This window comes from Mytilus galloprovincialis, chromosome 6 (assembly GCF_965363235.1).
Source record: "Mytilus galloprovincialis chromosome 6, xbMytGall1.hap1.1, whole genome shotgun sequence".
In the NCBI taxonomy this organism is placed as follows: Eukaryota; Metazoa; Mollusca; class Bivalvia; order Mytilida; family Mytilidae; genus Mytilus; species Mytilus galloprovincialis.
The window spans coordinates 17,506,842-17,578,930 of NC_134843.1; the positions used below are offsets into that span (position 1 = coordinate 17,506,842).

The window sequence follows — 72,089 nt, forward strand, 5'->3', positions numbered from 1 at the left end:
TCGATATCATATGCAAAACATCTACACAAGATCTTACGAAACCACAAAATAGGGTACGATACAAACGTGGCGGAAGCAGAAAATAAATAATCAGAACAAATACAATAGGTCTTTCCACGGAATAGTATAAATGTAATAAACAGTTCCAAAGTATTATGCAACATTATATTTAATCAACTTCCACTCTGTAGCTTTTGTGATGTGATTCATGTTTACTCTTGAATTAAGGGCAGTAGACTCATTTTCATTGTAGGGCGATTCATTACTATGGCATATCCCATGCATTTTTACATAGAGGACAATACATGGCGTATCATCCCGAGATACCAATATCAGCCAGAGGGCCTTTAGGCCCGAGGGATGATATTGGTAGAGAGTGATACGGCATATGATACGGATTTTGCCATGTTTTATACGCTTTATCATATATTTCCACAGGAGAGTATAATGAACTGCTTTCTGATCCCTAACACCTGGGTTACCTTCAGTTCTACTTTTGTCTTGTTTTAAAAGCTTTAAAAGAACTGCTCAATTACTCATCCGAAGCACCAGGGTTACCTTACAATTTGCATGGTGTTGTTTTAAAAATCATTTTGTTTATTGTATTTTTTTGTGTGTGTTTTGTATGGTATTTTATTGATTTCTTTTTTATAGTTGCATTTCGTGTGTCAGAAATATGAAATCTCGACGTTTGTGACGTCACATTCCAAACTATGACGTCATTCAATAATTTGCGTCACGTCCGAATGACCGTTCATTTAGGATCAATTTTGAGGAAAACATTTTGAAGAAAAAAATTTCTGGAGAAACTTGCATAAATTAAAACGGAGTTAAAAATAATTTTTTTTTAAATGAGTAGGGATGTGATAATGGGTGTGATAAAGGGTAGGGATGTGATACAGAGCATGATAAAGGGTGCGCATCAAAGTTTCGCGATATGGATTAAACAGCAGGCTATTTATCAAATATTCAGAACTACAGTAACTGTATTTACTACTAAATATATGATAAAGAAGGATATTGATTAAATTTTATCATATAAAGTCATAATTTAGCCGACTCTCTAATAATGTTTATAAAGTCAGAAGGATTGATTATATAGACATACTCAGTGAATGAAAGTCTGAAGTAATATGTATCAATGAATTCCGTAAAAATTGCAGTTATTGTTAATATTGTCAATTCTATTTTCTCTGATAATTTGTTCAGACCCAGATCTATATGACTTTGTAGGATTAATTCTCACCGATGAAATCGACCTTCATTATCTACATTGTTATGACGCCTCTTTAACAGGTTGAGAGAAAAGATATTCAACCTGTGTCTTGGCTGGATATTGTCATTTCTCCGTTTTCATGTTGTTATTTTAAATGTTTATAATATTTACTTTAATTTATTTCTTTAAAATTAACTAAAAAATACGATGAAGTAGAGAGAAACGTTGCATAAAGAGTCAATTCCGAGGAAAATACAAAACGTAAAGATCAAATTACATTTCAAATAAAAAAGACAACAATAAGACATTCAAATGAATGTAAACAAGTGTACCTTAAACGATATACTATAGTATTAAATCATCCTGGCTGTCTTAATATAAAAAAGAAGATGTGGTATGATTGACAATGAGACATCTCTCCACAAGAGAGTTAAAGTTCGTTTAATGTGTTCAAAATGGAAACTGGATTTCAGACTTAAATTTAAACAACATTTTGGGTGAAGCAGGATCAAGAAAAACGCTTCGGACGCTCGAAATTGATAATTTGTTGTTTTCATAATTATATGTTTGCTGTACATAATGGTTTATTAGATCCTGCTTTTTGTAAAAATTCCTACTATTTTTTTTTTAGATGATCACGGGTCAAAGCTAAATGGTTAATATGAAACACAATTGTTAAAGGCAATTTCCAAGTATTTGTCTATCTTCAAAATTAAAAAGCTATGCACACTTGGTGCACTTCAACAAAGAAGGATTCCCAATGAAATAAAATAAAACATGCTCATTGTTTTGAATATTCCCATCAACTGAAAACATATTATACTGTAGTATTCAACCTATTTTCTAACGACTATTTTTGAACTTGAAAGTGATCGTACGATTTGATTTATTCTTATACCATGAAAGGGGATATTAGGGATAATGTAAATATACCTGTACGTTCATCTCTCCTTTTAGCATTAACACACAACTGGACGATTTAAACTTGTCTTAATGCTGGATACCAAAGCTTCACTATGTTAATGTTGGTGATCAAAATTCTAAAGATCTACTGTGAAATTTTCAATTAAAAGATTTACAATTTTACCTTTAATATAAAAACTTGATTTTTTTACACTTTGTGAGAAATAAGTGATTAAATTGCAATTCTAACACTAGTATATAAACTAAATATGGAACCTAAAAATGAACATGGTGTACCAATTATTTCCCTTGTCATAGAATTTTGAAGGCTCTACTATGCTAAACAATTAAAACTTACAGGTTATTTTTTCTAAGGAATTGACAAAAAAAATGATGTCATTCTGTTCAATTATTTGGTTTGTAATTATAGTCGAACGTTGCACAGTGGACGTTTTTACATGTTTTACATGTATCAGTAATCATTGTTACACACGGTTACAAAGGAGAAGCGGACTTTTATTTTTTGGTTTGGAAGTTTGGCTGTACCTATTAAAAAAAAAGGAATGGCATATCGTTTTCTTTTACGGAAATCTAGATACTTAATAGATCTTAAATATTGTTTTATGGTCTAAATACAGATTTTGTTATCACCAATTTTAACCATACTTTAATAATATCATTGTTATGTATTTTCATATAAAACGCACATTCACGGTTCTACAATCTTGTCTATAATTTTATTTTGCAACGCTAAGGACAATGTTCTTTTTCTGACTTAAGGTCATAAAAACTCATCACAGACAACCAGCATTTATATTTTGTATTTACGCCAGACGCGCTTTCCGTCTACAAAAAGATTCATCATTGACGCTCGATTCCAAAAAGTTAAAAAGGTCAAATAAAGTTGAAGAGCATTGAAAACCAAAATTCCTTCAAGTTTTGTGAAATACAGCTAAGGTGTCTATTTCATGAGGTAGAAGATTCAAATTTGTGTAAACAAATAATTTATGAATATAACCATATGATTATCAATGATGATTCATGTCAGCACGGATATTAAAACTTCATCAGCAGTGGCATCGACCGAGTAGTTGTAAATAATCTCACCGCAGATAACCAGGATTTATATTTTGTATTTTACGCCAGACGTGCGTTTCGTCTACTATAGACTCAACAATGACGCTCGATTAAAAAAAAGTGGGAAAAAAAGTGAGAAGTTGAAGAGCATTGAAGAACAAAAATCTTAAAGTGTTGTCAAATACACCTAAGGTGTCTATTCCTAGAGTAGACAAGTCTTGTTATTTCAAAAATTCTAAGTTTTGTAAACATTTAGTTTATAAAAATAACCCTATCAATGATTATTCCTTTCAGTATAGAAGTGCTGATTCCTGAGCTGCTGATACCTTCCGGAAATTAAAACTCCACCAGTTGTGGCATCGACCCAGTGGTTGTAAATAAACTTATCATAGATCGTTTCAGTAAATGGGCTATTTAAGGTAACACATTGATAATTACATAAAGAAAACGTAGTCGGTGACCATATGATTATTTTATATGAGGAATTTGATGATTTTATTACATATTTTAGAAGGTTTTTCACTGATTGTATGTGCTTTCTATTCAAATCTTTACCCATACTGATAGAAATCAATATGTAGTATTTCGGATAATAGAAGAGAAAATGATTAAGGTTTTTAGTTATAGTTCAACGAACCAAGGTTGTATGCAAAATTTTAGAAAAATCTGCGACATGGCCCATTTACCGTTCCTTGATATTAATGACGTCGTTACAATAAATTCATTAGATGTAGATGTGTAATGATTGATATTCTTAGATTGATAGTCTAGCTTAGTTACATGATTATTATTTTTATTATTTGATATTGACGTTAAACTAGCGGTCAGTAATTTCGAGTACTCTCAGATATATGTAGGATATGAAGAAGAAGAAGAATCATATATCATAGTCTAACCTCAATATATACAAATAAATACATGTTGTAAAATACAAAATAATCAGCCAAACAAATAGACTTATGATGCACTCTCTGATAATAATGAAATTGATTTTTTCAAATCAAAAGTTAAGTTTGTTACTTACATGAAAGAAAAATTTAAAGCATTTGCAACATAATATATCGATCTGATGAGTTAAAAGCACTTTTTAACTGAGTTTTATAATTTGTTCATATGTTGTGCCGTTATACCACTTTCCTTGGTTAGGGATTGGTTGACGCCTTCAAACATGTTTAACCCTTCCTTATTCTTTATATGCCTGTCAGAGGCTGGTAGATAAGTGGTTGTGTTTGGTTCATGTGTGTCATATTTGTTTTTCGTAAATCATTTTATTATAAATTGGGGTGTCAGATGATGAGCAGGATTTTCTTCCCCTCCTTGAACACCTGAGATCTCCATGTGTTTGTTGGGTTCTTGTTTTCGCTATGGGTTGTCAGTTTCTTTTCGACTTATACTCGAGGTCTCGTATTTATTTTTGTATTCTAAAACTTTGCTAAGAACATCAACATGCTGAACTTGAAAGCACAATTTCATGATTGATAATATTAAGAAGTTATCAAATTCTTCTCTCACTAAAGAAATCAATTGTTTGGTTTTTTTTTTAAACAGATACCTTTTAGTCGCATTAACTCACATTTTTTATGCAAACGTATCAAAAGACATCTCAAATTGTACAATGTGCATTCAGGGGTATCTTGAAAGTGCAAACATAGAAGGTTGAAGTTCGAGTAATGTTGCATTAAAACAACTGTACAATGCTAAATGCTCAATTCATACATGTTTGGTTTCTTAATGCAAACCAAGATAGAAAACATGTCTAAAATGTAAACAATTTAAGAAAGAAGTTGGTGTATCATAAACTATGACTATCAAGTATTAAAGCAAAACAAACACATAGAAACCTTTTATCAATGAATTGTGAAAAAAATAATAGTTTTATTCGAATTAGAAATTGAAACTGTTGATAGGAAGTTTTTGAATTTGAGATTAAGTTCATCGTGTATTAGTTGAAAATCTTGTCAAAATAGGTCCAATCTGCATGTCACTGTCCTTTAACTTAATTTTAAAGCTTACCAATGATGTCGATGAAAATACAATCTCCAATCTTTCCAAGAAATTGAAACTCCATCACGCACCCAAATGTCATTGTACCACCCTCCTGTTCACCAACGTATCGCAGCGTGTATGAATGACGTTTTGCTAAGCATCTGTACTGGTGAGATGAATAAGAAGTTTGGTTGGACAACAGTGAGCAACCTTTGTCTGTGTGATTGACCCTTGAATGCAGTTTACCATTTACTAAAAAGTCTACACTATGAACAGGTGATTTGCTTGAAGAGCAAGTCAAGGTTATGTGTTCGTTTGTTCGAACATATTTTGGACCATAAATAGTAACACTTTGCCTTTTTTGAACTGAAATAAAAGAATTTATGTAAAAAAAAGTCATAGCTGTCACCGAATTAAACGAAGCACGAAAGCTCGTAGTTAATTGACAAATTCCATTATTTTCATTTACTGTTTTACAAAAAAAAAAAAAAGGCTGAGCTTAAATGAACGGTCATTCCATATTTTTTATTTATTTTTCTATAAAGTATAGGTTAAAGTTTATTTTTTAAATGTTAATAAATATATTCCGGTTTTTAAAACACGTTACGGGATTGGAAAAAAAAACAAGCGACTCAGCCTTTACAGACGCGTTAGTGTTTGAAATATCCGTACCTTATTCTTATCAGTTTCTACTTTAGAATTTCCAAAGGAGAAAAAAACCTTTATAAATACGATTAGTGCAGGTATTAATTAATTTATTTACCTAAATTGTCCGTCAACATTATTTCAACAGTTGCTTCGTTGAATAATCCACCATGACGACATAACCATATTCCATTACTCCGATTATCAAGTTCACCATGCAGTACAAGTCTAGTTTCATTTTGTGTCAGGTCTTGGCTGATGTTGGCATCTTTATAATAATTGAAGCAATATGGCGACGGAATAGGTGACAAACAGTAAGCACGCTCTTTTCCTGATGGATCAACTATCGATACTGGCAGTTCTAGTCTGTGAACTATGCACTTCAAAACAATGTCACCATTCAAAATATTCCATGTAAAGCAAATGTTACTTTTGCAACATCCAATTTCTAGAAATACACGATACGGGACTAGTTTACTTGAAAGTAAAGTTGAACTTCAAATTTTAGAATGAGTACATTTTTGTATATATTTTAGACACTGGGTCTTCTTGGTGTTTGCATTAAATTCAGTTGGGATGAAAGAGAACAGACTCAGAAAAAATATGAATTTGAACTATTTTATTGAGGACTTGTACCATTGTTGGCATGTTTGTGTGTTTTATAACCTCCTCAAATCTACAACATGGCTCTAAACACAAAATCGCTGATCGAAGAAAACAAGAAAGCAATGGAACAATCTGACAGTGCTTCACATATGAGTAATAACATTGCATGTATGTTTCATTATGATACGTTATTTTGATTAGCTAACAACAATCGTGTGTCCTTCTGAAATTGACATTCATTACACAGTGAAGTGTAACGTTCATGATGACACGACCTCCCACAATAAAGTGCACATGTAAATCAAAAATCAAAAAAGAACTTGATAGAAATCGTGTTTTCATGATCCTAGCTAAAAAATGTAATTATAAGTATTGAAAGTTTCATTTTGTAATGTCATAGGGTTGTAAAAGCGTTGACTGTGCGCACATATTTGAATTAAGCGTTTCCATACAAAATGTACTTCGGTCGACGATTTTAACCCTACTGAATTTACATTCCATATTGAATTCGATAACAAGGAATTCTCTTATTGAAAAAAAAGTGTGGAAGATATCGGAGGGTTGCTTGACACTGCATGTCATAGGGATTAGTATCCTTCTCCACGGCTTCAGACAAAGACTTCGACCATTTGGCGAAAATAGCGATCGACACAACATCTACAAATATATTATGCTTCTTGTAATGGAATTATGTATGATCCGCTGCGTTTGTGTTTCCAAGGCCAGCATCCGATATATTTTGGAATCAATAATGTTATTAAGGATGTTATGCCGATATATAAGGAATGGACGGTAAATGTGTGAAAATAAGGAATAAGGAATGGACGATAATGAAGAAATAAAGAATAAGGAATGGACGATAATGTGGAAATAAGGAATGGACAATGAGGTTTAATTATATGTATTAGAGATTTGCTAATTATGTGTTACTTCTTCTCCACGTTGCAAACAAATTAATAAAATATAGCTTTCTGTTCGGTTTGAGCCAAGGCTCCGTGTTGAAGACCGTACCTTGACCTATAATGTTTTACTTTTAGAAATTGTGACTTGGTTGGAGCGTTGTCTCATTGGCACTCTGACAACATCTTAATTCCTATTTCTATGGTATATTCCAATTCTATTGTATGACATCACTGATTTATTTCTTGTGTGTCTTGCTTACAAATATAAAAGTATATTATATGTATAATTATTATCCTTTTGTAGCACCATATGTGTGCCCAAGTTGTAATACATTCTTTTGTCTTGCCTTGTCCTAATATCTTAAAATCTATATAAGATAGATAAAAAGTTTGAATGAGCAAAAGCAACAATCAAGACAAGATCTATAAATAAGTTTAATGGCCAAATCGCCAGTTTTAACAAACAGTGCCCTTTTCCAGAAAATCCAGTAAAATCATAAAAAATGGGTGAATATCAAAATATCGATTATATAAACATTCACACAAAAAAAATATGATCCTGTGTTAAGCAGAATTGTTATTGAAGGTTTTGTCAATTTTCTACTGCATGCTTATAAAAATAGCAAATATGACAGCTCATACAGTTGCCAAAAAATACGGCCGCATTACGTTTGAGCGCATGCATGTGGTGATTACGTTTTATTTCAGTTTGCACGTATTTGCTCCTGTCACTTTTGTTAACACTTTTACCAAACAACAATTTTACCGTTTTTGGTTGATATTATTAGTGAGTGTGTAGAATAACATAATCTTCATTCATTCATCTTCTCGTCCTTGAACAAATAATTATAATACTTGCCTGCAAATAAGAAATATATAGCAAGATATCTAGAAAATAATATTACTGCCATTGACATCCATAAATATTATAATGAATTGGTAAATATATGCATGAAATGATTAAGTGTCCTAAGTTCTAATTTATTTATTTTTTGGATATGTATTAATTATCCATTGTTCTGTATGTTAATGTTTCCGTTATATGTTAAAACGGCTATTGAAACCCGGAAATATTTAGTTCAATTAAAACATTTTTTGTGTTGTTTTTTGGACGGGGGAATTTTTCATAGATTTCATTCGAAATTCACCAAATGTTATTACAGAAAATAGCAGTTTTGAAAAATCAATTAAATGAATTGCAATAATCGTAACAATATTGAATTACCTTAATTACCACATTGCATAAACAACAACACTTATTAAAAGTCATTGGATTGTTCAAGCTCTGACGAAATGTATCATATTTTTTATCAACAATTATCAAACGATTTGTACCATCTTTTTTATATAGAAATAAGAAGATGTGGTCTAAGTGCAAATGAGACAACCCTTAAATTTAAATTTTGATATACGTCCAAAACATTGGTGCCGTGACAAAAACAGAAGAATACGAAAGATGAGTACCGCGACAACGAAGATGAAGACCAGACGAGCAGGACATCGGGGAGTTCTTACAAAGTTGCTGAAGAAAGTGGTACCGAGTCCCGAGGAACTTTTGCAGGAATATGACGTTAGCGAACTTTCTACCATTTGAGGACTTATTGTTAAGAAGCAGGAAACGATCGATCAACTGAACGAGAAGATTGTGGAGGAACTATCAGAAAAGTCAATTTTGTCTCACAAAAGTCAATTGTGTGTCACAGAAGTCGATTGTATATGCATATTAGTTCACAGAATCCAAACTATACTAATTTGCATACAAAATTGACTTGTGTCGCCCAATTTTCAAATTAGGCAACAAAAGTCAAGTCTGTGATACAAAAATGAATGTTGTCATGACAAAAGTAACTTTTGTCCACTGAAAGATAATTTTGTATGACAAAATTTAAGTATAGGCTACTACAAATTTTGTTAAACTGAACTCATTTTTGTTGATCAAAACTCACTTTTGTCCGAACAAAATTGAATTTCGAGTACAAAACCACAAGAGTCCCGTTATATTATATAAGATATCTTTAATATTATATAAGATATCTCCTAAAATTTATAAGATATCTTATATACTTTATGAGATATCTTTTAAAGTTTATAAAATATCTTATAAAGTATATGAGATATCCCAATTTCACGGTCCACTGAACATAGAAAATGATAGTGCGGATGGGCATCCGTAATCTACTTCACTTCAGAAACACCGGAGATCATCCCAGATTTTATTGGGTTTCGTGTTGCTATGTTTTTAGTTTTTTTATGTTGTGTTATATGCACTTCTGTGTGTCTTCTCGTCGGCTTTCGTTTTTCGCTATGGCTGTGTTGGTTTGACCTTTGGGTTTGATTGTTCCTTTGGTACATGTATACATCTGTGTTCTCTCTTAACTTGTTTACACCTCCTTGCAAAAATAGCTTAATTGCTAAGCTAAAAGTGACCCACAGGGACATGCAATGATAATACAAGCATGTCTTAACATGTAAACCAGCAAGGCAAACAGCTCCGCTTATTAAAAGAATCATATCTGGCTATTACCAGGGGCATTTCCAGGATATTTGAAAGAGAATAAGATATCTCGCCCTTTTTTTGGCTAAAAAATTAAATAAAATTAAAAACCAATTGTTCAGAGAACCATTGATGGTCTTTCCACCAGTTAAGACCTTTTTTTTATATGAAAATATTAAAATTTGGTTTTAAATGTCAATTTTAGCGCCAAATGACAGCTTTTTGAAAGCTTATTAAAAAAATATATGGTTTCTATAAAAAAAATATATATATATGGGAGATAATCTTTTACTTCCGGTTTAAACAGTTTACTTCCGGTATTGTTTGATAGTTTACTTGACACTGATTCCAAAAGTATATGGTTCTATATACTTTTACATTACTTTTACATTACAAAAAATAGCTACTTCCGGTTTACAAAAGGTCACTTCCGGTTGTGTTTTTTAAGGTCACATTGCTTACAACAGTTACGGACTTAATGCAAAAAGTCCCATGGCTTTATCATGTGTACATATGAGGTAAAAGCAAAGGTCAAAATCTAGAACGTTTAATTAGCATATGACCTTGAGCTCAATTTCAAGGTCATAAACCAAGGACCTCAAATCAAAAGACTCTAGTCCTCTACTTTATATTGTTAATGAGTTATATTACCATATGTATGATATTAGATATAAAAAGGGGGAAAACTCGTGTCAAATGTCTACGTACCCTTTCGACTAAAATTTATGTGTTGCGACATGTCGTCACTAACAATTGTGTGAAAATATTTTGTCGATATCTTGTACGATTTCTGAAAATAAGAGATAACAAGCCAAAATCAAAAATTTGAACATGACCTTGACCTTTGACCTTGACCTCATTTTCATACTTTTTGAGCAAGGGCCTCAAATCAAAAGACCCTAGGCCTCTATCACTTATGGTTTTCCAGTTACAAATTTATTTCACTTATTTCAATACAAAAGGGGAAATTACTCTCATATGGGGTCTTCGTAAAGCTTCGGTCAAAATAAAACGTAACATCCTGAGGATATAACGAGCAATTTTGAAAAATAAATTTGTCGCTTTCTTTTACGGTTGTGGAGGAGATCTGATAACAAGAAAAACAGTGTTTGGGGAGATAACTCTTACAAAGAAAAGTGTTCGGTTAAACAGGGTGAGTTTCAAAAGCGTATAGACTGTATGATCTCATTTACAAAAAAACTAAGCGACATCTTTTGAAACATTTTTACACCGCAAGAAAAAAATTAGGCGGAAGAAAAAAAAAATAATCAGAACAAAATCAATAGGTCTTTCCACACGAAAGGTGGAAAGACCTAATAATTGTCAAATGCACGAATGTACGTTACGGTTCCTGCATGACTTTGAGCATGTACAGTAAGTTTTAGGGTTTGATATTTCTTCCCAATAAATGTCTATGTTATATTAAAATGATTGGGTGGATCTAACCAGCAGTAGATCAATAACGATAAATTCCAAGTTCTAGGGTATAAGGCGTTACAGTAACTTTACATTTCAATAGTCCTGGGCCAGGATTTTAAGAACGGGAGGTCAGAAACTCCTGGATTTCAACAATTTAGCATCAAATTATGAAGTATTGATCAGTATTATAACAGGATCCATGATAGACAAATTTGTGAAAATAGTCTGCCTTCGGATCATACAAATTATGTATTGATTAACATGTGGATATCAGTGAAAAATGAAAAATAAATATTTAACGATAATTTTTTTCTGAACTTACCTGTTTTGTTAAAATATACCTATTCAATGTGTTGGTCATTTTGGAAAATGTTGTTTGTGCTGTATTTAGACTCTTTACCGAGAAATTGGTTTTGCATACACACATATAAAAAAAAGTGCGGTTTTTAATCAACGCAATTTTAGGTTTGAGCGTTGTTTTCATTTGAGTAGATATAATAAAAAGTTGCGATATGAGTGCCAAGTCACAATTTATAAAAGTAAACAATTAAAGGTCAAAGCACGGTCTTCAACACGGAGCCTTGGCTCACACCGAACAGCAAGATATAAAGGGCCCCAAAAATTACTAGTGTAAAACTATTCAAACGGGAAAACCAACGGTCTATTCTGTAATACAAAATGAGAAACGGGAAACACTTATGAACCACATCAACAGACGACAAACATTTGCAGTAGGTTTAATATAAGTTATCTACGTTCATATCCGTAAATGGGTCATTATCAAAAAAACATGCAAAACTATGTTATTGGTTTTTTTTAAGTCACAGACATGAAAATATATCAAAATAACACTTGCATATGTTAGATATGAATGTTTTGTGATACACAATATACAGTTTACAGTATGAAATGTTATAAAAACATCCTTAATGTTTTCTTAAACCCTTGGAGATAGCTAGAATTAACAGTTACTTTTTACTATAAATCCTTTCAGACTTGAAATAGGACTATTATTCATACGAGTTGTTTTTTTGATTTATCACTTTTTATTGCATTTTGATACATACAAACATTTTTTTTTTAATGATTTAGGAGGTGTATGTTGGTTTTATAATAAAAAAAATTCACCAAATGGAAATGCTACATTTTTTTAAGTCAATGGTGTAACCAAAGGACAAATTAGTAGGATTAAGAGTTATCTTTCGCAAGATTTGGGCATTTACAACAGTTTCTCCCTTGGCAATATTACCTGTAAGCATGTTTTGCAAAACAAAAAAAAATATTTTGAAAATTTAGTGAAAAAATCTTAAAAGTAAGTAAAAGCTATATCATAATTGAAAATAGTGTCCATGGTGTATCCTTATACAAATCTTTTTTCAAAACATTTCCTGAACTTTGAATTATGAAATATATTGATTATAGAAACATGCACCAGGAACAACATATAGAATAGGGGAATGGAGCACTTATTTCGTAACTAAATCTTAAAATACAACTTAAATCATTGCTGTTACTGTCAATGGTGAGACCATTTTGATAAAATAACACCATTGACCAGTTTAGTAACACCACTGAATATATCATGACAATCAGCATTGTTTTGTGTTTTTTTTCATGTTTAACAAGCGAAAAATCATACGAAAAACAATACTTATTTAACAATGTTTTAACAATATCATGTATTACATATACAAAGTTTTCACAAACTGATGTATGCTGGTAACACCAATGACACTATTTAGTAACACTATTGACATTTTTAGTTATGGATGTTATGTTACATAATTTGAGATATTTTAGCCCAAGAATATCTTTTTATCTTTTTCTTTTGCTCGGTGTTCTTGACTCTGTGTTCAGAACTTAATAAAGGTAAAATTTGAAATGTGATGTCAGTGGTGATACTTTTGTGTCATTGGAGTTACTGAAGGGTCAGTGGTGTTACTATATAAAAATGCGACATTTTTTTATTTTCATTCATAAATATAAGTGTTTTTAGGTCGTGTACGAAGGATTAGATATATTATTATCATTAAATCTTACACAATTCACATATATATTCATTTTAAGTGCATATTTTAGTATTTACAACGGCAATTGATTAGGACAGCCAACTTTTTTACGACAATGTATTCTGAAATTATTTTTGAATAGAATGCACAGCTAAATGAATAATGTCAATAAGTCGTAATATTAACCTAAACAACAAATTAGAACAGTTGTTTGATGTTAAACAATAATATTTAGTAGCTAAATGTATGCTTTAAATTGGTAACACCATTGACACGATTCTATCAAAGCATGACCTAAAATTGTTAAAATTGAAAGAACTCTTCATTTTTCCCATTTCATATTTCTGAATATCGTTGCTACCATACTATAGAATAGCGGAACAATTTTAAATGTTTTAAACAATGACATCATTTTTCAAAATGTTACCTCGTCGAAATTTGCACTTTTTTTTATAATGACCCAGATATGGATATTTTAACACCCTGAAGTACCCCAGTACACCATGAGGCGTAGCCGAAGAGTGTACAGGGTACTGAAGGGTGTTAAAATATCCATATCTTCGGATATGAACGTAGATAACGAATTTATCCCCGGTCTTAGTCCGAATCGGGCGGGTTTTATGGAAATTCGGGTACAAAGTGTAACGTGAAAACAACGTTTTTTTTCATTATCTAAAAAAGTCTTTATTGAAATTTGGAAATTTTACATATTTTTTATGGGGTGTTGGGTACTTACTACCTTTGGTAGCACCCTACAGGTAGTCAAATATGAGACGTTTTTAATACAAAGACAGAGAAACTGGATTGAGTCAAATTTGGCGCTCGATCAATGTTGTGAGAGTTACGTCATAGATCGGTGGGTCAGTAGTCCCATTCCTTGATAATGTGGCAGTCAAGTGATGCATTTAATGAAATGAGTGTAAATGATCGGCATGATAGGACAAAATCGTTAATGAATTAAATATTTTATTAGAAACATCACGGATAATCTTCAGAATTCAATATTTCACAAGAAGCAATCATGGAACTAAGGAAAACTTGCGTTAAGTTCCCCGGGATAATGGTTAGCAACGTACGGGGATATGGGTTAGCAACACTCAGGGGCTATGGCAAACTCCATACAGCGTTATCGTTCGGGTCATACTTCCCTTTCTCTACAAACTCCGAAACAGTGGTGACATCTGGCTACGCTTCTTTAGAGAAAGGGAAGTATGACCCGAACGATAACGCTGTATGGAGTTTGAAGCGTAGCCAGATGTCACCACTGTTTCGGAGTTTGGGGCTATGGGTTTTGTAACGACGTGCGTTAAGCGTTAACCAATCAAAATCCTAGATATATACTAAGCCGTTTTTATGGTACCAAACATTCACCCTTATCTGAAACAATAGTGTAACATTGTATTTATAATACCCCGTTCTAGATAGTCAAATTTGACCCCTTCCAATACAAGGCGAAAAAAACATAACCCCATTTCAAACAATTTAGCTGAAAATGCAACCCCGTTTGTCGGAACATACCCGCCCCAGTATCATTTATATAGTAACTATCCCCGGGTAGATGTAGAATGGCTATTGGAGAAGTGTCACACAAAACAACCATTTTATGTATAGATTTGAGTACCGTTTTTGTTGTCTAAAACAGTGTCCAAGTCACCCATCGGATGGAGGAATCAGTATAAATAGAAGTCAGAGGATTTGTTTATTTTGAATATGAAAATTTGCCATATTCAATAATATTTACAATATTAGCAGATAACGATTTTTTTTTTTTTTTGAAAAGGGGGCGGCGTACGCCCATTACGCCCTTACGTGGAACCGCCCCTGATTACATATATGGGGAGAAACTCTAGACTGCATGCACTTAAATTATATTAGCATTTTTTTTCTTCCATGCAGTGTCCATTCCTAATACCGGCGTCACACATCAACGTACGGCTCCGACGTACGCCGCGCGTGTTAAAAAAATATGTACGCTATAATAATGATAATAATAATAAATTCTTTATTTAAAGAGGGTAACTCAATTAGAACTAGTCTAATTTTCATTGAGGCCCTCAAACAAAATACATGCATACAGTTAACATTCATACATTCATACATTAAAATACAATATATATTACAATTATATTATTAGTATATAGTTACACATTCAATCATTCAAATATACAAATGATAATAAATGGCAATATTTGATAAAGTTTTGTTAAGAGCCAATCCGCCAGAAAACCATGCAATAATCAGAAAATCGTCCAAATCAACAATCACAACTTGACAAATTTTTATACATCATCTTAATTCTTGACATAAAATAAAAGAATTTGACCACTTAATTTCCCCCAGAATCGTATCTATTTTTAGTAACAGTTAGAAACTATATTCTTTTTCAAATAATTAATCCCATTACAAATTCAGAGCTGTATCATGCTTGAATGTTTTGTTCAAACTTGCATTTTTTCTTCATCTTCCACAAAATTTGTCCTTTACTTAGATAGCTGGTGTTATCTTTTTAAATGAAACTTTAATGAAAAGATTAGCACAATATGTGGATAATTATCTGATGTCAAACATTTTCAAGATGGCCACCAAGGATGGCAAAAAAATGTTGTCATCTTTATTTCCTGTCAGTGGTATACATGTAAATGAACATTAGAAATATGAAAAAAAATGTGGTATGATTGCCAATGAGAACAAATGACATACAAGTAAAGCTATAGGTCTTCATATGCCATATCTCCTTCAACAATGCAATAGACCAATACTGCATATCTATTCAGCCATAAAAGACCAAAAATTAGAAAACGAAAAAATATGAAAGCTAACAGCCTGATCTATATGTATGTTTTGTGGTTTTCAGATCTAGACTCACAGCTAACTGAACTTTTACAGCAGTCAACATCAGATTGGAAGACTGATAATGCTTCTGACAGAAACAATTTCAACCAACCAAACAAGCAACAGAAACTTTGCATCTTTAAAACACCACTTAAATCTTGTATGGGATGATGTCTCAAAAAATAATAGTTCTCATTTATGAATATTTTAATGTTATGGATTTTCTTTTACAAGAAAGTTAATGTACACTTGTTTTTATTGTTCTTGCTGTTCAAGTATAAAAAACACATTTAACTTTATTGAAATTTGAAGATTAATATGACTTATTTTAATTTTGTTATTTCTCAGGATGTGATGTTACTAAGAGCCTCATAGGTACAGTCAGGACAGTAATCTTAACAGCTATCCAATTTCATTCAAAATTCTTTATAAATTTTGCACTAGTAAATATAGACTAAGTAATTTGTTTTTCGTCTAGTTGTGGGATTTTTATGGCGGTGCCATATAGTTTTACCCTTGTCTGAAATTCCGAATGATTTTAGGTATGTGAGTTACTCATGTGCATTTATGATTATCATGTTTGTATTGACCACATTGCAGTAGATGTATTTATGATTTTCATGTTTGTATTGACCACATTGCACCAACATAGATATATAGGTACCTGGCAAATATTAACTTGTTAGCATACTAGGCTCAAAGGGCCATAAAAAAAAGTCCATCTCTTAGTGTCTGTTAAAATCATCTCTATATTGCAACTGTTTACAGTTTTCTCTTTTAAAACCATTATTTTGATAACATTAGAAGAAGTATCATACATATATGTAGATATATTGTAAAAACTATCAAAATGTCAAGATCTAACTACCCAAATTTTTTTCTGAAAAATTGGGAGGTAACATTTATGAGCTATTGTCCCTGAAGTGTGTACATTTACATATTTTCATAGTTTTCTGCTAATGTCTGACAGCTATATCAATATAATATAAGAATAAATTGCAAAAAATGGTCAGAAAAACTTATTTTTACAGTCTGAACTTATTCTGAATTGTTTAAGCTCTTATTTTAAATTTATCGCTTTTGAAATGTGTGTTTTTTTTTTATCGTTTTGAGGTGCACAATTTGTCAATTCAAGCTATTTCGGCTCCTTGGAGGCTTTAGATTTGTAATGAATAATTTGTATTTATGTATGATTATTTTCTTAATGTATTAAATGAAACATTATTTATTCTTTTCCATTTGTTGTTATACTTATCTATAAGTCCAGATCCTATCATATGTCAGATGTTAAAAATTAGACGGCAAACTTGAGAAAATTTGAATATGCAGGCTACCCCATTTTGTTGTGGCAGATACTAGACACCAACCTTATTGCCGAACTTAATATTTTTTTTGATTGGGTATATATAGTTATACTTTGCAAGAAGATATGTTGTTTTACAATAATAAATGGGTTTTGGAGTATTTTGGCTCTGAAAGATGACCAAAATAAGCCATTTTGAACATGACGCTAAATAAGGCATATTGAAACAGTTAGATTATAAATACACTTTATAGACAGCATTGTTATTTCTATACATTCTTACACTTGAAGTGATGTATTACTAGGAACAACTATCAAAAAAATATAAATGTTGCCATATTTTTTTATTTAATCCATCGAAATATGCCAAAAAGGCTTCTTTTTGCTGTTTTCGAGCAATTTCAGCTGTTAAAAAATGGCACCCCCAAAAATCAAGATCGGTTCAAAATTTCCCCAAAAAAATTTGTGTGGTTAATTACATTACTAAGGTGCACCAATGTCACCATGAAATGAGTTTTAAATTAAATTTTTCAGTTTTCTTTAATTTTTTACTAGTAAAATTTTGTAGCATAGAAAAATCCATTTCTGAAGTATTATTAATAAGTTTTTCAGCTACGAATGAAAAATGAAAATTAAGAGTATTTACAATATCTTGATTGTTATAATCAGTTTGATTTTCATGCTGCATTTTAGGTGGAAAAATATTATCCTCTTTTGGATTTAACTCTTTAACATGATTCCAAAGTTCTTTACAATTTTTGGAACTAGTTATAGCGTTTTGGTAATATTCCTTTTTTGCATTAAATATTAACCATGTTAACGACGCTGTCTTATTACGCCACTTTTTAAAGTTTACCCAATCTTTTTTTGAATGATACATAATCCTATATTGAATGGAATTTTTAATTTCTTCATTAAACCATTCGGCTTGTTTATATGTTTTTACTCTTTTAGTTTTCATTGGTGCATGCTTGTTAATAACTTGATTAACAAGTTCATACCATTGTCAATAGCAATATCAATATCATCTTCCATTTGAACAATATGAAAAGGGGTTTGCTGTAAGTCTGTACAAAAGGCATCTTCATTAATTTTTTTGAAACACCTATACTTTATTTCGATATGATTTTCTTTCTTTATCTTTTTTTCTATTTAAGCATACAGGATAGTGGTCACTTAAAGCATATGAAGGAACATGACAATGGACAATATTTTCAGGATTAGTAGTGTAAATATGATCAATTAGAGGTTCCGATTTGTCACAAATACGTGTTGCAGTGCAAACTTGTTGTTGAAGATTAAAATTGTTTATGAAATTGATCCATTTTTTATTTTCAATTTTTATTAAGTCAATATTAAAGTCCCCCATTAAAATATCTCTTTGTTTTCTGAAAGAGCTGCATTAAATTCCTCCTCAAAAAGATCTATTCAGGACTGAGGGGAATTTGGTGGTCTATAAATAGTACAAACGAAGAAAGGTTTAGATTTTGGAAATTCTACCTCTAACCATAACGTTTAATCTTATGTATTAATGGATAAATCTATTTTTAACTGCAATAGAATCTTTGGCATAAACCAATAGGCCACCACCATCCTTACTCTGGCGATCTTTTCTGAAATTTTTTTACCCTGGCGCTTTACATTGTTCATTGTTAGTATCAGGTTTTAAAAATGTTTCAACTAATCCAAATAAATCTAAATATTTGTTGTTTATAGTAATTATATTTTTCAACTCGTCAAATTTAGATAAAATATGTCTAACATTAAGGCATACAGCATTGAAACCTTTACATTTTAGATTAAGACAGTTTTTTTGATAATGTTTGTTTCTATTACTTCTAGTAATTTTGGATGCATTCAACCTGTCAATCATACCTGTAGCGTGTCCAAAACGAGCTTTAATCGTGTATTGGGCGTACGAGAAGCGTGCATAAGCGTTTTATAGAGAGTTCAAGAAACGTATGTTGGCGTATGCGTAGCGTTTGTCTAACATAGATGGAATGCACGCTACGAAGGAAAAAAGTTTCTTGAACGTATTTGAGACGCGTGCCAGACGTATCTTGGACGTTCTACTATGGGGTGTTTGTTAAACATACCCGCATATATTTTGGTTAAAGTCGGACGAACTTGAAGCGTATACAACATGCCCTAAACGTGTCTCAAACTTATCTATAGCATTTTCAACGCGCTTGTAGCGTATGTATCACGTACGTGTAGCGTACATGTATAGGATAGACACACGCTTGAGCTGGATGAAATCTTTTATGCTGCTTAAAAATTTCCTAGAGGTGTAGCGTTCACCAAGCGCATACCTTTGTATTTCGACGTACTTCAAACGTATGCAACTCGCGTTTAACGATTGCTTAGCGTTCTTCTGGCGTGCAACTAACGTATACCGACTTTGTCAATTTTCTCTGTACGTTTGGTGCATGCCGGTCTATACGCCAATGTAGTGACTCTGCAGCTTTCGCTTATCTAACAGAAGATAATTATTTGTGTACACCAATTTGAAGCATACTTATTGCCTGGTAGAAAAATGACATTATTTCTTGTCATCGGTACGGCAGATTTTTTTAAGGACATTATATCCCCCTTTGGCGCATTTTCTTCTCTGAGGGAAATCTGCGCTTTTCGGTCCTATGGCAATAACTTAATTAAGACTAAATGATTGGCATATTGCCCTTTTAATATACATACAATTTTCAAAGAGCTTAGACAATTCCAGTGCACCGTTACGATTCAAATATGATTTAATGGTATAGAAAAACCTTGCAGCTGAGTAACTATTGACAAAAACATGCTACATTTAAAGATTTTACCTATATCTGCCGTCGCCATATTGGGATAGTCGTAATTCCAGTAATTCCAGTTACGATTATCTCTTTAATTACCAGTGACATTGTAATCAATTAAAATGTTGACTGTGTCTACAAAATTGTACAAGAAATTTCCACTTTGAATGGAAATTAGCTTTTTCATGGAGAGGGTTGATTTATATGTTGTTCCGAGAGCCATTATTTACAAAAGGGTGTTTCAGATAGAATGTATAGATAAAATTTTACACCTAATCAAACATTATCTACTTGGTTTAAACATATTCATTTATAGTGGATTGAAAAACAAGTTTTGCAACTTATATTAATCCCTTTCCACTTTGCGGGTGCAAGTGCTGACTTGTAGCGGCATTAGTCTGCTCTTTTTCGAAATCGACAAGGGTGTCTTTAACGTGCAAGAGACATGGCTTTCTCTTAACACGAGTCAGCCACTTATCGTCCCCTTCCGCCGGACTATCATCGTTTCCTCAAGACCATACTCGCAAATGGTGTCAAGGGAGAGCCGAAAATTCAGTCCCTGAAAATTTCACCCCAGAACGGGAATCGAACCAGGAACCTTTGTGTTAGTATAGTCCAATACCCTAACAGCTACACCACCTTGACGGCTCTCATCTACTTGTATGTGGTAAGGATGTTTACACTAATTACAGATTTATGAGAGAATGGAATATGATAGAGATAAATTGAAACACCTTTGTGTAGCTCCTGCTGTGTTGATTAAGATGTCGTTAAAATTTCCTGATTGATTACATAATAATAATTACATTAGATGTATGTTTCATTATAATACGTTATTCTGATTGGCTAACTGCACATCACGTGTTATTCCTGAAACAATTGTATTAGACAATAACATTTATCATTCATGATGACACGAGGTCCCACAATAAAATGCACAGGTAAATTAAATGAAAACTTGATAAAAATCGTGTTTTCATGATTCTAGCTAAAAAAAATGTAATTATAAGTATTGAATGCTTCTTTTTGTAACTTTATAGGGTTGTAAAAGCGTCGACCGCGCTTCATACAAAATGTACTTCGGTCAACGCTTTAATTTACACCCCAATAAATTTACAAAAATATTTCATTCATTTAAAAGATTAATCTTTTATCTATCTATATATATATACCTCTTTTATTAATTTAATTTTATATGCAGTATTAAGAAAGTAACAGCATTTTAAAGATTGGAGATTGGAAGTAAACAAATCTTTGTATTGTGCTACCTTAAGGATGCTCGTGGGTACAAAAATTTCAGCAAAAATTGAAACTGAATTTTGTTTTTCATTACAAATTTTATCTATTACTTTATTATTTGTAAATTTATCCAGGGACTTTCTATACTAGTATAGAAAGTCCCTGCTTCATCATATATAGTACAAAAATCATCCAAAACATTTCAATTCGTTTTGGCCTCAGATGACTTTTAAAATGTAGATGATATTATTGAAAAGCTTTTCTTTACAAAAATGTATGCTTCTTTTGAAGGCAGATTGTGAGCTTAAATGAACGGTGACCCCATTTATATGATAAAGTTCATTTTAGACAAACATATCGAAATCCTATATTTGATAAAAAAAAATTATACCCACACGGACCCCCCTTAAAAGGTTTGTTTTCACAATCAGTTTATTAGTGTAATATCACACCTCCTTTGTGCTTTTTCCAATAGAATATTGATACAAAATACAAAATACATCTTTTATTATCACTCAAATTTTAACTTAATGAATGTGCTTGCAATACATACATGTTTAACTGTACTGGAGATTGCGAACATGGTTATGCGTTTCATCATAGCTATAATTTTTGGTTACTGGACAGAACCTACAAAATGGTCATGGTTCCCTGTTTAAACAAATATATAGGAGCGAATGTTCATAGGTTCATCATCGATCGAACGTCAGAACCAGATATTCAAAATGGCAGAGTATCTCGCATCGATTTTTGGAACAGAAAAAGACAAGTATGACCATCAATAATGCGCTAACAAATTAAATAACAAAAACATCATTTCTATAAAATATTTTTATTTAAGGATGCTCATTTTAACACATCAAAGAGCATTCCTTTTCTTACAGAAACTGTTGAGATGAAAAGAGAAAATGCCCAGTTCGGGCGGCTCGAATCCGGGTCTGTTCGCGCCCAATCACGTTCGCACCCTTCCACATTCGCCCCCATTCACTTTCGCACCCCACATGTTCGCACCCAAATTTTGCGAAAAGTTCGTTCGCACCCCACGCGTTCGCACCCAATTTTACCGATTTTTTGGAGGTGTATTGGTATAAAAATATATGCCATTGTTTCTAAATAATTCGAGATACTGACAAGTTTTTTTGTGTCATGACAAGTTTATAAAAAAAAGTCCTTGTTTTTAAGTCGGATTATGTTATTCTGGCAACAACTATTTCATTTGTGTGTTGAATAATTCTTAATCGTGTTTTGGTTAGTGTATTGAAATAATTTGTTTTTCACTGTTTCTAGTCAATTAAGTGCGAATCTGACAACATGTTGAACAACTGGTATGCATGGTAAGTGTATTGCTATAATTAATATTTATTTTATTAGTATTTACATCAAAGCAATTTAAAACAACAATCATGATTTATAAACAACAGTAAACAATAACACCAAATTAGGTTGTTTATAAATACCATGTAGGGTGCGAACGGACGTGGGGGCGAAAATGTGAGGTGCGAACGTGTAGGGTGCGAAACTATATTGGGCGCGAACGGACCTGATACCGGGCGGCTCATGGTCTTCTTCTTCTTCTTCTTTAAGTTTTCCAGTTTTCCATCTGAATAAAGATGATTAATAACTGGTGCATACGTGGCCTATTTATTAAAATTAAGTTATATTTACAAACAGTGCAAAGAACAGATGTAGTGATTAAAACTATGTACATGAGATGAAGTTTTTTAAATAATAGTGGAGAGAACAGCATATGTTAGCTGATCTCTGAAAGAGTCGACTGTCTGTGTATTTACTACTGTGGTTGGTAAAAGATTCCATTGAGTTATTGTGTATGGGAAGAATGAAAATCTGTACGAGTCTTTTGATGTATAAATATGTCTGAAGGTGTGAGAAATGATGTTTTCTGGTTCTTGAGTCTGATGGAATGAGAATTGTGCTAGATGGTATAGCAACAAGTTGATGTGTGATCTTGTACATCATAACCAGTCGTGCACGCAGTCTGCGTTGTGTCAAAATAGGCCAGTTTAGTGTGTTCAGCATGTTTGATACACTACTAGTATTATGATACCTGTTGCAGGCATACCGAGCAGCTCGCCTTTGGACCATCTCTATCTTTGAAATAGATTCTGAAGTGTGGGGGTCCCAAACTGAGCAAGAGTATTCGAGTTTGGGACGGACAAGTGCTTGGTATGCCTGGCTCTTGATGTTTTGATTTGATGTTTTCAGATTTCTTCGAAGGAAGCCAAGAGTTTTGTTGGCCTTTGATATATTGTCATCTATGTGTTTGTCCCATTTAAGGGCATACGATACAGTTTTGATCCTGTATTTACAAGTTCGTGAAAATTTGGATATAGGCTATTTTTTACCTGATTAAATCAAATATGTAATAAAAAATATACCTTCATGTGCTACTTTTTGAGTAAAATGAGGTCGAAATTTTGTATATTTGCTCAAAATTCAGATTTGTGGCCGTAATTTCTTTTTCGAAAGAAAGACATAACTTTTTTGTTATAAAAGATAAACACAAATTGTTTTTTGTTAAATAATCGGTAATTTCTGTATTTTATAAGTATTCTAAAACATTGTGCATTTTTTATTCAGAAATAACTCATATTTATCAAATGTTCATGAATTGAAGAAAATACATCATTTTTTGCTGCATGTTTATCAAAATTAAAAAAAATCCTCTATTTACAGTTTTATAAAATTTGGGTCACATAATCTCCCTGCAAAATGAAACAAATTGCTGTTTTGAAAAATAGGGGTCCATGAACTCGTTTTCAAATTAAATCAGTTTGAATGATAAAAATCAGTCGAAAAATGCATCTTTTCCCGATATGTCACAGTTTGACGTCGCGAAAATAACATTTTACGTTAGCAACGTCATTACCTCCCCTGTAACTGTATCGTATGCCCTTAAGGTTTGATTGTAATGTGATGCCTAAGTACTTAGCAGATGTAACAGATTCTAGTATATGATTGTGGAGAGTGTAATTATGTTTTAAAGGTTGACGTTTAGTTGTTACAGAGAGAACATTACACTTGTCTGGGTGGAAGGCCATCAGCCAGTCCTCTTCCCATTTTGCAGCTGCGTCAAGGTCAGCTTGCAGTTTTAGGCAGTCACTCTGGGATTTAACTGGCATGTATAAGATACTGTCATCAGCAAATAGTCTTAGTTTGCTATGTGTAAGGTAGTCTGGAAGGTCGTTGATATACGCCAAGAATAAGACAGGACCTAAGACAGTACCTTGGGGAACCCCAGAGGTGACTGGGACTGTGCTTGATGATCTTCCATCCAGAACAACTGTCTGGGTTCGATCAGAGAGAAATGCAGAGATCCAATTTAAAGTGTTTCCATTAATGCCAAAATAGTGTAATTTGTATAGTAAGTGACGATGCGGAACTTTATCAAAGGCTTTCGCAAAGTCCATTATTACAAGGTCTGTTTGTGTATTTGAATTGTTTGTGGATTGAAGTTCTTGAATGAAGGAGAGAAGTTGTGTCTCACAAGAACGAGAGTGCCGAAAGCCATGTTGAAGGTCGTACAAGATGTTATTTGATTCGAGATGTTTCATGATGTGTGATGTTACTATGTGTTCCATTAACTTGCAGCAAATACAAGTTAATGAAATAGGTCTATAATTGACCGGTTTATGCTTATCCCCTTTTTAGCTCACCTGGCCCGAAGGGCCAAGTGAGCTTTTCTCACCACTTGGCGTCCGTCGTCCGTCGTCGTCGTCCGTCGTCGTTAACAATTTACATTTTGAACTTCTTCTAGAGAACCACTGAATGGAATGGAACCAAACATGGCATGAATGTTCCTTATGAGGTGCTGACCAAGTGTTGTTACTTTGTAGCCGATCCATCATCCAAGATGGCCGCCAGCGGGGGACTTAGTTTAACATAGGACCCTATGGGAAATGCATACAAATGACTTCTTTTAGAGAACCACTGAATGGAATGAAACCAAACATGACATGAATGTTCCTTATGAGGTACTGACCAAGTGTTGTTACTTTGTTGCCGATCCATCATCCAAGATGGCTGCTAGCCGGGGACTTAGTTTAACATAGGACCCTATGGGAAATGCATACAAATGACTTCTTTTAGAGAACCACTGAATGGAATAAAACCAAACATAGCATGAATGTTCCTTATGGGGTGCTGACCAAGTGTTGTTACTTTGTAGCCGATCCATCATCCAAGATGGCCGCCAGCAGGGGACTTAGTTTAACATAGGACCCTATGGGAAATGCATACAAATGACTTCTTTTAGAGAACCACTGAATTGAATGAAACCAAACATGGCATGAATGTTCCTTATGAGGTGCTGACCAAGTGTTGTTACTTTGTTGCCGATCCATCATCCAAGATGGCCGCCAGCGGGGGACTTAGTTTAACATAGGACCCTATGGGAAATGCATACAAATGACTTCCTCTAGAGAACCACTGAATGGAATGAAACCAAACATGGCATGAATGTTCCTTATGAGGTGCTGACCAAGTGTTGTTACTTTGTTGCCGATCCATCATCCAAGATGGCCACCAGACAGGAACTTAGTTTAACATAGGACCCTATGGGAAATGCATACAAATGACTTCTTTTAGAGAACCACTGAATGGAATGAAATCAAACATGGCATGAATGTTCCTAATGTGGTGCTGACCAAGTGTTGTTACTTTGTAGCCGATCCATTATCCAAGATGGATGCCAGCGGGGGACTTAGTTTAACATAGGACCCTATGGGAAATGCATACAAATGACTTCTTTTAGAGAACAACTGAATGGAATGAAACCAAACATTGCATGAATGTTCCTTATGCTGTGCTGACCATGTGTTGTTTCTTTGTAGCCCATCCATCATCCAAGATGGCCGCCAGCATGGGACTTAGTTTAACATAGGACCCTATGGGAAATGCATACAAATGACTTCTTTTAGAGAACCACTGAATGGAATGAAATCAAACATGGCATGAATGTTCCTAATGTGGTGCTGACCATGTGTTGTTTCTTTGTAGCCCATCCATCATCCAAGATGGCCGCCAGCATGGGACTTAGTTTAACATAGGACCCTATGGGAAATGCATACAAAAGACTTCTTTTAGAGAACCACTGAATGGAATAAAACTAAACATTGCATGAATGTTCCTTATGAGGTGCTGACCAAGTGTTGTTACTTTGTAGCAGATCCATCATCCAAGATGGCCGCCAGCAGGGGACTTAGTTTAACATAGGACCCTATGGGAAATGCATACAAATGACTTCTTTTAGAGAACCACTGAATGGAATAAAACCAAACATGGCATGAATGTTCCTTATGAGGTGCTGACCAAGTGTTGTTACTTTGTAGCCGATCCGCCATCCAAGATGGCCGCCAGTGGGGGACTTTTGAATGAAATTAAACATGTTCCTTTCCTTATCAATGAGGTTGTGTTGTCACTTTTAGCCAAATTTTATATTTTTTCATATGATTTCAAAAACCCAAGTAGAATCAGGTGAGCGATACAGGCTCTTGAGAGCCTCTAGTTTATATGCTGGTGCGACTCTAGCGTGTTTCCAGTCGTTAGGTGTAATACCAGTGTTGTATGATTTGTTAAAGATTAAGCATAGTATTGGTGCAATTTCTGTCTTCATTTCTTTCAGTAAGCGGCCACTGATGTTATCTGGGCCGGTGGCTTTATGTGGGTTGATCTTATTTAAGAGTTTTTCGATCCCATTTGGTGTTATATGTAATTCGCTGATATTAGGATGTGAACTGATGCCTTTGTTTGGTATTGGGTCATCTGTAACTGGGGTAAATACAGATTGAAACTGTTCGTTTAAGAGATTTGCTTTCTCTGTGGCGTCTGTAATGATGTTGCCGTCTTTCTTTAGTGCAGAGATACCAGATTTGTCAGTTCTTATTGACTTGATGTATTGAAAGAGTTTCTTAGGTTTGCTCTGATTTTGTATTAGAATGTCTGGTTCATTAATTAGAAGATCACATATAAGTTTTTCAATATATTCCCAGTAGGCTTTCCTTTGATCTTTTTGTACCTGAGCTTTCATCTTTTTATATTTCTCCGTGTATTCGCTGTTTTTTCGCTTTTTGTAAAGTTTGTTTTTCTTGTTAATTTGTCGTCTTAATTTATCAGATATCCACGGTAATCGATGTTTGTTTCGTAGGATTTTTGATGGAATGTGTTTTTCGACAGAGCTGATGAGTTTGGTTTTAAATAGTTCCCATAGCTCATTGGTGTTAAGAGAATCATAGTTGTCAATGATTGATTTGTAGATGGTACCTATGTCAAGTTTAATTTCGTCCCAGTTGGCTTTGTTATACTTGTATACTTTTTGTGGGGTTTCTCTTATTCTCTTAAGCCAGATGTCTGCTTCGGCATAGACAATATCATGGTCGCTTGAACCTATTGGTGGTAGTGTGGTTACTTTGTTGATGTATGTTGGGTTATTAATCATTATTAGATCTAGTATGCGATCATTTCTTGTTGGTGTATTGACAACTTGATGTAGGTTTGTGTCATTCATTATATCTAAGATGACGCACTGGAGGCTTTGTCTTTATTGTTCACTAGACTCTTGTCAACATGGTCTTATATTAAAAGCAAAAAAACTGACTACAGCGGAATAACATATCACTTAAGCAGAATGGGAAACTTATAACTGACACCAAACAAAAATCTGATGCACTCAACAGGCAGTTTCAATCAGTTTTCTCAGAACCAAACAAAATCACTGCTACTGAATTTGAAAACAATCAATACATGCAACAGAAAACAGCTTACCCTACCATGCCCGACATAAATATAACCATCCAAGGTATCTCAAAACTACTTTTAAACTTACCCAAGGCTTAAGCCACGTCTCCTTAGGGAGTTGGCACATGACATTTCACCAATACTATGCCTTACATATCAAAAATCATTAGACACTGGCGAAGTCCCTCCTGACTGGCGTACTGCACATGTTTCACCCATCTACCTGTCAGTGATATAACTCTATAGGGTTATTACAGAAAAATAACATACATTTGTTTGTTATAAACAACCCGATTTTGTACTTCAACATGATTTTATGTATTGTTTTTATCCTGATGAAGGTGCCCTAGGCACCGAAACATGTCGATCAATAAATTTCTGCAGCAGTCCATAAAGTGTTGTTGTTATATGGTGACGAAGTCCCCAATAACAGTAGAAAATTCAATAAAAAAAATAATTCTGGAAAATCTCCTGAATTTTTCATTGTACTAATGAACTCAAAATCGTTCAATTTTTTTTATGTCATGTTTTGAAATCCCAGACCTGCGCAGAAATGTACAATAAACTTCCTTTTTCCGGTCTCGTTTGTATGAAACTTTGAGTAAAATATATATTTATCAGTCTAGTATAAAATAGGAAGAAACGCGCAATACCAATTTCATTTTTAATAATTCCTTGATATGAAAAAACGTTACCTAATGATAGTGTTTCTTTGTTTACATTGCATATGACGTCATAATTTAAATAACGTCACAACTAAAATCCCTAACAACAGAACCAAACTCGGAAACGTTACGGTATTTCCGTTTCTTTTTTTTTTTGACAAATAATTAAGTTACAAAAAATTAATTCATACAGACTTCGTCCCCATTTACAGGTAATGCCTGCCTCATATTAAGACTCTACATTTGTTATAAACGTATTTACACTTTTGGTATTTAGCTGAATCTTGCCACCGAATGACCTTAGATCTACTCCTAATGACCTTTTGACGTCAAGCAACAATCACTTTTAAATTGTGACGTCAAATAATTCAAATTATATGATGTCAAAGTTTACAGGTACCTGTGTGATTTTACGTAATGGCGGACAAATTTGCATACAAGTCATTGAAGTGTAAATACATCTATTGTGAACTAAAAAATCAAAGAAGAACTGTGATAACATGTATGTTACATATTTCAAAGGGACAATATACATCATTAGTTTAGTTAAAATGTATAAGAGTTCTGTTGATATTACTTTTGTCTATATGCATGATATGTACATGTACAGTATACCTAACTATTGAAAGATATAACAGTTCATAGTTTGCCAATTTTGCATATGTTATTACAGAAAAATAATGCCTGTAATAACTAAAGGGTGTTATAACAGCTACTCTATATCACTTCAAAGCATTTGCTCAGACATACATCATGCTTAATTACAATGTATTTTAATTTATTGTAAGAAATAATGACCAGAGCATGTAATGAGGTTCTGCGCAAGTTTCTTAGTAATTCCCAAGTGTCTTATATAATAAGTTGCATTCCTTTAATAACTGAGCCTTGTTATCACAGCTAAGTTTATCCCTTAATAGCCTTGTCTCATTGATTTACCATGGTTAATAAAAAATGAATTTAATTAAAAAATTAGTTATCAAGGCTATACATTTAGTTTCTGCGCAAAGTCTCGAGAGTTCCCTAGAGCCCACTATAAATGAAAGAATTTTACAAATAACAAACATATGTTATTACAGATTTACAAAATTTAAGGAATAAAGAGTAGACAACTCATAAAAGTATCTGTAATAACACACATAAGTTATTTTCTGTAATAACCTTATAGAGTTATATCTCTGACTGTCTACAAGAAAGGTTCTAAATATAATCCAGAGAATTATAGACCTATTTCTTTGACATGCATATGTTAAAAACTTATGGAACATGTTGTAGTTAGCGCAATCATGACACACGTAGACAAACATAACATCCTGTATCCCCTAGCGCCTACAACACGGCTTTCGAAAAAACAGATCTTGTGAAACTCAACTTTTGGAATTTGTAGACATGGTGAACCAACACCTTGAGTGGTGATTGTGTGGTAGGGTAATAATAAATTAAAAATATGCACTACCACTATGTAAACAAATTTTGTTTTGTTTATTATCACAAATTTGTTATATTTCACTGTATATATGTCTTAACAAAGCAATGCGCAGTACAAGTGACGTAAACTTCAACGTGTTGAAGGCGGTCATTATATAGTAGAAGTAGTAGAAGACTTCTCATATAAGAATTTAATCGGGTTAAATATTATATCTTTTAAATATTGTGTACGTGTTCCAGGTCATTACTATTGTCGAAAAAAGTAAAATCAGAAAATGTCGCTGTACATGTACACTTGTCACCGATTCTCCAAGTCTACTTAATCCAGTTAAGGGAATAGGCCGTATTGCTATTTGGAAACCTGGGTCTCTTGGCTATTGACTTCATTCAACAGTCAATTTTACATTTTGGTGTCAGACATTTTCAATTGTGATGTCAAAATTTTACAGGACCAGTAATCATGGTAACGGTGAAAAAAATCAATTTAAAAGGTTTATTTAAATCTGTGAAAAGAGGAACGTAGATACCAGAGGGACATTCAAACTATTAAATCTATATTAAATTGACAACACCATAGCTATAAATGAAAACGTCAGACAGACAAACAATCGGGTCCGTGTATATTTGTGTCCATTCGTTTTTCGTTTTGAAATATATTTATATCAAAAACAAAAAACAAAATACAAGAGTGTTTTCATTTTTCCATTTTAATTTGATATTTCAAAACAAAAAACGAATAGACGCAAATATACACACTCCCAATAGTACACAAAACACAACATACATGACATAGCAGTTCTGGAAATCTCTGAATTCGGTAACGTTAACAAATTTGGTAACAGTTATATATTTGTTCCCAGCATGCCATTTTTATTATATATGCAAAAACCAAATGAACACTAAAGTTACCTAAGACCTAAGTCAATGGTTCAGTTATATAATTAAAGACTTGAGCAACACAAACCACACCAAAACTGGGGTTGATCTCAGCTGCTTCAGAAGTATATATATGCAGATTCTGCTTCACATGTGGCACCTGTCGTGTTGCTCATGTTAGTACAAACCCAGTATTAATTCTGAATCGGTAGGTTCTCATCCCCAAAAAGGGAAAGGAATTGTAGTAACGACACATCTGCTATCAACTGTTACGTACACAGATATTCCATAACCGTCAACCAACTCGTGTCATGGCTGCTGTAAAATTCATAATGGGATGATTGCAACTTCATCATTTGGAACTCTTCGTTTAAAATGTTCCTAGTAGCAAATATGTATCTGTTATCTGAAGAGGATAATATGATATGGTTCCAAAATTGCCACCTTACATGTAGCAAAAGATAAAAATAAATTTGCTTCAGGGTGGGCAAAGACATACTTTTTTCAAGGAAACATGAATTGTTTCCAACCTCACCACTCACCAAATCAAGCTTTGAACAGTGATTCAGGCTAAATACATGTATTTGATTTTTCAAAAGGTTAGAACAAATCACACATTTGGGATATATATAGATTTACAAGGAGATTATACACTGAACATTTATGTGTATGCTGTTGTACATGTATGCTTTATTAAAGAAATCAACATTTTGTTATTGTTTCGTTTCAGAGTTAACTGTTCCTTTTACTTTAAAATTGGAGCCTGTCGACATGGAGAAAGATGTTCACGTCTTCACAACAAACCAACTTTCAGTCAGGTGACATACATACATCATTGTACATGATAGCTTTAAAACAATTTTTTCGTCATTTCTGTCATTTTAAGTAGATTAACATGATCAATAGTGTTATCAATGAGTTAATTTTTTGAGGGATGAAGAAAAACTGAAAAAGTAATTTCATTAATTTTTTTGAAAGTTTTTAACTGAAGTTTTATCAAACCTGTTACCAGTCAGGGGACTGAAATAAGTGATTTTTAAATCACTTATTTGAGTAGCAAATTCGAAGTTTTGTCACAAATTGTGATTTTGTAGTTTTATCAAAATTTTAAACACATAGGTTTAAATAATATCATTTGATTAGTAAAATTGATTAAAAATGAACATTTTGCTTCTTTTAAGTAGCAAGGTTTATTCATTTGATGCTATCATTTAGCTGCAAATTCTATTTTAGTTGAAAAAATGCTATAATATTGGCTTTACATAATGAACTGATACTTTCTTAAAAGATTTTCCCCAGCAGTGGGAGTATTTTTCCTGTATAGTTCAAGGCTTCATCTTTTAGATTATGTAATAAAATTCTACTGTTCGTGATAAAAATTTCACTGTTCATGGGTGTTGAAATTAGTGGGGTTTATAAAAATAATGATACTTAAAGAAGTGATTTTTAGGAAAGAAATTGAGGTATGATACTTAAACAAGTGATTTTTATGTCATTATCCTAGATTCAGTACAAGGTCATCACCTGAAATGACCTGGTTATCCTATCAACACAGATGTTGGTTCTGATAGTTTAAGAAACATTATAATTAGTCCCTGGATCAAAAACTTTATGAATATATAAAAAGATGTGGTATGATTGCTTAGCCTAATAAGACCACTCTCCACAACAGACACAATGACACAATTTTTAGTAGAATTTGACTGCCCTGGTATACAAAAAATATAAACAATGTCGGGACTAGTAGCTTAGCACATATTATCAAACAACAAAGGACCATAAAACTTACTGTTTTGCAACAAGGTTTATAGAGGAACTTTCCCGGAATGAAAAGATCCTGTATCCTCCAAAACATAAGTATAAGCAGGGTTCTCACTAAGGATTTTTGAAGCCAAGTCCAGTGACTCGTTATTTTTGGCCATGATTAGGCCAACAGTTAGAATAAGATACTTTATTGCAATATAGTTTCTCGACTTTCATAATAGAGCAATGAAATGACATTAAATTCAGATTACTTTTAAACTTTTAATATAAAATGATGATATGTGTGTTCAGTTTATACAGAATGTTACAATCTTGATGCATCTTTGGACTCACCAGTTTTGAAAATGGTGAGTCCAGACAGCTTTTCATGAGTCCAGGGGCAGGGACTCACCGTAGTGAGAAAGAACCCTGATAAGCATATGGTATATTATCTATAACAATGCTAAGGGATGAATGACATGTGTAAATTATGTAATGAAGAAATGGTTATGATATTTAGTGTATTGTATGTTTCAGACTGTTGTTATGATTAATGCCTACCTGAACCCACAGAATGCTGCCCTTACAGCTGATGGCTCACATAGTATGTATTATGTGTCCAATATTGTCTGTTGTTGTTGTGAAAAAAAAAGAGATTTTAAATTATTTTCTGTCTTAAATTTGTCATGACCTTAATTTTGTTCAGTATTGTCTACATTTTAGCAATTTTACTTATGTTTTTCTGTTGATACTATTAAATATCAAAAGTTTGTTAGCTCTAGATCTTTTGTTTGGAAATACATTCTTGCAAACACACTGTATTTATGGATTTATTGGAAATATTATAATTGAGAGAGAAAAAGTTAGAAATTGTATAAATATGCCTCTTATGCATTTCTTTGTTGTATAATTCACATTTTAACCTTTATCCTTGTGCAAACATGACTTCAATTGACTTTTAGACCAAATACATCTGGTACTACACACGTCACTGGATTTATCAAAAACAAAAATTTGAATTTAGAACTAGTAAACTACATTTCAAACCTGTAATCAATGTTCATGACTTATTTTTATGCTTAGATAACACTATTAAGTGGTCATGGTTGTTCAATTGGTAAAGGTCAAAACTGGTAAATGGTCATCCTATCCTGTGTTGTATATTTTTCTGCTATTTATTTTTGTAGATACTCATTTCTTTTTTGTTTTAGATTTTACTCTGTTTTTTGTTGTAGACACAAAGATTTATTTTTAGCTGCAGATGATCACCACATTTTATTTGTTTACATTGTAAAATTATCAAATTTGCTTACAATTTAGTTTATCTATATAGCTGTTGCTTTGCAAGTGTTTGTTGGTATTGGTCAGCTTTGGCTCAATTATACATATTTATTCATTCAGAACTTTTATAAAGAAAAATCTTGTTAAAAAAGTATTCTGGAAGAAAATTTTAGATTATCATTTCATTGCATTTCACATCATAATTTGTGATTTTGTTTTATATCAAATTATAAAAAAATGCTTGTTAGCATATTTATAGCACAAACCTTATGGATAAATTATCTTGTATGCAATTTGAATTTTTATGTAATTCAAAACAGACCATTACTGCACATAGAATGAAATTCAAAACAGTGTGGCTGTGGCCATTGATTGACACATTAAATTCATCCATTGACTGGGACAATTTAGTGAACGTTTGTATGTAACAACTACTGCTCACTATGTACTTTTTAAAGACACCTAAACTATGGGGTCACCAAAGGTTCTCAACACCGTAATAAATTAATTTGAAAAACTAATCAGAAATAACATGATGTTTTGATTTATATCAATTATATAAATCAAAACATAAAGGTTATTCCTGATTAATTTTTTGAATTATTTTATAATTAAAGGCGTTAAGAATCCTTTGGTGACCCCACAGTTGAAATGTCTATCGTAGGTACGTCGTGAACAGTGGTCGTTACAGACAAACGTTCACGTAAATTGTCCCAGTCAATGGATGAATTTAATGTGTCAATCAATGGCCACAGCCACACTGTTTTGAATTTCATTCTATATATATTTATGGTTTTGTGTACACTTTAGGTACAAATATTCACATTTAAATGTGTGTATTTTTTGAATATTAATATTATGATTAGTTCAATAGCATTCAACTACAAACATAACAATAAATCAATTCTTTGTATGCTATGTATATATCTATACATGCTCATATCAGTTTTATTAATTAAATCTTTGGTAACAAAATATGTAGGTTTAATATTGAAGATAGGTTTTATGTATTAATTCATTAACTTTTACTGTCATGACTTGTATAAATTAATATTTGCTGTTTATCTGTTAGTTTAAAGTTTTTGTTAAAATATACCACAACTAGAATGAAAACAGTTATAACTATAATCACATCAGAAGTAATTATATATACAAATGAAAAATGTCATTTTTGATTTTATTTGAAATATACCGAAAACATTGCATTTGTCACAGAAAATAATGCCTTTAACCCTGCATTAATTCGTCTTATTTTGAAAATATACTTTTTCTCCTCTTGTTATGATACTATAAAGTTTATAAAGGTGGTACCTAACACTTCAGGGAGATAACTCTGTAAAGTCAGCTAAAGGTTTTAATTATGTTGTGTTGTAAAAGGAATATTAAGCTTCTCAATGATCAAAATTGGTGTTTGTCAAATTGCTATATAACCAGTGTAATTTTTCTGACAAAACGGTTGGTTCAAAAAAATTTATATTTTAATATTTTTGTTAAAGGATCAAAGTAAATACCTTGACAAAATTTTATAAAAATTAAAAGAGCCAAATTAATTTTAGTGAAAGTGTTGGGTACCACTTTAAGTTAAGATTATAATATTTGTTTGTCGATACAATCAAACTAACAAATAGTCAGTTCTAGGCCATGGAAGTTTCAAGCCAATCGAAATTCTCAGTAAATGAATATTGAATAAAACTCTTGTTGACATTTTATTATAGAAAATTAGTTTCAAGTCTGAAAAAGATGTTTACAGAAGACTATTAGTTGACACTCTGCATGATAAGAAGCTGTCTTTAATTACAAAATTCAACATCTTTGCAGTAGAAATAAACTGTTGGAAAAAAAAATGATTTCAAGTAAACATAGCATTGTAGGTAGGAATGCCATGGATGTAGAGGGCTAATGGCCACATCCTAAATTTTATCATTGAAGAGTATATTTACTATCATAAAAAGTTAACAAACTCATTATTGGCACCATATTACTCATAGAAAACTTGCCAGTACTCATAACACCTTTTAAACTTCTCTCAGAAAAAAAGTTGGTCTCAATATTGATATTTCTAAAATCCCATTTTTTTGGGTCAGAAAAAAACCACTTGTACAGCCTTTTTGAATAATTTAATTCAATATCCTAAATATAATCTTGAGGTGCCTGATAGGGTTGGGGGGTCTCATCATGATTCACGAGTTGATTTTTTTGTCAATCACGATTCACAGAAAATAAATTTCCATGATCACGGATTATGAAAATATAAAAAAAAAATCTAGAAAAATGGACCACAATAGCGAAAATGAGCTGATCACGAAGAACGAAAATAACCCATCAGGCCCCTCAATCTTTGGTTTTAAGGTTAAAATAAAACTAAAAGGTTATGAGGATATATGTTTTATATTAGTTGTACAGGATGATGTTGAGGCCCAGCAAGATTTTGACAACTTTTTCGAGGAAGTATTTACCGAGTTAGAGGATAAGGTAACTATATAATGACGCTCATTTTATTACAGATTCAGTAATTGTCACATACATACAATGCAAAATATTGGTAATTTGGCAAATAAAGATTTGAAAATTGCTGAATAGATCAAATCTAGAATTTTTCAATATTATAGATTAGACCCCTTTTACATTATTGATAAATCACAAAACTAATCTAAATTCTTCAAAATTGTATTTACGATTTTCGGATATCAGAAATTTATATTGTGCATTACAGTGTGTGACAGTTTCTTCGGCTTTTTTCCAATTTGTAGCCAGCAGTGTTCCCAGACATAAAAGGATTTAGTAACCCTTTTTGTGTGTAATTATATATTTTGCCTCTGTTTATTTTTTTATCAGTCCATATGGATGAAATTGAGATCCAACAACACTACGATGAATTCTTTGAAGAAATCTATGTAGAAATGGAGAAGGTAGGATGAGAAATTGTGTCCATATCTAGTCCTTTATAGATAACCCTATCATTGCTATATGAATTTATAATTAACTCTTTTAAGAAATAATACAAGCATGCTTAGAAACTGAAAAAGGTGGAAAACATTATAAGTTCTGAAACCTTGCCTGTATCAATGTGTATATTTTATTCATGTATTTTTAGAACCTTCAATTCTCAAACTTTACTGATTCATTTTACTTTACAAACAAGTATAATACAAGTATGAACTTATATTGTCCTATTGACTAACAACACATCTTATAATACAATAATAAAAAAATATCAAATTAACTGACTTAAAAGTACCTATAAATATTAAAGCCTACTTGCATTATATCTTGAAAGGGTTAATTCTATATGAAGGAACTTTACTGACTGTCTTTGTATGATTAACATAAATGTAAAAGCTCATGTAACATTGATGTTCAATTTTGCTGACATTCTTGATTTTTTGCTCAGTTACCGGTACTTGAATATGCTTCAACATATATATGTAATATAAAACTTTTAACAATATTTCGATGGACTAAGATTCATTCATTCAGAATTACCATGCCCAATGATACTGTAGACAGATTTAAGATTGTTAGATAAATTTGCATATGCTTTAACAAAACCATCTTACAAAAAGCTTTTAAACCCCAAACACAGGTCAAGCTTGAATTTTGAATATTTTTTATGGACTTTATAAACCCTTAGCAGACATTTTTTGGCTGGTTGAATAGGAATCATCTTTTCCCCCATTTTTCTGTCCATGTGCTTTGTAAGTGCAAATATCTATCCTTATATTAACGAAACTTTCCACATTGTGCATAACTAAGTGTACTCCTATCCCTACATGTTAATGGGAGATGATGAACTTACTTCGTTCAATAATGAAAATATGGAGTAACAGTCTTTTGCAAGGTCCTCCTAAACTGCTGGAGAAATATTGATGAAACTGTTCACAGTAAAAAGATTAGTTGTAGAATATACTATAGCTAGGAAAGTTTACAAACTTCTTGTCGGGAGGGCTCCATGTTCTCTGTCTTTTCAAACCTCTTGCAATGAAGATCCACCTGTAGATTTTAATCCATGTTTGATATGTTCTCCTTTATACTTGGTTGAATATCTGTCTCAGCATTTGCAATCATATCACCTAACTCTATAAATGAATTAGCGCTAGCTGTCAAATTCATGTCAACTGATTTGACCAAAACTCTCATATTTAATATATAGCATATTAAAACGTATATCTCAATTATATAAGAGAAACAATTAACAATGCATGGACTTGCTTAAGTGTATCAGCATGTACTGCATATTTTAGACTAGACCCCATCTAATTATTCATCAGGATGATCTCTGAACACGGCAGACAGTCATATAGCCAGATACAATCATAAATATAAAAAGACAGACAAGCTAATGCAATTGTATAATGATAAAATATCAAGGTCTGTTTGATTTCATGGTAATACCCTTAACACATGTGCAACTCATCTCAACTAAAAAGGTTGCATGAATACACATTCAAATGAGTTGAGTTATTGACTTTCAAGCCAATGATACATCCGTAATTGTTATTTATGTTATTTTGAAAAAAATGGACAAATTGACTGCTAATTACCAAAAAATATTTCTTTATTCCCCACTTATAAATGTTTGAAACTAAACAAAATGATTTTAACTTGTTTTCTATTTCTTAGCTAATAATTCTTTTAGTTCAAAATGTTTTCAGTTTTTGATATTATTTAGTATTAACTTAATTCCTCTTTTTTTCTCACTTTGTATTTGAAAAATAATTGACTATATATTTCAGTATGGTGAAATAGAAGAAATGAATGTTTGTGACAACCTGGGAGATCATTTGGTTGGAAATGTATACATCAAGGTTAGTTGTGTCTTCTGGGTTGCAGTCTCAATAAAATGTAAACACTGCAACTTTTTTTTTAGTTAACTCTACTAAATATTGGATGTGGGTTGACCTATTTTTTATTTGACATAATAAAGATTTTCATGGATCTGTATTTAAAGTCAGCATACATATACTGTGAAAGTGCTTTAATTCGTGGGTATCAATTTTCGTGGTTTGAGTAATATTTACATGTTCGTGGATTTTTAAATTCGTGGATTTTAGTTTTCCAAAAATAATAATTAAAAAATGAAAGCCTTTAGAAAGGAAGGTTACAAATAGTCTGGATTGAAGGAAATTGCAAAGTAAACATTGACACGTGTAAATCGTAGTGATAACACTAATTAACCCATGATAAAGTGATCAACAGATTAAAGACCATCAAAGGAGGTGTTAATTATGCCATAAACATGTCACCTAAAGAAAACATTAACGAAACAAATGCTATAAATGCTATAAATGTATCTTGAATTGTCAAATAATAAATCAAAATCAAGCCCAGCATGAAATTATTATTTCCAATATGTACGAGAACTATGAGGATATGAAATGAACACTTTATCATACTAGTATATCAATACCAGAAATCTGTCTTTAATCGATCAAAAAATATTTTTTATGAGAATTAAAAGATCAACAGTTGTACAGTTTAGGTTATTAAAGATTAAATTGGTATAATCCTGTATGCGGTTGTAGTTCTGTGACTGCTATTTAAGTATTCTCAGATTTGGCGTTCTTCAATATATTCTCTAGATCATTCTCAGTAGTCAAACCTACCGATGGGGATCTTTCCATGTCTTGATTTGGACAATGGTTGTTTTATTTCGTTGGACACTTAAATTCGTGGATAAAGTCATCCACGAAAACCACGAAAATTGGTACCCCACGAATAAAAGTACTTTCACAGTACACCAGTAGTAATTAATTTACCAGTCAATTATTTTTCTTTTATAACAGAAAGTTAATTCAACTTTATTTTGTTCATTTGCAAATGGTAAAATGATAGCTGTTACTCAGGTTTACTCTGCAGTTTAATAAAATGAATAGTTAAATTAAATTTCGACTTAATATCATTTATTGTATGTTTTGATAGTTTCGTTATGAAGAAGATGCAGAGAAAGCTGTGAATGATTTAAACAACCGTTGGTTCAATGGCCGACCAATCCACGCTGAATTGTCACCAGTAACAGACTTTAGAGAAGCTTGCTGCAGACAGTATGAAATGGGGTAAATATATTAAAAATCATACAGGTTGTATGAAATGGGGTTAATAGATACAAAATCATATAGCTTGAATAGATATATCTTACATACAGTATAGTCAAATAGATACTAGTTCATACAGACAGAATAGAATTGTGTAAATATATTCAAAATCATACTGACAGTATGGATTATGGAATAGGGTAAATGAATATATAATCTATGGGGCAGCATAGAATGTGGTAAATAGATACATAGAGAATAATACATGGCAAAATCTGTATCATATGTCGTATCATCCTGAGACACCAATATCAGCCCAAGGGCCTTTAGGCCCGAGGGATGATATTGGTCGAGTGTGATATGGCATGTGATACGGATTTTGCCATGTTTTATACGCTTTATCATATATTTCAACAGGAGAGTTATATTATATGAACTGTTCACTGGGTTATATCAGTTCTACTTTTGTCTTGTTTTAAAAGCCTTAAAAGAACTGCTCAATTACTTATCCAAAGCACCTGGGTTACCTTTACCATTTAGTGTGCCAAAAAATATGAAAACTTGATGTTCGTGACGTCACATGTACATACAAAACAATGACGTCACGTCCGAATGATCATACCTATTTTGAGGAAAATATTCTTAAGCTTACATAAATAAAAACTGACTATGTAAAAAAAAAAAAAAGTAGGGATGTGATAAAGGGTATGCGATAAAGGGTGCGCATCAAAGTTGCGCAATATGGATTAAACAGCAGGCTATTTATCACATATTCAAAACTACTGTATTTACTACTAAACATATGATAAAAAATTGTACAGACAATATGTATAATGATAAAAGGATCAAAAGCAAGGTACAAAATGTATTCATAAATTACTCCAGTTAGTTGTGGAACTAAATAATACTCTAGATCTTTAAAAACAAAAACTTCTTCAAAGGAGAACATTTTCTATATTTGTGTATTTTTTTCACTGTTACAAAATGCACATTATTTTGATTATAAAGTATTTTCAACATCACTTACATTAGATTAACACACGATTTTCATTTCTATGAAGAGTGAAATGTTGATATTATGTTGTTAGGCATTCAAAAGATGAATTTATTTTCAAATTTATAAAAAGCCAACAACAAAGAAGATACTTACTCTTTAATTTCAGAGAATGTACCAGAGGGGGCTTCTGTAACTTCATGCATCTGAAACCAATTTCAAGAGAACTGAGACGAGAGTTATACGGCCGTAGTCGTAGGAAGAGAAAGTAAGAAATTAGTTTCAAGAGAATTCACATTAGAAAATTCGTTAATATTTATAGCATGATTAGCATAGCAATTGGAAGGATAAGTTGAGAAAAAAATATCACAACACTTTACAATAAAGGACAAATCAAATAATATTTTATTTTAAAAAGTCAAAAAGTGACACGCCTTAGATGAGCTAACGATTTTGGATGTAAAAGTTACACTGAATAGTATATTTTAAGGATAAACATTTTCACTCATTTTTCACATGAAAATAAAATATAAGTATTAAAAAAAATGAAAGGATTTTAACTGTGTTAAATGCCTATACTTTTTCAGGTCAAGGTCTAGATCACCACCAACAAGAAGAAGTCGCAGTAGAAGTGCAGGCAGGGAAAACAGAGGAAAACGATCAAGGAGTAGGGAGCGTAGGTCAAGTAGGTCAAGAAGTCGTGAACGTGGGGGAGGAGGAGGAGGACATCGTCGGGATAGAGATCGACATGGAAGATATTGAACGGACAAAATCTCAAATTATTGATTTGAAATTAACAGAAAAAGAATGAAGATATTGAATGTTTTAGTCTGTTTTTTTTATGACATGTTATTTTCACATTGAAATCATTACATTATGTTACAACATTATCATTATTATGGTGAAAATTCAAAAAATGTTCCAATAAAATTGTTTTTTAACATTAAATGTTTTAGGACCAAATTTTAAAAAGCCAAGGGTTATTATAAGTTATCCATAATGTACATAAACATGTTTTTTTCACAATAAAACAAAAACAAGTTGTTTTTATATTACATTGTATCTTTGAAGTTATTATTTAATTTTTATATACAATATATAATCATGACAGAATATACAACATGTCTGAAAGTGTCAAAATAGTACGTTCATTCATTTGTTTATTGATTTTCACCCATGCAGTCCTTAAACATTTGCTTTGGTTATTTCACATTTTTGTTTGAATCTAACTTTTAGTGCACAAACTTTGTTATTTTTACTATCTTTAAAACTTGTCTTAAAGAATAGGAAATTATAAATTAAATTGAGAATGGAAATGGGGAATGAGTCAAAGAGACAACAACCCGACCAAAGAACAGACAACAGCCGAAGGCCACCAATGGGTCTTCAATGCAGCGAGAAACTCCTCCACCGGTAGAAGTCCTTCAGCTGGCCCCTAAACAAATATGTTACTAGTTCAGTGATAATGGATGTCATACTAAACTCCTAATTATACACATATTATCAGTTTATCAGATATTTGTAGCAATCCTTCAATTATATTTGGTGAATGGAATGATCAGGAGGTGTACATGTCAGTGTGGCATGATTCATCTACCCATGATAAAATTTCAATGTGTGCATTATTTTTTGTGTGTATTTATCATTGTGAGGTTAAACCATGGAAAAACTAGGATTTACCATTTCAGGAAATGCTGTTTACAGATAATGCTATCAAAAGTATCCATGCAACTTCTTATCTCATCTGACCTAAAAGGCCATGTGAGCTTTGCCATCCTTTTTGTCCAGTTTCAATTGGTAGTCTTAAACTTTAAAAAAAAAATCTCCTCTAAACTACATAGCCTAATGTTACCAAACTTTACTTAAATGTTTCTTAGGGTATTTAGTTTTCATTGTCCATTGGCAAGTGTGGTTAAAAATAGATAAAAAAAAAAACCATTTCAATTAGAGCATCACAGTTTACTACTCATTTTGAGGCCCTAGAACATGGTCCAGGAACTCGATTTAACTAGCAATATTGCTGTACATGTACATTAGCTTATCTTTTTCTGAAATTTCTGTGAACAGGCAAGACATATCTCTATGTAAATAGTAACTTTGGTTATTGTTTTGGAAACACAGAAATTTTATACAGTAATAATGACTAAAACAATTTTATACAGTTATAATGACTAAAACAATAGTCTATTTTCACATTACCGACTTTTGACTCAAGGTTCAATATTTTTTCGACCTACTATGTGGTAAGACATCCTGGTACTTGGTCAATTACGAGCAATTAAAAGAAGTGAAATCAGAAGTATAAACGGTGCAATTTGGGGAAAAAGCATTAAAGAGTAAATTTCCCCTCTAAATTGTACTGAATAAAATCTTGAATTAACCTATTTACCTTGCTCTTACTTGACCGGGATATCCAGCCATAGAGAAGGTAACCTGTCAAAAAAAATATAAATTCCAGAGTCAAACGTCACTTATATGAAAATGGTCTGATTTCTATAAAAAATGCACAATGGACAAATTGTCAATTGACTCCTTTTAGGAATTATTGCTCTTAAAAGACTAAATTTTACTCATTTACCTTTTTTACATAAAAAAGTTCTAAAAATAAAATCTGCAAATAAGCCAAAATTAGAGAATTGTAGATTAACCTCTATAGGAAGACTATTTATACTCTTTGTTTTTTTCTTTTGCCTTTTGTTGCAAAAAACTATGATGGATAGAAACTGTGAAAGCTTAAGTGCTCAGCAAAGTAAGATCTACAAATAAATCGACTTTACTTAAAAGGTTTATGACCCCTTCCGTAGCCATTTTTGTATGAACTTTTTAAACTTCAATTGTATCAAAACTACAGATATAATGAATAATAGAGATAGGCCATTTTGTACATATACCAAGGGGAAACTTTATGCAAAGCATCATTATTTACTGTTTCATTGCATTTAATAGGAAAAGAGTACTTTGTGGCAAATAAATCAAGATTTTTATAGAAAATCCACAGAGATTTTTGTTAAAAATTTTGAAACATAGATTACTTACTTGCTTTTCTGTGATGTGCTAGTGTTTATTTTTTACAAAAAGTTCTAACCAACCTGTAAATTCCAAAATACCTCGTGCTGGGTCACTAAAGTCGAGGTGTACTTGATTTGGTCCATATTTTTATTTGTTTTAACCAATAACTACATTAATAAAATTGTTCTAAGGAAATCAATGCTAGCACTGCATGCAATAATCCTATATCTATCAGTAATTAAATTACCAAATATGAAAGTACAAGGATAAAGGCTATGGATTTTCTATGAAATTTATATATGTTTCATATTGAATCAACACAAGGGTACATAATCCTTAAGTACTATTTTAGAAGGTAAGAAGACTTAATGATCCTTCATAATTTATAAGATGCCCTATGTTATGAAGTTTGCTGTCTGTCACATGTCCAGTCTTTGTCCTCATTTTCATGGTTCAGTGACTACTTGAAAAAAAGTAAAGACTTAGTATTCTTAATTTCTCTCTGATGAGTAATAGGATAACTGTACTTGGTTTGTGCATACTTGCAAGGTCCTCAACACTGTCAGAAAGTTTTCACTTGACCTTCACCTAGTTTCATGGATCATTGAACAAGGTTAATTTTTGTTGTTTAAAAGGCCATATCTCAGATACTATAAGCAATGGGTCTTCTATATTTGGTGTATGGAATGATTGTTAGGTGAACATGTTCATCTGGCAGGTGTCATCAGACCTTTGTCCAATTTTCATGGTTCAGTGGTTAAAGTTAAGTTTTTGTGTTTTGGTCGGTTTTTATACGACCGCAAAAATTGAAAATTTTTTGGTCGTTTATTGGTATCACGTTGGCGTTGGCGTCGTCGTCCTCGTCATCCGAAGGCATTTGGTTTTTGCACTATAACTTTAGTATAAGTCAATAGAAATCTATGAAATTTAAACACAAGGTTCATGACCATAAAAGAAAGGTTGGGATTGATTTTGGGAGTTTTGGTCCCAACAGTTTAGGAATTAGGGGTCAAAAAGGGCCCAAATAAGCATTTTCTTGGTTTTCGCACAATAACTTTAGTATAAGTAAACAGAAATCTATGAAATTGTAACAAGGTTTATGACCACAAAAGGATGGTTGGGATTGATTTTGGGAGTTTTGGTCCCAACAGTTTAGGAATAAGGGATAAAAAAAAAAAGGTCCCAAATAAGCATTTTTCTTGATTTTTGCAAAATAACTTTAGTATAAGTAAATAGAAATCTATGAAATTTTAACACAAGGTTTATGACCACAAAAAAGGTTGGGATTGATTTTGGGAGTTTTGGTCCCAACAGTTTAGGAATAAGGGGCCAAAAGGGGCCAAATTAAACTTTGTTTGATTTCATAAAAATATGAATTATTGGGGTTCTTTGATATGCCAAATCTAACTGAGTATTTAGATTCTTAATTTTTGGTCCCGTTTTCAAATTGGTCTACATTAAGGTCCAAAGGGTCCAAAATTAAACTTAGTTTGATTTTAACAAAAATTGAATTCTTAAGGTTCTTTGATATGCTGAATCTACAATGTACTTAGATTGTTGATTATGAGCCCAGTTTTCAAGTTGGTCCAAATCAGGGTCCAAAATTAAACTTTGTTTGATTTCAACAAAAAATGAATATATGGGGTTCTTCAATATGCTGAATCTAACCATGTATTTAGATTTTTAATATATGGGCCCGGTTATCAAATTGGTCCACATTGAGGTCTAAAGGGTCTAAAATTGAACATTATTTGATTTCATCAAAAATTGAATTCTTGGGGTTCTATGATATGCTGAATCTAACCACGTATTTAGATTTTGGATATTGGACCATAATAGGTAAATGTCCAATTTAAAAATTTTAAGCTTTTAAGTTTAAGTTCTTAGACCACATTCATTCTGTGTCAGAAACCTATGTTGTGTCAACTATTTAATCACAATCCAAATTCAGAGCTGTATCAAGCTTAAATGTTGTGCCCATACTTGCCCCAACTGTTCAGGGTTCGACATCTGCGGTCGTATAAAGCTGCGCCCTGCGGAGCATCTGGTTATAATATTGTATGTAATAAATCCACTATAATTGCTGTATGGAATGAGTGGAAATCTGGCAGGTTTCATCAGAACTTGACCTCATTTTCATGGTTAAAGCTAGGTATTTGTGTCTAGGTCAACTTTAGTTGGTGTATGGAAATATATTACGATGTGCAGATTATAAGATGTATATGTCTGTCTGGCAATTATCTGACCATGACATCATTTTCATGGTTCATTGCAATTAGTCAATCTTAAGTTTTCCTGGTTTAGTTTGCTTCTTAGATACTATATGCAAAATGTCAACTATATATATGTAACATCTAATGATTGTAAGCTGTGCATGTGTGTCTGGCAGGGTTCATCTGACCTTGGCCTAATGTTCATGGTTCATTAATCAATGTAAAGTTTGTTCTTCGATGTTTAACTAGGTAAGCGATTCAGGCATTTGGGAGAGATTCGTGTTATGTTTTCAAAACCTACCTATTCACAAATTACAATAACATCACAACGAAACGTTTAAGTAGTCATAGTTTCTAGTGGGATCTTTTAAAAGAAAATGTGGTATGATTTTCAATGAGAGATCTATCTACCAAAGTTCGAATTAAGTGTGTAAACAATTATAGGCAACCATACAGCTGTCAACAATGAGAACAACCCTTACCGTATATCAGGCTCCGACTGGAAAAATATACCATACAGCTGTCAACAATGAGAACAACCCTTACCGTATATCAGGCTCCGACTGGAAAAATATACCATACAGCTGTCAACAATGAGAACAACCCTTACCGTATATTAGGCTCCGACTGGAAAAATATACCATACAGCTGTCAACAATGAGAACAACCCTTACCGTATATCAGGCTCCGACTGGGAAAATATACCATACAGCTGTCAACAATGAGAACAACCCTTACCGTATATCAGGCTCCGACTGGAAAAATAGGAAACATTTCAATTGAGAAAATATTTGGCCTAATTTATAACAAAACCATATACGAAAACCACTGAAATATATAGGCCCCTGACCTGACAGGTACATAACGAATGCTTTCATTATCATGCATATTTATCTTATGTTCCGCTAGAACTTAAGATGAATATGCATGATAACGAAGACGATGTAAAACGCCTTACGGAACTGAACATCAGATTTTTTGTTAAAAACTACATGTAGGATTTTTAATATTAGTTTCTTGTGTAGATTTCGGAGTTTAGTATGACGGAGTTTCTCGTTGCATTGAAGACCCATTGATGGCCTTCAGCTGTTGTCTGCTCTTTGGTCGGGTTGTCGTCTCTTTGACACATTTCCCATTGCCATTCTCAATTATGAAATAAAAAAAGGCTTAGAACTACAAATCAATTTAACAAACATACACGAAGTTTTAACATTTTAATTCAACATAAATTAAATAATTATGATGCTCTTGCTCTGTGTCTTTCATTGCAAAACTGAAACAATGCCACTGGTCTCATTCTCTGTGGGGAAGGCCATTGGAAAGCTTGCATTGCCTCTGATTCTAGATATATTGAATTATTATATACCCTGAAAACAGACAGAGGTAATCATAAAATGCTAGTAGTTTTATAACTCTAGATACAAAATGTTATGTTTTTTAATTATTGCTTTTAAACTTTCTTACAATACCTTTGCAAAAATAAAACTTCAAAGAGACATTCAAGTCGCTAATCTCGGTGGAAGTTTTACCATTTGGACAACAGTTTACGTACCCTTCCTCCGGACCCTGTTTGCCTTTTAGTTTAGTTATAACATTTCTATGATGTAACCAAGCGAGTTAACTAAAGCTTTTCATTATTTTTGTTTATATACATTGTTTTAATGTTGTCACAAAGAGCACATGCAATCATGGGTCTTACATATTGTTGGGAAATGAAACATAGCTTTTGAAATGAATTCCACATTTACGAAATCATAAGAAACCTATATATGTACAGTAATTATATTTTTCTCCTCTATATGAGGTAGTGCCTATAATAAGATTTTGATGTCTGCAACGTCATGATGAGGTCACCAGACTTTTAGTAAAACTGTATTAGGGTCTGGATGGAGTTAACAGAATAGAGAATAACGGGCCAAATGTACACAAAATCGACAAAAACTTAAAAACAGAGAAAAATAGTGTGACAAATTTAAGAATATAAAAAATAAAGGAAAAATTAAAGAATAAGAGAAAAATGGCATATAAAGTTAAAGAACACAGAAATGAAGTACCCTTCATCCATACCCTCCCGTATACTACTGTGTACAAATTTACTAATTTGTCTCCTGTCAATAACTTTCGGGTACCTTGAAATTAAAGGATATCATTAATAACTGATTTTTTTTGTATACCGCTAGCCTCGATCCACTTATATAAAGTGCCACAGGCAAGGTTTATGCGTCTACTAGTGCAAGATCTAAAAGAAGTTCTACTATACATAGGTATATTCAATAAATTAAAATTTCGGTTGTTTATTTTATATTTATGAACCGCTTATAATTCTTTTGCCACTGAAAAACATCCGTTTTCCATATTCCTACATGATTAATCCCAAACTGAAAATTATATAAAATCAGTCAAAAGAAAGAGGACAACGGCCTTCTGGTATATGCAGTTGAGAGTACATATATATACTTATGTTATCAGTTTTTATTCTAGATTTACCATATGACCATTTTAAATCAAAATTAAAACTCATCGTCGATACTAGTACATATTCTCTAAGAGATGTTTATACGCACAAAATTCATAAATAGACATACCTAGCATTTCTTTGACGGACTTGTATTTTCTTTAGCAGATCAAACGTAACATTTGTACATGGAATATGAGGCTCTCCGTAATCTATAGATGTCCGACTTATAGGCGGGAGTTTTTCAGGATTTCGCCAAACGTCACCTCTAGTGCTGAAAACCTGAATATCGTTGTAATCTTGCAAGGTACGATGGTAAATGTCCTTGTTTATAGATGGAAATACACTGTATTCTTGTTGGTTAGATGAACGCCATTTTATGTCTCTATGAGGTGGTATTATCTGTGAAATGAAATGAAGATACTTTTATTATGGTCTCGAAATTTAAATTGTTAGACTAGTACCATAAGGAAACCATACGTTAAAGAGTGTATTAGTCATAATTAAGTGAAATTTCTGAAACAATGCAAATGAAAAAAAACCTATAAAATATCCAGTTTATATAAAGTAAGGGTTAGTTTAGGATTTAACTTTGTCCTTTTTATTTTAAAAGTAAATAAAGGGTTGGAGTTCGTTTATGCCTGTGAAACCAAGGACTTATATAGAAGGATTCGAATCTCATAATTTTTGGAGAATATGTAGAGAATCGTTAGATTTGAACATACCTTCTATACATTTTTAAATTGCTTATATTTAATCTTATACCTTATTGATAACCATGAAAATTCTTCTGTACATGTAAAAAAACATTAAGACTTCAGACAAAATAAATTTCATCAAAATCAATCAAGAACTTTTAAGTTTTTAGCTGAACAGTTGAACTACGTTTTATTGTGTTTTCCACCCAAAATGTAGAATAATGCCCCAAAAATAATTACCCTCCTTTCTTAAATAAATCAAATTACATGAAGGACATGAACATTATTAACCAAATTAACTCTATCAATGTAGGAATCATTCAAGTTTAAGAAAATCTTTATTTCATTAAAATCCATCAACAACTTTTAAAGTTTTAAGGTGTACAGTGTGGTTTCTCCAATGATTCTCTACATATTTTTTTATCGCAACAAGGATTGTTAAGAAGTTACCTATCCCTCTATATACGTCCCTGGTGAAACGAAGCTGTCTCTTAATACATACGGTCTAACGGAACTTCAATGTATTATAAACGAAAGTTTAAGATCGTTAACAATCAGGGACAAAAATCCTCAAGTTATGCAGCATCATTAAACTCAAAGAACGCGTATCATTAAAGTAACAAACTACACCAACAAGACTTTTACCTCTGCCGGACACGGTGGCGACACAGATTTTTGCTGATATGATGAAAGTTGTGTAGTATAATCCTGTGCGTAAGTCGTCCTATGACAAGCTTCGTCATTGCCGAAAGAAAAATGAGTAGCTTGAAGAGCTAGCTTTCTATTGCTCAGCATGTTCAGACGTTCATGTTCCAGTCGCAAACGTTACTAGTTGACAACGGCAACGCTATTGTGACGTTATACTCAAACGAAATAAAAATTATTTCTCTAATTCTGTTTAACAATTTAGAACGACCACCGATACATGAAATTGCACCCAAGTGTATCTAAACTGTCAGATCATATTATTTATTTGTTTAAAATTTTCTGATAAATAGTAGTAATTGATTATTCGTAAAACCGAAGTGGTAAAAATCAGAAACGTAAAGCATGTTCATTTACATTTTTTTTTAAATTTAAGACATATAAACGTTTTATTCCTAAATATTTCCCGTATACAATTACCTTAGTCGTCCAGGAACAGGCTAAGGGTCCCGGTTTACAAAATGAACCATCTATCCAGGGGAAATAGAAGGCAATAAAAATGTAGTCCACCTTTTACCTTGGATTTACAATTAGTGTAAAAAATATATCCATATAATGTTAGAAGCATCTAACAGTTCTATACTAATTTTAAAGTAGTAAGTACTTGTAAACAATAAGATACCCACACAAAAGATGTGCATTTACTACAATAAACATGCTAGTTTAACTTTTTTATCATTTTTTTTTTTTATATTTGTATAAATTGTTAACATCGATATTCTTATACGATAAACCATAAAAAAAAATGCACTTTGACTCAAGCTTATACTATAATTACTGTCTAAATTATCATTATTGCCGACTCCAATTTTGTCTTATCAATGATGTCAACGCCTTTCAAAAGAAGAACAAATTTTAGACTATTTTTCAAGTTGTGTTCCAGATTATAAATATATTGCGGTGCTTCAGGCGTTTTGTTAAATTTTATTGAATTTCTATTTTTTTCATTACATTGATAAAATTTAAAACCAATTTATCGAATATCTGTCATTTGAGTTTTCAATGCAAATGGAATGTTGCTGTCGTTGAAACTTGTATTTCAGTGATACAGCTTTTTGGCAATAATGGGCAATCGTTATGATCGTTCCCTATATTTAAAATGCTTGTTGATGTATATCCTGCCGCATGTAAATCGTACGTCGAAGAATTGGATTATTAAACTGAATGTTGTTCCTCTTAAAGTATAACTTTATTTTTCAAATGCAATTCACATATAATATATTATTGACAATAATATTATGCATGATTCGGTCAAAATCTAAGAGATCGTTACGGCCATTTAAGTGATTACAAAAATGATTTTCAAAGTAAATCAGTACTCTTTTATCTATTGAATAACGATCTTCACTTTTGACTGAAAGTTTTCTGTTTTGTACGCAGTTTAATGATGAATTCTATTGTATTGTCGTTTTAATTGATTACTTTTACATCCAACTTTAAGTTGACAAATAATTCATGTTGCTTAAATCAGGGAAACAATGGTAGTTTGTATGAAATATTATATAGACCTTTCGGTCATCTAAACAAATAACAGACATTTCGGTTCATATCCTTTTGGGTAGATGACCAATATGTAAATCATACGTTGAAGAACATGTCATATGCCATCAGTGCCATGAATTTTTTTCTCAAATTTACCTCTTAAATGAACATGATGGATCCATAAATGGGTTGAATGAATTTAGAATTACAAATTTAATATTCAATATCTATTTACTAAAAATGTAGACTTTTTCTTTTGATTGATAATGGTATAACATGTATATAAGGGTGTACCAAAAGACTAATAGTAAAATAAAAAAAAACGAAGACGCAACGTTCGATATTGCTATTACCACGTAAAATAGCGTTAAGTAAATATTTGACCGGAATTTTTTTTTATAGAAATGCTGAAATAAATATTTCAAATTATACATGAAACTGATAAAGGTTGATTCTTAAATTTTCACATTATGATAGAGAAAGAATAAAAATATAATATTCATAGGCTTAGGAAGACACAGATTATCCGAAAAAAAACGTTTACTTAAGCGTTGTCCCATGTAACAAACTCGAAACAAAAAAATAGAACAATTCGCGAAATGTTCACGAAACTCTTCGAAATTTTGCATGCACATTCTATGACGTGATATATTTCAGTATTAGTTAACATGGCTGTCTTCATTTAAAATTTGCATACATATTTTCAAAAGAATATGGTGTACGGAAATGTCCCATCGGAAATTTAATTTGGAAACTTGAAACATTTCAGTTCAAAAATAAAATTTTGACAGATAATTCATTAAATTGTAAGCACGATCGTTTTGTACTAAGTGTTAGCTCCCAAAATTCGAACTGAAAAATAAATTGAGCTACATATTCAATTCAAAACAATAGATTTGCAATGTCTTGCGGAAATGTCCGAGTTAAATTTTCATGCCTTCACAAAACTTTTACGGCCAAAAAAACAGAGATTTTATTTCATGAAGATTATTTTACGGCTTTGATAACTATACCCATAAAAAGTACTTTTAAAGTTGAAGTTGGTACACCAAATAGCATTAAGATTACAGGGTTTTCTATAAAAAAATACGGATTAATGAAAATGTCTTGCAAGTTTGTCCGGTATCATAATTTGACGTCGCCACAAGCGTAATATGCTAGGGACGGCACGAACTGCATTCGCGTGTTCCTTCCTCCACTAAATATAAATGTCCTGCTTTCAACAAAACGAAATGATGCACACATTACAAAAATACACATCTATAAGACGATCAAAAACTAAGAAAACTTCAGTATCATAAGTATAAGCTATTGTATGTCACTGCTTGAATAAAATCATACTCGGGTTGAATATATAATGCAGCAATATTCCTCCAAAAACACATAATTACTAGCAGTAAAATTGAATATCCTATGTTAAATATATATATATAATCATATTGGATTGGATTCTCACGGCATTTGTACTCACAAGTGTGTTATACTTTGCATTTACCCAAAAACGAAAGCAGGAAGAATTTAACGTCATTTTTCTGTTACACTAAATGGTAGCAATTTCTGACATTGCGTCGAAATTAAAGTAATAAAATGTAAAAAAAATAAAAAATAAGGAACGGTCATTTTATATTTTAGACAACTGGTTCTGTTCCTATCTCGGTTCCTATATATGTATACGTTTGTATTTTCTTAAAGGAAATCGCTCTTGTTCAATTCAACTAGTATACTAATCGTCTAAAACCAAATCAGTTAAACTTAGGTATAAAAAATGTCTCTTTTTAGAATTAAACGACCAATAATAATAATCATTATTAATTTAACACATCACAATTTTATAAATGAGCAAAATACTAGTATGAACTAAAATTTAAAAACAGAAAACCTATTAAACAAGAAGTTAAAATGACGAGAAAAAAAAAACATCACAAAATTTCTGTTTTCTTACCTTTAAAATAAAAAATCCGTCATTCTGTGGGCAGTGGGGTGACGATACGTCTCTCACTCTCTTTTCTCAGTCTTGCCATAAATTCCATTTTATGGTGTTCATGCCCCATAATGTAACAAATGAGGAATATTTCTATGGTCAATATGACAGCCAGAATCATACCAAATCTTCTTTGAGAACGAGACACTGTACATACATGCATAGTCGCCTATCATGCCTGTATAAGATCACGTTGAATGTCCAAAAGCCGATGGTGTGTATGTGTGTATAAATTTTATACAAATATAAACACATAAAAGAGGTAGGCAGATGCCGTGATGTGTGAAAAATCTATAGAAATATCAATACTTCATTATTCATGGACGTTCGGATCGATGGATGTTGTCGTCATAGGACAAGAATCAATTTATGTATACACAATTTTGTTGTAAATGATTATATATAGTTAGGCGCCTTTAATTGGAAGTTAGAAATAAGTTACTGAAAAATATTCTTTTTGTGGTAAAAGCTGTGATTTTTTTGGAATAGAAAATAGTTCATCTGTTTCAAATATTTGTAGCTGTGTTTTTTTTTTGGAATAGAAATTAATTCATCTGTTTCAAATATTTGTATTTATTCGAAGTAAAGAGAATTAAAATCTGAAGTTGGATTAATCGTGGTCTTTTGTTAAATTTATTACAGTTTCATCTTATTACCTATTTAGAATCAAAATTTGTATAATAACATTTATGTTGAAACTAGACAAAATCAAGTTCTGTTTATTGATCTTGATTGTTAAAGTATCTGGGTTTTCGTCATCACACTACAAACTCATGAAAGATCGCTCGTTACTTAAAAAAAAAAATGCAATTAATCAAAAATTATCAAAATTTCATGAGCAATTCTTATTAATGTGTCATTTCTTTAAAACTAGGTTTTTTAAATAGCTGCATTTACTTTTTTGTCAGCACTTTTTTTAACCGTAATTGCTAAGATTTCAATTTCAATTTCAATCAGCATGTAATATGGGACGTACAGTTTGATAATAAGCAATATGTCCTGTTCGGCGTTTTGCATTTGCGCCGATCTGTATTTCATGTGCGCCGATTTTTTCTTTCATTTGTGCCTATTGGGCAAAGGTAGGTTGCATGTGAATGTAATTTCTTATTTATCATTATAAATCTCTGAAAAAAATGAGCCAGTTGTACACATATATGAATTGTCAATTATATAGAAATACATGTAACAAAAACATAGAGTTGACGTGAACAGGTACTTGTGCATCCCGACAACAAAAAGACTTGAAGTATATATCTGAGATTACTCACATTAGTCAAGATATGAGACAGATTTTACTGTATTGTTCTATTGTGTTCTTTATCTCAAGTTCGATGGGATAAATGTGTACATCACAGTTACCAAATTTTGTATTTCTTGGGGAGAAAACATCATGTATATAGCAGAGAGTAAAGTTTTAGGGATACTGCTATATGACTTCTTTTTTCTTCCGAAGAAGTACCTTTATGAAGATAAAAATAAGGAGATGTGGTATGATTGCAAATGAGACAACTTTCCACCAAAGTTCAAATGAAGGGGATGTAAGTAGTTTATAAAGTTGGTTTAATAGCTTCGTTATGAGAACCAACGTACGATCTATCAAGGCAACCATGACAAGAAATACAAGCTCTGGAATATCGTATCAACTTGCAGGTATAAACCATGTATGCAAACACTGCTGGAATGTTGCTACACATAAAAATGGAGGCACTTTCAAATAAATATAGGAAAAAGTCGACAAGAAGAGGGGCACAGTTTGTTCACCTGGGAATGCCAATTGGTTGTTGAAAAACACGTCAATTTTGATATTTAATGGAACATATCTTTAAAATTACTGTATAATTAATATCATATAAATGATATTACATATATGCTCTTATTCTGATTCTTTTTATTCGTCAAATGGTAAAAATATTCGAATATTGAAAAACGTCAACTAAACATTAAGGAAAACTGCTTTAAATAAATATTTTGTTTCAAAAGGAGGTGATCATAATTCCACCTATGATTCGCCTCAATACCAAAAGCAGTCTGTGAGTAATAATAGTTCAAATGAGAAAATATATAAACTATATATAATTGAAGATATGTGCATCTGGTACAGTAATTTGAAACCGTCAAAGTCATTTAATGAGATTTCAATGGATTTCTATTTTCACATTAATTTATAAAAATAGAATAAATGTAGAGACTCAATGCCATTAAACTTCAATTTGCCGTTTAGTTATATTTGAATAAGAATTATTATATAATACATTGCTTTAAAACATATTCAAATTTGTTTTTCACTTTCGTTGATTGATAGTGATTGATTTTGTTAGTTTTATGGACAACCCCGTTTTTAATTTGATTTGGAGTTCAGTTATTTTGTTATACTGTTGCGTAAGGTAGCATTCTGATATCGCAAGTATTATTATTTGTATTGTAGTGTGTTAGTTTTATTTAACAATGAATATAAAAAAATATTAAAAGTATGATGATATCGCCGATGAGACAACTATCCTCTAAAACAAAATTATATAGATATAATTAACCAAAGATCACCGTGCAACCTTCACTCTTTCCGTTGGTAACGTTTGACTTTGGAAGTTTTATCAACTCCCCTTTTTGAAATTATCTTCGAATGCGGTAATTTTGTTTTACTTTTGTACATTTATGCCAAGTAGAATTGAAGAATTATTCGAAAAGATTTTACAGTGCGATACTTTACCAATTGCAAATAATGACCATAATCAAATGTCGATGGATTACAGTAAGATTAAGAAATTCATACAAAATATGTTTTCTTCCCTAAGGTTGATCTTCATTTTTGAGAGTTTTATATTTCTACCAGTGGTGTTAACCAGATGTGGATTCTCAAAAGTTCTCAAGATCTTCTGCTTAATCTAATTCACAATCTCTGCAATTTTGCAGCAACATTAAGACTTTTGATTTTTCTACGCTTTACATTACTATTCCCCAACCCCAATTGAAAGATCGACTGTACCACCTCATTAAACAGAGCTTTCTCTATACAAATGAGAATCGTAGATACACTTTTCTTGTTTTGGGTTATAATATTTCTTATTTTGTGAAGAACCACACTGGATCTACCCGAAAATATACTGAAGCCGATATTATCAAAATGCTGGACATTTTCAAGGAACAAGGAAGCTATTAAACCAAGAGTTCCAAATGGTGAAGTTGAAATCATCCCTTCGTAGATTTTACGGACGCCATCACGAGTTGGTTGACCGTTATGGAATAACCGTCTCACAAATGATATCGGATATGTTGCTTACGTCGTAAGTACAATCCGCTTCCCTTTCATGAATGTGACCTACCGAATTAGACTATTTATCGGATTTGTTATCACATAAGCAGCACGACGGGTGCCACATGTGGAGCAGGATCTGCTTACCCTTCCGGAGCAGCACCCAAAATCACCCCTAGTTTTTGGTGGGGTTCGTGTTGTTTATTCTTTAGTTTTCTATGTTGTGTCATGTGTACTATTGTTTGTCTGTTTGTCTTTTTCATTTTTAGCCATGGCGTTGTCAGTTTATTTTCGATTTATGAGTTTGACTGTCCCTTTGGTATCTTTCGTCCCTCTTTCATCGACAATATATTTTTTGAATTTGAAGAATTGGTATTTAAACAGACTGTCAGTATTCCAATGGACACTAATTGTGCATCCCAACTGGCCGATTTGTTTTTGTACTCGTGTGAGGCAGAATTCATTCAGACCCTTCTTAACACATAAAATAACAATCACTTTGTGAACTTCTTTAGTTTTACTTTCAGATATATTGATGATGTCATATTACTGAATAACCTATATTTCAGTCAGTACTTGCATCTCATATATCCCTGTGAATTTAAAATTAAGGATTCCACATCTATGACAAACGGGACGATTTCAAAATCCCAACTACCATGTCCCCATTTCTCAGAGGTAACATATCCTCTGCCCAATCGTATGGTGTTAACATATCTCAGTTGATACGTTATGCTCGTGCATGTTCACACTATACTGACTTCATATACAGGAGTGTTCTCCTTACGCAGCAATTGCTCCAACAAAGTTACGGGGAGGAAAGATTAAAAGTGACACTCCGTAAATTTTATGGACACCATCACGCATTGGTTGATCAATTTCGATGTGGCCGTGTCTAAAATAGCTTATGAAATTTTACCACCTATTAGATTGTGTTTTACCATTTACGTCGTCTGGTCTTTTAAGTACTGAACATGACCTAGTCCCGAATATGACTGTTTAGCTGAATGTGAATTCGCATTGCTATAAGACAGGTCACGGTATTTCTTTATCCAACATTCATGTATTTAGTTATGATGTTGTATTTGTAATTCTGATCGGATTTTGTTTAATCTCTTATCGTTTTTAGTAGTAATTCTAGTTTTTTAATTTTCTTATTCGTATGTAAAAGTAAAGATAATTAATCACCCAGTTCATTCATAAACGTTTAGTTTAAAACAGCTATTTGTACATGATTTGTTTTTACAGTTTGATTAAAGAAGAAATACCGATATAGCTAGATAATACAATTAATTATCTTATTACTAACACAATTATATATATTCATGTAATTGTTATAAAACAAATTATATCACATAATATCAAAATTCATCTTGATTTATATATCAAATTTTTGAAATTTTACATGTGACGTCACTTTTGTGGCGTTGATCCAGTCGTGTGACTGACAGTTTGTGGTTCTGTTGTGCTGTGTTTGTGTTTTACGTGTTCGTTTTTATTCTGTGGTTAGCATATCGAAATGTATTATTGTAATGTTTATTTGTGTATTTTTTTGTTCTGAACGTTAAAACATTTCTTTGTGCTGTATTCCTGTCATGTAATGTTGTCATTTTAGTGTATATTTAACATTGCCATAAAAGCGGAAGGTTTGATTAGCCACAAAACCAAGTTCAACCCACATTTTTTCTTTAAATGTCCTGTACCAAGTCATAAAAATGGCATTTGTCATATTGTAGTTCGTTTCTGTGTGTGTTACAGTGTTGTTTGTTACATCAACTTAAAGAGGAAAACAACGAAACAACAGAAACACTGAAGTGCAACTTCATCCAAGGTCACAATGTGTAAAAAGTAAACCATTATAGGTCAAAGTACGAACCGTTTTTCAAACAGTTTCTCAAACTATAATTCTTTTAAAAATATCATTTGGGAAATCTGTGAACATAATCAGAATAGTTTTGTCTAGAAGTATATACTTATAGTATGTCTATTAAAGACATTGTTATGACGTTTTTATTTTAAACGACCGTAATCTATGTATTACTGGTAAATTATTAAGCCAGGAATTTCGTTATTACAAATTACTTTAATAAATTCTTCCATATATATAAAGATTTGGTTTTGAAGTTTGGTTTACCTGTAGAAATCTTATTTCATACGGGATAGCACATCCTCATTTTTACGGAAATGTTGTTTACCGTGCCCGGAAATTTAGAAAAGATCCTGGTAAACTTATAATCCTTTAAATAAACTTATTCTAAAAGGTTACCAATTCAACAATGCTATTAGATCATTGAATATTATTGGTATTTATATTGATTTTGTTATCAGTCAATTAAAAGCAAATTAAAAATATTGTTGTTAAATACATAATATACACATTCATGGATCTACAATCTGTCGATACCTGTATCTTGACATTGCACAAGGTCATGTTCTGTCTATGACTTTTTTTTACACCAAACCATTGGATGTTGGATGTGTACTGATTGATCTCGAGATAATTCCTGATAGCACAAAAGTGCTGACTACTGGGCTAGCAATACCCTTGGGGAATTAAAATTCTATCAGCAGTGGCATCGACCCAGTGGTTGTAAATAACTCATCATAGATACCGGGCTTAAGTTTTGTTTTTACGCCAGACGCGCGTTTCGTCTACAAAAGACTCATCAGTGACGCTCGAATCCATAAAAGTTAAAAAGGCCAAATAAAAATACGAAGTTGAAGAGCATTGAGGACCAAAATTCCTAAAAGTTTTGCCAAATACAGCTAATGTAATATATTCCTGAGGTAGAAAAGCCGTAGTATTTCAAAAATTTCAAAAGTTTTGTAAACAGGTATTTTATAAATATGACCATATCAATGATAATTCATGTCAACACAAAAGTGTTTCTTTTAGTTTTTAGCTCAATTATATTTAGTTTTTTTTATTATTATCAAGCTTTAACTTAATGTTAAATGAATTAACGTTCAGATTTTTTTTTGATTTTTCTTTTATTCACATCCTGCTACTTCTAAAAAGATGAAATCCGATATTTCATACCAATCATTGCTATTTTATATTTTGTTTTCATATTTTACATGATTTTTAGACAATTCTATTATTTGTTTGTGCGTTTCTTTGTTATATGAATGTTCTTGTATGTGTTTGTGTTGTATTTCTGTCACGCAGTGTTTTAGCGACATTTTAAACATTGCCATAAAGAGAGAGCTTTGGCATGCAATTTCACCAGGTTCAACCCACCATTTTGTCTTGAAATGTCCTATCAAGTCAGAAATATGACAGTTGTTATCATATAGTTTGTTTTTAAGTATGTTGCATATGCGTTTGTTTTTGTTGTAGTTCAGTGTTTCTGTCGTTCCGTTGTGTTCCTCTTATACTGTTAATGTGTTTCCCTCGGTTTAAGTTTTCAACCGGATTTGTTTTTTTTTTGCCATCGATTTTTAACTTTATTTACATGAAAAGTATTCCTTCTGAGTGATTATCTATTTTGGGGAATATTTTTGGCAAACACATATATAGGCATTTCTTAAGACATCTCGATTGGCAGTTTAAGTGACATCTTAGAAGACATATCCTAATACAACTGGATTGACAGTTAAGTGACATATTTGATAGGCATTTCTAAAGACATTTTGATTGGCAGTTCAAGTGACATCTTAGTAGGCTTTTCCTGCTTTTTTCAATATTTTCATGTTGTTAAATGTGTTTAGTTCCAGCTATAAGTTTCCGAGTCTGTATCATATTCATTATAATCAGTGGTTTATAACTCGTATTCATTAATGTTGTCTGAGTGAAGATAGCTCTTTGTACTCAGATTGTCTGTATGCATTTAAAAAAATGTTAGATTTCCAATTGTTTAGACAATTATGAACTGTTTCAATGCATTTTTAACACACTATCTTTTTTTGTTTAAGGTAAGCTAAACTGTATGAAAAACTGTCTTTATATCTTCCCATGGGAACATTTTTGTTCCATATAAGATCACAATAGAAGATTTGATCTCCTGATTGACAGTATGTTAAGAAGTTATAAATTTGTGTGCGTATCTAAAGAGTTTGAACCAAGCATGTTGTATAAAAAGGTAGCTGACCATATTCGGGAGATGGGATGGAATGGGATGTTTTTTGTAAACAAGACTACTATAAAAAAAAAAAGAAACGAAAGATACCAGAGGGACATCCAATAAAAAAAAAACCCAACCAACTGACAAAGCATTAGCTAAAAAAGAAAAAAAATCAACAGACAATACAATAGTATACAAACACAACATAGAATCTTAAAACTGAACAACACAAACCCCACCAAATACTGGAGTGATCTCAGGTGATTCGGAACGGTATGAAGATCCTGCCCCACATCTTGCACCTGTAGTGTTGTTCATGTTAGTACCAAACCGATAATAAGTCTGAGTCAGTGGGTCTCATTCGTCAAAAGGGGATCGGATGGTAGTTACAACATTAGAGAGATATCCACTAACGTCTGTGAAACGGATATTCCATAACGGTCAAGCAACTAAAATATTTTACTGGTTTTGCAACTAATTCTAAAAACCCATGCAAAGTCATTTTGAAATACTTTTTATATCCAAGACATAAATAGCTTTGCCGTATTTGATACACTATGTTGGTTCTGAATTCTCTAAAACTTTATATTAAATATTGCCTCCCACCTGTGTTGATTCAAGATCATCAGAAAACTTTGAAACTTAAAAAGAAATGGGTTTTGTTACGACAGTTCTTTTCAATATAAATTATTTACATTGCAATAAATCAATATAAATAAGAAGAAGTGGTACAAGTGCCAATGAGACTCTCCATCCAAGTACCAATGTGTAAATAATAAAACAATTATAGGTAAAAGTACGGCCTTCAACGCAGAGCCAACTAATGCCAAAAGCGGTGAAACTGAAACATCATCTTTACATACAAAACCACATGGAGTGTTTAATTTCATTCCAAATCTCATTATTCGACCGACTGAAATTACAATTACAAATTGCAATTAACTGAAAAACTGAACAATACTTTAAAAATATAGTTCAGTCTCCTAATAGCTGTTACGATCACAATGGCCTTTTCAGTTCAAAATTGAGTTATTAGTGTTAATATTTTCTATAAGGTACTATACCCACTGGATATATGCCAAGGTAACAGAACGTTCTTTCTGCACCGTCTGTACAAGATAATTGTCTACGTCTTTGTGTTTACTCGAAACATAATTTTGCGTGTAAATTTACTGTTCATATAATGTAATCACGAAAAAGTTTTACTCCGTACATAAATATCATTTACCGTCTCGTTTCAAATATGCAAGTTATTGTTTTAAATTTTCGATTTAGTATTTGATTGTCATCCGAACAATTTTGCTTGTAGCGCCGCAGTGAGTCTTATGTAGACCAAAATGTGTCTGGGACTTTCTCTGAAATTTCGAAAAGCTTGTTGTGTCGTTTGTTTTGTCCTATTTTTGAGTGGGAATTCACATTACTATAAGACGTGTCACGGTACTTTTCTATCCCATATTCATGCATTTGGTTTTGATGTTATATTGGTTATTCTCATCGGATTTTGTCTAATGCTTAGTCCGTTGCTGTGTGTGTTACATTTTAATGTTGTGTTGTTGTTCTCCTCTAATATTTAATGCGTTTCCCTCAGTTTTAGTTTGTTATCCCGATTTTGTTTTTTGTCCATAGATTTATGAGTTTTGAACAGCGGTATACTACTGTTGCCTTTATTTGTTTTCGTTTCCAGGCGGAATATATCTAAAGTATTCGAACGAAGAAAAATATATTTGATCGTCCGTTGATTACTCATTGTTGTGAGTTAGTTAAGTTCCACAAACGTTTGTACATAACAAGACCGTCGATTACTGTGTTTTGTAGGATTTTAAATGTTCTTAACAGTAAGAAACAAATAGGAACTAAATAAGAAATAGTGAATTGGTTAATCAATGTAAATAATCATGCTTATATTCCCCACGCAAAGTTTACTTGCTATAAATTTAATTGTTCTTTAAAGATTGTTGAAAGTTGCAACATGCTTCAAAATTCTGAAACTCTTGTATTTAGATGAAAACCAGAATGTGCATATTAGTTGTCAATCTGATCTACACATTTTGCTTCTTAAAGTTACTGTTAAATCGAAAACATAATTCCCAATATGGAAAGGCAATAAAGAGATGGAACCAAATCGCTAGTTACGATGAGAATATAAAGACATTTTGTCCACTTCATCCTGAAAATATACGTAAGTATGCTGTAAATAACTACAAGTATTCAAGTTTAAAAAAGTAATGACTTTTAATATTTGTTAGATAATAAGAAAGCATCAGTGTTTGCTTTTAGTGTTTGTCCTTATTATAATGGATGTGTTCCATAAGAAATGATTATTTATGCATACATCCTCATAGGTCCGACCATGTGCGTATGATCCGGGTAGTTAACATGACAAACAATGAAACAGGGATGACTGATCCCAAAGGGACATTCACACCCAAAGTCGAAAATAAAATAAAAAAAACGGGGTTGATCTTAGGGGGCATAACTTGCTTTACATGTCGCACCCGTCGTGTTGCTCATGAAAGTATACGCCAGGTGGTCAGTCTAATTTGGTATGTCACATTAAGTGAAAAGATGAGTGGGATTGTGAAAACGACGATTTGAACATTTCCGTGTTACCCGTGTTGTTTCTGTGTGTGTTGCGTTGTCGTTTGTTTTTTGTTCACTTCAGTGTTTCCGTTTTTTCGTTGTCGAAATGTAACCAGCCCAGTAGTCAACACTTCGGTGTTGACATGAATATCAATAATGTGGTCATTTTTATTCCTGTTAAAAAGGAGCAACTGCTATGCAATAATCTATAAATAATTCGTGTCCAAACCGTAGGTCACAGTACGGCCCTCAACAATGAGCAAAACCCACACCGCTAAGTTAGCATTAAAAGGTCCGAAATGACACAACTGGAGAACAATTCAAACGTATTCACAGTTTCTGAGCTGAAATTGTTTGGACGCTTCTGATTAACAACAGTTTAATGAAATAACACTCTATTATTAATGAATGTGTAAAAAAGGGTTATAAATAATAAAGGGAAAATTGGAAATGTCCTTTACAGATGGACATGAACCGTTAAATAGAAGCATATTTTCTCTCGAAGCTTTACAAGCAACATACAACTTCATGGACAAAGGACATTACAGACCAGTCACGTGCATTCCCAGACAAAAAGTAGCCATTATTATACCTTACAGAGATAGAAAGAAAGGATTGCATACGTTTTTAAATAATGTTGTACCTCGAATTCGCAGACAAAACATTGAGTTTGGAATATACGTGGTCGAACAGGTTAAGTTTAGTTTAAATTTTTGTCAACCTTAATAATTTATGCTGAAACATCAACATTTGAAAACCAGTTGATACTTAAACATGTCAGAATATATAAATACAAAAGAGAACAAAAAACATCCAAAGAATGGCCATATATATTTATCATCGATTTTTCCCAATGGATTTGGAAACTAAGTTAGATTTATCATCGAACATTAAATAAAGGTATTATATAAATTCCTATACAATGTATGGTAATAGTTTGGTAAGAGGTTTCGTGAAGCACTTGGCTTACAACTCCCTGAGGCAAATGAATTGTTCATTATTTTACGTAAATTTGATTATATAGCTCTTCAACTGTGTAGGTTTTATACACCACAGGCTTTCAAAAATTCGGCTTTGAAGGTTCATGATGTAGGAAAATGCAGAAAAGCGCTTCGAACGCATTAGTGGAAATCTGATTCTCCATCTTTGATTGAAATCACAAACAACATAGAACAGACCTCAGTGGTTGTCGTTTGTTTATGTGTTACATATTGGGTTTTCGTTGATTTTTTGTACATGAATAAGGCCGTTAGTTTTCAAGTTTGAATTGTTTTACATTGTCATTTCGGGGCCTTTTATAGCTGACTATGTGGTATGGGCTTTGCTCATTGTTGAAGGCCTTACGGTGACTATAGTTGTTAATTTCTGTGTCATTTTGGTCTCTTTAGAGATTTGTCTCATTGGCAATCATACCACATCTGCTTTTTTATACTCACGTTTTCACTCTTTTGTAAATATCGTAGGAATGTTGTACGGGGCCTTATATGCAAGAACAGCACCATTTTTGACATGGAGATAAAACAGTTGATTAAAAACATTTTTGTCGTTGACGATAGATGTGCCATTCATGCTCATAGACACATTCAACTTTTTATTGTGTTATTTTAATTCGGGGACAGTATTTTCGTCTTCTATTTCGAATTTAGCCCATTGCTTGGTATAATATTCGATTGAATCGATAAGTATTTGAAATATGTGCATGTAATTCATGGATTTAGGGTAACGATATTTCATTCTTTTGATTAACACATTTTGCATAGAAGTGTTGTTGACAATGGTAAGGTCATGCATATAAAAGTGACTAGCCAGATTACATATGAATCTCAAACTATCCCAGGTGCTGTCAAGAGGATACGATTCGAAGTATGTAAAGTGTTTACTAGTGTTATCGAGGCGTTTTAATGGGAAAACATAGGTTTTCTTTATAGGCATTTGTTGAATTAATATTGTTCTTGTCTTTTCGTCTTTCTTGTTTGTGGATATTTTAAAATCTTCATCCGATGTGAAGTTGTATGTACACGTGAGTTTGGTTCTATAGTATGAAACAAATGAAAACTATTCGTCAGCTTGTTCAAAAGCATGAAAATGATATAATTGGAAAATTTGAAAAAAAATATATGTTTCATTTGAACGAGCGATCTGGTGCAGTTAAATGCTTCTTTAAAATAACACTCATACATGTCTTTGACCCTTCAGAAAACAAACCCAAGTGAACCGTTAAAATCAATATGTAGTGGACTATAAATAAGTTTCCAGTAAACTACGAAATTGTTTTAGATAAACAACAACAAAATCCAACAAAAAAAAATTGAATGCATTATGAAGGTAAACCCTTTTTACAATTAGATTGCAGGCCAACTTTTCAACAAAGGTGTGTGTTTCAATATTGGTTTTGAACAAGCTATGGCCGACTATAACTATGATTGTATCGTGTTCCATGACGTTGATATAATAGCAGAAGATGACAGGAACTTCTTTACATGTGGATATCAACCTAGACATCTAGCCGTGAATGTAGAACAGTTCGGCTACAAGTAAGCATTTTATTTATAGAGTTAAATTTTTGAAAGTCGGACTTCACGGATATAATATCATCAGTGATACTTTTTTTTTTTATCCATAAGAATACTTGTTTTGTTTCAACTTACCCCTGAACAACAGTTGATTAAGGCATCAAACTGGCAACACAATCTTATATATGATCCGTATTTACTAGAAAAAAGGAAAATCACAAAAATACTGAACCCGGAGCAAAATTCAAACAGGAAAATCCCTAGTACATATATCTCTGATAGGAAATGTATGTTTGAAAACCAAATGCTGATCCCGATTCAACATAATCTAATGTTCAGTATTTAATAATTTTATTACTGATTTTCAAGGAAAAGGTAAACAATTAATTTCAACAGAACGCTAATTTCTAACCAATCTGCATCGGCACCTACAAATGTATGAGAAAACTGAGTGAATTATCAAACGACAATTTACCAAAACTAAATGTATTCAAAGGAGATCCTTTCGATAAATAATATATTTTGTGTGAAATATCTTAGTTGAGCACGGTAGGAGGAAATTATTACATTAGATCAACACACTAAATAATGAATGGTACAATTTTTACAACCTCTTCGTGTAGGCCTCTATGAATTCAAGATAAGGAAGACCCTATTCATTTTCTGTTGTCATCTCATTAAGTAGAGTGGTATTTGGCCATATCGTTATCTTGTTATCAGACAGTTATTAGCTAATCCACATTGACATCGGTTTTCTCCTTCGCCTCGACTTAGCCCTTCCCTGGTAAATTAAAAGTAAAACAAGATAAGTAAATTGTCTAGTGTTACAATGCCAGAGATGACACGATTTGACAAGATGCTCTCATGACAGAAGTACGAATGTCAAAATGGACATACGAACTCAACACGAAAAGGAACCTTTTGCAAGGTCTTGCATGTCAAAGATTTTATTAAAAAGAATAGCCAACGTAGATACAAGTATCTTGTCTTAGGCAGGTATAAGATTGACAACAACTTTGTTACGTTTAGAGGAAATGGTTTAAAAAAAAAACAACAATCGGCATTCCAATGGGAACCAACTTTACCTCTCTTCTTGCCGACTTGTTCCTTTATTTTTATGAGACTGACTTCATACAGGACCTTCCTGGGAAGAAAGAAAAGAAGTTAGCAGTATTCATTAACTTTCTTTCTGCTATAGAGAGATGTTCTCCCATTAAATAATATAAAACTCGATGACTATATTGAACGCATTTATCCTGTCGAACTTGAATCGAACTTGATATAAAGGATACAACAGAAACCGTTAAGTCTGCCTCATATTGTGACTTACATCTAGAAATTGACAATGAATGTCGGTTGAAAATAAAACTTTACGACAAAAGAGATGATTCTAGTTTCCTTAGTGTAAACCATTCATTTCTATTTAGCAACATTCCAGCAGCGCGTACATTCACAGTATAGATATCCCAATTGAAACGATATTTCCGGGTTTGTATTTCCTATCATGATTTCCTTGATAGAGGGTTGCCGCTTACAAGGAAGCCATTTAACCAAAATTTCTAAATGGTGAAGATGACCTTGACTTTTTTGTTGTGTTCATATTGCCTAGTCTTTAGTTTTCTATGTTGTGGTTTGTGCACTATTAGTTGTCTGTTTGTCTTTCAGCCATGATTTTGTCAGTTTAATTTTTCACTTAGAAGTTTGAATGTTGCTCTGGTATCTTTGGCTCTCTTTAGCTGCCTCACTGATGTATCTTTTTTTTTGTTCTTAGCGTCTTTGGTAAGTCTTTTGGTTTTTGTTGGTTCTCAGCATCACTGATTAGTCTTTTGTAGGCGAAATGCCCGTATGTCGTGCTAAATTTTATCTTGGTATCTATGACTTTCACCTTTTTCTGTCATAAAAAGTAAAATCACAAAAATTCTAAAAACTCATAACGGAAAGTCTCTAATCAAATGGCAATTACAAAAGCTCAAAACACATCAAATGCATCTATTGAATTTAAATGAATTTGTACAAAAGTATTTCATTAATGATTTTATTTACAGAATGCCTTATAAATATTTCATTGGCGGAATCACAAATATGGCGTCTAATGTTTATAGGCAGATCAATGGCTTTTCGAACCAGTACGAGGGTTGGGGATTGGAAGATGATGATTTTTATCGCCGGTATATATGTATCGATCGTGGTATTATTTTTCTGTTGAGAATAAAGCTAGAATTTTATCTCGACATATATAAATGAATTATACAATATATAACTAGATAAGAAATAAAAAGAAAACCTATAATATATTGCCTGACAATATCACTTTAAAAAAAAAACAGAATCATAACAATACAAATATACAAATGTTATTGAAATATAAAAGCAATACACATCACTTGTTTATGTCTATTTTACCAGTGATAAAAAGGAACATATTTATAAAAAAAGATGTATTGTAATCGCTAAAGTGACTTATATGACATATAGAAGATGACACATATAGGTCACGGTACGGCCCTCAACAATGAGTAAAACCCACACCATATAGTTAGCTTTAAAAGGTACAAAATGACAAATGTAGAACAATTCAAACGAAAAATACATAAAACTAATTTATTGTACAGCAACAAACGACAACCACTGCATTACAGGTTCCTGACTTAGGACAAGCTCATTGAGGATAATGAAGGACTACACACGTTTGCTAGTGACTTAGTTAAATCATTTACCAGTAACAAATAAATTACGTTAATTTTAATCTAAAACTTGTACTGCAGACATGACCAATGTTACGAGTTGTGATATATTGACACCGTTAGATATGACAAAGAAACATCAACGCGTAAATAAGCAAACTTAATTATACGGAACGAACAATCGCCTCTGTGGCGTAGTTTTGTGTTTCCCATGTAGAAATGAAGTATTTAAATCTAGGAAATGCCTGTTATTCCTTTTTTATATTTGATTCAATTGAGGTACATTTTGTAAAATCTTTTGTGTAAATTTCGACAGTATATCAACACAATTCTGATTATCTAATCCAACAATAAAATAGTATTTAGATAACGATAAGGGTTATTGGATTTATCAATTGCATGGAATTTAACAGTGCTTTTTGTTTACCATGTTTGGTAATAAAGTTACGATTCATAACAGTAATGGAACAATGAGGTTTTGAGTTATTTACTTTTTTACTGTTATAAAAATCTCAGCAGAAAGGTTTTTGTTGCTCATTTGAGAGAATTTTGTAGTTCTAATGATAGTAATAAGCTGGTGGCATTGTAGATTAACAGTGGTTCATAACCTGGATATCGAACGTCCTCCTGCGAAAGTGTCATTCTGTGGGTCTGTTGATCACTCAAGAAAGCATCATTGGAACAGAGACAAACTTCTTGATAGGTATGTAAACGTTTACTAAACTTTTGTCACAGTGAACTTCATCTGAGTCATTTTATTAAGTTCTGACATTTGGTAATAAAGACATTCATAAAAATTTCATGGATCAGATTCTTTTATCTCATTTCGCCGTTTCTAGATTGTAGGAATAAAACACGTCTTGCTTACTTTTAAGTAGAAGGCTAGTTTCGTAACTGATTTGTGTACCTAGGAAGTAATATTAAAAGAGTAAAAGCAAAATTTAACTTTTTTTTCACCTTTCTTATTTAATTTATAAGTAAAGGCACCAGCAAACATAAAACACAACAAAAGGGATTTTCCATAATCTTCCGTATTTACAAATCGTCTTAAAAAGTAGGCATTTTCAAAGCCAAAAATGGATGTTGTGTTTTATTCATTGTTGTGAACGAAGAAAAAAGGATATTGGAATACATAAAACAGGAAACTCATGGCAAACAAGCCACATTTCAGCATGCAATTATAAGAAAATGATGTTTGTATGCTATCTATTGTTTAGCATACCTTAATGTGTCTTATATTATCCCACTAATGTGTCGTACATATGGTGTCGTACATGTTACCAGATTTCATATGATAATTCAAAATAATATTAAACGTATACTTTATTTTAAATGATAATACATAATGAATACCATTACATTTCAGATGTAATATCTATATCAATCGAGCACGTGGTTGGGCATTCGATGGTTTAAGCACATTAAAGTATACAGTAGATAAACTAGAGAATAGGAGGTTATACAAATGGATTCTTGCAAGTTTTAACACATCTGAAGTCAGAGAGGTAACTGATTTACAATGATTATCAGATATTAGAATGTCAAGGGATATTAAAATTGTTCGTTTAGTATGATAATCACGGTTGAACATCTGATACTTGTAATCTTTGTTCGTCTTTGAATATCATTAATTTAAGGAAATTGCTTTTTAAGTATTTGTTCAGCAGGCTACAATTGGCATACCCCTTTTTCTGGCCTTTTAAGTCTTGTATGAATTTTGATTTAAATTTATTGATATGTTTTAAATTTAGAGTTTAGTATGGCCTTCATTTTTACTGAACTAGTACACATTTGTGTTGAGGGATAAGCTGAAGCACGCCTTCGGGCGAGATTTTCTTGCGAAGTTGAAGACCCATTGGTGGCCTTCGGTTGTTTTTAGTCCTTTGGTCGTGTTGTTGTCTCTTTGATACATTCCCCATTTCCATTCTCAATTCTATTAATAAAAATCGAAGTTTGCTTCATCTGGCTCGGGTGTACAAAATTCTGGCATAGTCAACAACACAATCAATCAATAATCGTTAATTTTTCTTCTAGTTTATTGGCAGGGGAAATTATGCTAATACCTGTTTAGGTTCCTTATTTTTGCGATTCCTAGGTCTCGTGGAACAACGCGATCAATTTGTATTGCGATGATTAACAGGATCAATCTCAATGTTTGGGTTCGTTAATATTTTTAAAAATACATGTCTTAAATGTCTTGTGGATAAAAAGCTTGCATGCAATATGTTGGGTTGAGTTAAACGAAATGATAGTTGTTGGTTTGTCTTTGGAATAATGAGGTATTGTTTTTCAGCACAGATTTATGGTACAAAACGTTGCAAAATTGATAATCACGAAACCTAATTAGCGAATTCTACATTAAAAACCGTTAAATTTAAAAGAAAAGACAGAAACACAATGTACATGCATTGGTTCAAACACATACTATTGTCGCGTGTGTAGGTTATCGATGTTCGAATCTCATAACATTCGTTATCAGAAGATACAATCAAGGTAAATAAAAATTGATAGAATGGCATGAATTCAAAAAGGCGTCGACCCGATTGTTTCAATGGAATGGCATGAACTATAAAAGGCGCAGACCAGTTGGATTAGGTTAAAGTCTATACATAAATAACCCTCTTTGCGTTCAACAATTATTCAGTATGTCACAATATATGTGACATATAATTGCGAATGTAAGCGCTTTACGATGTGTTAAAATATGTTACTTCCCATTTCTTAGCAGTTAAACTCATTTTATTACATGTGTGCTATTGTTCAAGGTATAAGTCGTTGAAAATTGTCTAAATTTGCTTAGAATGATCATACACAAACACAATTTTATGCATAAAAAGAAATCTATGAGATAGAATTTTGAAATTTAGAAAAGATAGGTTTTATTATATGTTTTAAAAAAATAAAAAAAAAAAAAAAATGGTGTCGCCGAACTCGTTTACTTGCTACAATTAAAAATAAAAAAATTCCCTATCAGACCAGCATAATTTTTTTAACTAAAAACCTTAAATGGCTCAGTTGAAAAAAATGATTCTTAAACACAAATGTTTGGCTTTGTTTAAATATCTTGGATAATGCAATAAATCAGCATGTTTAAAATTATAAATAAACAGCCTAACCACTAAAATTGCACATCAAATTTGCAGATTTGGGCAGATAAGTGGACTGATTGTGTACTGCGATAGTACAATCCAAGATGGCGGTATACCATGAATTTACATTAAACCTGAAAAAAATCAAACATTCGACTCCATAAATAATGTGTG

General features: G+C 32.2%; 2 protein-coding genes across 2 annotated transcripts; one reads left to right on the forward strand and one right to left on the reverse strand.

Moving 5' to 3' along the window:
- The first annotated feature begins 22,108 nt into the window (after positions 1–22,108).
- On the forward strand, positions 22,109–42,254 carry LOC143079093 (splicing factor U2AF 26 kDa subunit-like). Its single transcript, XM_076254267.1, has 8 exons — positions 22,109–22,192; positions 31,873–31,960; positions 33,423–33,489; positions 37,002–37,075; positions 38,900–38,971; positions 40,086–40,219; positions 41,362–41,460; positions 41,780–42,254. The coding sequence occupies exons 1-8, from the start codon at positions 22,149–22,151 to the stop codon at positions 41,952–41,954; spliced, it is 753 nt and encodes a 250-aa protein (XP_076110382.1). The 5' UTR covers positions 22,109–22,148; the 3' UTR covers positions 41,955–42,254.
- A 5,361-nt stretch (positions 42,255–47,615) lies between these two features.
- Positions 47,616–50,409, reverse strand: LOC143079090 (uncharacterized). The gene is made up of 3 exons (XM_076254259.1): positions 50,213–50,409; positions 49,000–49,271; positions 47,616–47,781 (listed from the first exon to the last, which is right to left on the reverse strand). Exons 1-3 carry the CDS (start codon positions 50,360–50,362, stop codon positions 47,652–47,654), a joined length of 552 nt encoding a protein of 183 aa, XP_076110374.1. The 5' UTR covers positions 50,363–50,409; the 3' UTR covers positions 47,616–47,651.
- Between the last annotated feature and the right edge of the window lie 21,680 nt (positions 50,410–72,089).

Coding starts and splice junctions, on each gene's coding strand:
- LOC143079093 (XM_076254267.1), top strand. CDS start 22,149: ATGGCAGAGTATCTCGCATCGATTTTTGGAACAGAAAAAGACAA. Junction 31,961..33,422: donor ACAAACCAACTTTCAGTCAG/GTGACATACATA, acceptor TGTATGTTTCAG/ACTGTTGTTATGATTAATGC. Junction 37,076..38,899: donor TCTATGTAGAAATGGAGAAG/GTAGGATGAGAA, acceptor TATATATTTCAG/TATGGTGAAATAGAAGAAAT.
- LOC143079090 (XM_076254259.1), bottom strand. CDS start 50,362: ATGCTGAGCAATAGAAAGCTAGCTCTTCAAGCTACTCATTTTTCTTTC. Junction 49,272..50,212: donor CGCCACCGTGTCCGGCAGAG/GTAAAAGTCTTG, acceptor TTCATTTCACAG/ATAATACCACCTCATAGAGA. Junction 47,782..48,999: donor GTCCGTCAAAGAAATGCTAG/GTATGTCTATTT, acceptor GTCTGTTTTCAG/GGTATATAATAATTCAATAT.